Source organism: Ictalurus furcatus, chromosome 11 (genome assembly GCF_023375685.1).
Source record: "Ictalurus furcatus strain D&B chromosome 11, Billie_1.0, whole genome shotgun sequence".
Taxonomy (NCBI): Eukaryota; Metazoa; Chordata; class Actinopteri; order Siluriformes; family Ictaluridae; genus Ictalurus; species Ictalurus furcatus.
The window spans coordinates 17,214,675-17,286,763 of record NC_071265.1 but is presented as its reverse complement, the minus strand read 5'-3'; the positions used below and the strand labels follow the sequence as shown (position 1 = coordinate 17,286,763).

The following is a 72,089-nucleotide window of genomic DNA, read 5'->3' as shown; positions in this document are numbered from 1 at the left end:
TACACACACAACTGTAAAAAATAAAAACGTTGTAAATGTGCAACAATGAAATTCATCAATAACTTTGTTTAAGAAATAAAACCCTTTTCAATATTCAAAACGAGAGGCGAACTACAGATAATATTTCTCTCAAGTAAAACACGCGCATTAAGAATATCGTTTTGTTAAATTGAAGATCGATTAAAATCGGAGAATCGATATTTTTTACCAAGCCCTAATCACAGGTTTCCACTAGTTCCTCAAAAGACACGTTATTTTCTAGACCCACGGCCCCATGAGTAGATCACGATAACTACTTTTGTTGGACGACATTGTCCCAGAAATAATTACGATAAATAATATCATCATTTTATGCCACTGATATAATGATAATATAACTGCATAATAATGCAAGTACACCCTTTTAAAAGAGCAGTGAACTTCTCATTTTTAGGAATATTCGGACAGCCTTAATTATAAGGCCAAATTTATGGGTCAAGAGAGACGTGTCTCTAAAAATAAAAAAAATTATATAAAGGGAATGGCTCTTCTTCATCTAGCTTATGGACAGTCCAATCTGAGTCTAAAACAAGCATATGAGGATTCCATTCCAATTTAATCTTTGGTGCATCTGTACAATCCGACATGTATGTAGTCATAGTGCATGCCAATTTGAGTCTACCATTTGGATAACTTGGAAAAAATGTCTGTTGTAATTAGAGTAGAGAAATGTAAGTAGTAATGATAAATGTAATAATGTTGAGCACAACTGCACAAACAAACCTTGTACCAAATTTTTAATTCAGGGGGTTGTTATAAAAATTTATTCCAGCACTACTTCATGTCAGATGCATTTTTATAAAAAAAAATTTTGTTGGCTTTTCAGTGTCTAATTTCTTTCAGCATTTTGTTTGTGAAATAAGGTTTTCTTTATTTGCTAAGGATGGAAACTTTGCTTTTCGGTCACATAACTACCTGTAGGTCTGGTTGGAAAACAGCTTTATGACAGAATAGCACGTTTAACTGTCTTGGTTTGCAGCAGCTTTGGACAAAAGCATCTCGGTTTCTCTGAAATTTATTCCTGACTACTTTCCTCGTGCCTTCCTCAGACTTTGATAACTGGCTGAATGCTTTCTTTGTATTTCTTCACTATTGCTACATCTGCAGGTGCGTGATGCACATAAATAAGATGTATAACAAGGTAAACTGGGTGTCAAACACACGAAATGTAAATAAGAGACTAGTGGGTAGGAGTTTGCTTTCATGTGTTTAAAGCTCATTGCATTGTTTGCACTCAAATCACTGGCACTTTTGATGTCATTAAAAGTATTCAGCAATACTGCTGAGTAAATCCATATATGCATATAATTAGAACAAATAAGAGAGAAAGTACTATTAGAGAATAGTAGTGATATTAAAATGGCAATAAGACTACCATTATAACAGTAGTTGGTTTACTGTGAACCCTTAAAGTTGTATAGCAAGTAATAAATGCATAGTGTGACCCTGTTGTTGGATGGAACTTATATATTTACCCTGGGACTGTTGAAACAAATTTTAATATTAAACACGTGTCATAGGCAAAAATACACATTAGAATGTTTAATATCCCAAATTACATGTTTAGTTGCCTAATGTACATGTGTAGAAACCTTTTTGCCCAAATTACCCCTGGTGCTTGACATGAGAAAAGAAATCAGGCAGTAGAGTGCAGTAGATTGAGGATACACATGATAACGCTATCTTGTGCAACATTTTTTTCAAGTTCAAATGTAGGACACTTGGTAACGCTGGCTAGTGAATCAAAGTGACCCACTCCAAAGAACCTCACCTTCCTTCTTTCACTCATGATATGTTGACTAGTCTGTACCATGAGGAGCCTCAGTGATGGATTGTAAAACCAAAGAAAACACTGCTTACCTTCTTGCTCCTAAATATGCAGAACACAGCGTTCGTCTTCCAAGTTTATGCCAATGCAAACGTTTAGGTGCAGAACGACCTCTAAATAAGATTTGAATATATCTGAACGCTAAATCTTAAGTGACATTTCAGTGCAGTGTGATGCAGGAATTGACAGCCCTAATAAACATTTACACTAAAGTGTAGACTGGGCCTAATGTTGTGTTTTTTTGCATGAGAAAAGTATTTATCAACGTGTTAGTGTTCATCCACTGACATCGAGTGTTTGGATTATAGGTGGACCACCTAGGCCAGGCATGTTACCAGCTCCTCCAATGGGTGGCCCTCCAATGATGCCCATGATGGGTCCTCCTCCGCATGGCATGATGCCTGGTGGTCCAGGTAGGAAGACTTAATGTTAACAAGTATATACTGAGTTCCTTCACCCCAACCCTGTAAAAAAAAAAAATTCACTATATACACAGTGGTCTTATCATTATGATTTATAGATATATCTAATAAAAGAATCAGTTAATTAAGATATCTATGGTGTCCAGGTTTGCAACAATGTCCTTCTGCTTTCTGCAGGCCCAGGTATGCGGCCCCCTATGGGTGGACATATGCAAATGATGCCAGGCCCCCACATGATGCGACCTCCTGCTCGGCCAATGATGCTCCCTGTAAGACCTGGCCTGGCACGACCAGATCGATAGAAATGTGAATCATATGAATATGAAATATGAATCATTCCCCCCTGGGGAATGATTCATATTTGTTAATTAGGATACAGTACATGTGATCGTCCAAGCCAGATTGGTTTAAATTTTAGTGTTGGAACATTTTTTTAGGACTGTTTTCGCAATAAAATAAAAATACAAACTCAGATATGCCTCTGCTAATTCGAATTTAAAAGAAAAATATCCAGCATCAGTAACTAAAGTTGGGATTTACTTTTTTCTCCCCCAAGCATTAGAAGATTCCAGAATGAAGTATGGAAAACATAATTAATTTGCTTAATAGGTGACACAAAAGAAGTCATTAAATTTTATTAGGTCATTTATATTGATGTGACAACTAAATGAAAGAATTATGAACATTTTATATAACATTTTAGGTTAGTCCCCAAAATAGACATGGTTATTTAATTCAAGGATACAAATGCTACAGCATTTGGCAAGTTTCTATCTTGACATCATATCCAAATACTCAGTGTAAACAAAATAAAGTGCAAGCGACATATAGAAAATGTAAGTGATTTATGAAGAGAGGGACATGCTTTTTTTTCCCCTTCTTTTTTTTTGGTTTTGTTTTTAAGTTAAATGTCCCATCACATCAAGAATAATGAGTAACAACTTTAAGGTAAATGCTTATTTTCTGTCATTTCACAGTGTGATTAAAGTTGAGTACCTCCAGCTAAAGCCATTTTGTAGATGTTGCACAGTGTTCATTCAGAATTGAATGACAGGAATTATATTTGCCAGTCAGCTCTGATTCAGGTGTACATTTTCAGCTCTACTCTTAACATTTTCAATATTTTTGGCTCACATTACAAAAAATCCATCCAAGCAATTGTTAAAGCAAACATTAAGTAAACAAAATCCTCACACCTTTTATTGTAGAGTGAGTCTTGAGTATAAAGAAGATATTTTGCAGTTCTCAATCTTCATGTTGTGTCTGGAAGTTCCCTATATCTAAAAGCCCACGTTAAGGACTGTAACTTATAATTGATCACACAGAGCTTAATACTAAGATCCTATTCCAGTTTCTCCAAAATATCCTATTTGATTTCTTATTAAATAGTAAACAGTATGTTTATTCAAACAAATAAAAGACTAGCATGCTGTGGTTGTTGTACGCACAGACCCACCTCACAACCAAATGCACAAATCCTCATTGCGAATTTGTCTAAACTCATCAAAGGAGAAATCACACAGTACTGGATCAATCTCATGCTGCAATTCTGTGCCACTGAATGATTGACACATCTTGTTCTCTCATTCGCTCACGTTATGATTCACCTGATTTCCACTTCTATTCACACCTTGGTGTCCGGAAACTTGAAAGGTGGAGTCAGCTACACAGGAAGAAATATATTTGATTTCAGAAATATGAATTTATCCTTGGGTATCTAAATGAATTGTTTTTAAGTGTCTAGCATTATGGGCATGTATTTAACAGTACAATTCTGACACATTAAAAATATTATTCACATGAGCACAGTGATGAGACAGAATGCAATGCGATGGGCTGCACTGTCAATGAGAGGCATATTAGGTAATGAAAGCAACCCAACGGTGACAAACAAACGAGAGGCGGATGGAGGGTGAGTGGTGCCATGTAAATGTAATGATCATGGAGTTGAGGATATGTAACATGTTCATGAAGAAAATCTGTTTTAACAGTCTACCTCAGAGGCAAGCTTGAGCATGACTAACAGCCCAACACATACAGAACATTCACAACAGGAACATTCACAAACTGAATTATGAAGAGTAACTTGAAGTGTATTAAATGCTACTTGTAAAAAAAAAAAAAAAAGAGTTTTCAGTCTAATGAAACAACCCACTGGGATGTTTCTTTTCAAAAAGGCATACAAATATAAAGGTTTTCTGCCATCTGTATCAGTTGGAATTGCCTTGTAGGAATGAATCAAGGTGACGATTTGTATTATAACATTCACCAGGCCAAGGGACTTTCATTTTAAAGTTCTGACCTGATAAGGTTGCTGAAATCAGTCACAAAATGTGAAGATGATACAAGTTCACTTCCTTAGACTCATGACTATTAGAGACTGAAGAGGAAGGGGGGGGAAAGGCTTCCACATCTTGTGGACTTCTATTCCAGTCACACTGAAGCTAAAATTGTATGGAACATTATTCTCTTGGTCCGTTCCCTCCACTGCCCCAGTTCGCTCCAGTTCTTTATCTTCGTGTGGTAGATAATTGAATTCATTATTATCCTGAATTTACACCTAATATGAATTCTGAAATATTTGATCTGTTTCCACCATCTCTGATTGAGCTAAGCAGGTCATATTGACAAAACAAGCAACAATTTTAAGAAAAAGCATGAACACATATGCACAAATGCCGTATTTACTAAGTGATGTTACAATGTACGAATACAATACAAAACTGCTTCAAACCGTAAGTCATTCATATTCATGCTGCAATTTATCACACTTAGTCATAGCCCTGGAAGTGCCACATATATGCTAAAGTAAGGAGGAAGAACAATGATTATTAATGCAACCAACATCATCATCATGATTTATATATATATATATATATATATATATATATATATATATATATATATATATATATATATATTTATTTTTTTTAAAACAAAAAACAAGACCATAACTGGGGAATTGGGACCCATATTTGTGCTGTGCATTTGAACTTTATCAGGCCTCTGACCTGTTTCCATCTTTATTATTGCATTCCAAATCCCAAGCTATGTTTTATGCAAAACTGGAACTGAACAGGTGTGTTGACAGTTGTATGTTTTCCAGTAGGACAAAGGAAGGTAGGAGAGAGGAAGTACTGGGTGTGAATTGTGAACAGTGAACTGTGCACTGGTGTAGAAAAAAAAAGTGCTACAGAAATATGGGGCAAGCTAGAAATAATCAGCAGTGGAGGTGGAGACGGATATAGTGTTTGAGTGCAGAATGTGAGGAATTTGTTACACATTTGCATCTACAGTGGTGATGAACTGTATGTTTGAAATTATGTTTGACACTGGTACGGACAGTATTGCTGTTCCATACAAAAGTTTTGTTGCTAACGATGCCTAATTCGTGTCTGTCAGAAAGAAGAAATATCTAAATGGTACAACTGCATGATAAGACTGGATAAACAGCTACACTTCAGCTTGTGCTCATAGGCTTCACGGAGGCAAAATCCTTTGATATGAGAGGACTGCTAACATTCAGCATTGTGATACAAAAAAAGTGTCTGAAAAGTCAGGACTGCACAGACCATCAGATTGAGAATTTTCAAGGAGGGCAACTGGAGGGCAGTGTCCAGAAAGTCTAGACAGAAAGTCAAAATGGAGAAGATGGCAGAAGGCTCTCCAAGAAGACTACAAAGGTGAGTTAGAGAGAGAGAGAGAGAGAGAGAGTGAGTGAGAGAGCAGGGAGCAGAACTTGCCCTGAGGGAGGCTACAATTCACAGTGAGAAGGCACAGGGCACTACAGTTCTCTCAGGGGGCTTAACAGGGCAGCTGGTTAGGACAGTTGTCCCCGCTTCAGAATATGGTGGTCTCGTACTTGGCACTGCAGGCCGGCCTGGAGGGGTCACGTAGGTCAACGTGCCAGCTGCTGCCCAAGGACTGCACATCTGTCTCCTGCTCGATGGGCTCCATCTGCCAGGGAGGAGGGAGGGAGGGAGGGAGGGATGAGACTGCAAATGCTCACCCACCACATGTGCCATAGAATGGGCATGACGCAGGAGAAATCACAGTGAATATTTACAATTGCAAGCTGGATTTGGCACATTGTCAACTGAGATATTGTGTGACCATTCATTCTAATACTTTTGCTTACAGGCTTATTCGCACTGAGAAGGTTTCTGTACTGTAATTTCGCCTTTACAGACTTTAAATTTTCTGAAAGTATGTGCTTTTCTCATTTTCTCTGTTATGTTGATTTTAAAACTAAGATTTACAGTGGGGGAAATTCTTTTTTTTTTTTTTTTTTTTTTAACTTTTTTACACTTTTTTCCTGTGTCATTCCGCTTTATTATAATCAACTTTATTTATGGACTTTAATGTTGTGAATTCTTTATATTTCCAGATTTCTTGAGTTAATACTGATGTCTGGTGAAAATTTCATTTGAATAACCTCATTAGAAATATATTTACCGAAAACAACGTTGACACGTTAAATACTTATTTCCCCCACTGTATGTTGCAGAAATCATTTTGAGTTCTGAGTAAGATAATGAAATTAAAGATTTTTTAAAATAAGATAGAAAGATTCTTAGACCTTCTTCTGGTTTTTACAATTATCTTGTTATAAATGCAAAGACAAGGCCTTAATATATTCCTCAGTTAAAAGTGGAAGGAAGCCATCAAAAATGTACTCAAGTGAAAGTAAAAGGAAAAAGATTTTTAACTGATGAAATTAAGTATTGCAATAAAATATTTTTTTTTTTTTCGAAGTGTCACTGCATCTAAATTCATGCATCTGAATCTTGGACCAAAGGGTCTACTCTTTTCCTTTTTGCATACGTATACTGTAAAGTTTATAAACCTCATTCTGAAGAACAACAAAGTCCCTTACAATGACAACCAAAAACCGTAAGAAGAAAAATATCCAAAAGTTAAATAATGAAAAGTGAAAGAAAATTAGTTAGCTGAAAATGGTCAGAAGAGGGTATGGGAAGGTATGAGGCTAGGTCAGAGAGAGAGGGAAATGGAAAGAGAGAAAGAATAAAAGAGAGTAGAACCTGAACTCCAGGGCTAACAGAGGGCAGCGGGAGGTAGGAGGGGCGGTGGGTAGAACAGATGTGACAGTAGCAGCAGTGGCATTCAGACACAGGGGCAGCCTGTTTAGGAAGGGAAGTAAGATACAGAAACATACACGTTAAAGGCCTAATACAACAAGACAGGAGAAGACACAAGATAAATCACAGGTGCCAGTTAATTATGGTATAGTGTGCACTTACAACAAAAATTTAATCATGTACACAATTGAATTCTAAGACAGTGTCAGTGCATGTATTCTGGAAACTGCCTTCAGTAGTATATCAAAACAATGTAGAAACATCTTTTTTTCCAAATTGTATCTTGTATGCTTTGTAAAGAATACTCAAATGTATTTAGGTTGTAACGCATCTAAATAATCACATATGAACAAACAAATATGACAATGGGGAAATGCTTGACAATGGGGAAATGCATGAAAGAAATGCTTCCATGTGTGGTGAAAACTGTATTTACTTAAAGCAGAAGAAGGCTAAACATGCAAGGCAAGATACCTGAAACCTGTGTCAAACTCACCTGAAAGGCAACTGCTGATGATTCGAAAGTGACAAGCAATGAGATTGAATATTGTGTATATTTGTGTTCAAGAATTCATCTGCATTTTGAAATGTTTAAAGTGACAGACAGAAAAGCAACTGAAAGCTGATCTGTTCTATAAGCAGCACAACTTCCAAAACAACAAATCCCAGTGTCTTTATGGCTGTGTGTCAAAAAAGCAAACTTTTATTGAGATGTCTTGAAAGTTATGAGAGTAAGTGATGTAACCTTTCAAAGATAACTCAACGTTGTGTTAGCTTAACACTGTGGGAAGCGCCCTCGCGTGTGACCAGTATCTGAAGCTTGTGTAACATCATGCCTATTTATAGGCCTGCTGTGATCAGGTGACGTGGCAATTAAGCGCGTCGTGTGATATAAAAACAGCACCTGTAAACCGTGCCGTCAGCCTTATTATCTTCAGCTAGACTGCCTGTCGGTCATTTGTGTAACGCTCTCAAAAAGGCTCTTCATTTTCTCCCTATCTTTTCAAAAAAAAAAAAAAAAGAAATCTCTTTACTTTCCTGTCCCTTTAAAAAAGAGAGAGAGGAAAGCATGAGTGATAAAGAATTCAGGAAGTGTGCTACGCTTCGCTCCCGATTCATCGTGGAGGAGACGGACACACTTTCTGCGTGAAGTGTCTAGGGTTTGAGCATGCCAGGGCAGCCCTCAAGAGGTCTTTGTTAACACCTTAAAATTAGGCAGCTCCGCTCGAGACTTGCTCTCTTCTCGGCTGAGGGGAGTTGAGTTTCAGAGCCTTGAGGATCTGCTGAGGCAGCCAGCCGGTTCAAGTCCTGGTGATCTCATATGGATCTGGAAAAGGAGCCGGAGACGAGCGCTGCTCTATCTCTTGCTCTGTCTTCCGGGTCCGGCTCTCCACCGGATTCCTCCTTCCACTATGGAAATAAATAAATATGTATATATTTTTTTAATTCCTCTCTGACTCTGAGGAGTCAGAAGGGTGTGCTAAAATCTGAGACCGGCTCTCAAGCATATAAAGAGCTGCTTGAAGTGATTACTAAGGCTGTATGAGCTTTTTTTCTCCCCAGTGAAAATAAATCTCCCTCACACTGCAGAAAACTCCCCTTTTTTTCCAGAAGCGAATGACAAAATATCACGTTTCTGGGGAAAACCTTACATAAGCGGTATTTATAACACCGCAATGTCTGATTATTCGGCCACCATGGGGAATGAACAGCACAGCTATTTAACTATGCTGAAGGTTAGGCAGGCAATTTAGGGGGGTGGCTTTGCCATCCAAGCCATGTAAGGCCACCGCGGCGTTGGTGGGCAAGGCCTATGCGGTAGTGGGTCTTGCTTGTGGGTCACTGCATGCAATGGCAGTGTTGCAGGCCTACCAGACAGACCTGCTGAGTGAGCTCGACATACAGCGACATTCAGCCAGTTCCTTCCCTATTGTGTTGAGTTCACCAGCGCTACTGCGAGGGAGGCACAGAAGGCGAGTGTCATATCATAGCAAACCAGTGACTACATTTCCCATCCTGCACTGTGGCCTACAAACATGGCCACCATGGACTGCAATTCCCAGAACACTCTTATTCATTCTAATCATGCACAAGACCTGTCTTGGGAGGTCACCTCGTCAACCTTTAGCTGGAACTTGGCTTGAGAGGTCGTCTCTTTGACCTTGGACAGGAACTTGGCTTGGGAGGCCATCTCTTCGACCTCGGACAGGAACTTGGCTTGAGAGGTCGTCTCTTCGACCTCAGACAGGAACTTGGCTTGATAGGTTGTATCTTAGACCTCGGACAGGAACTTGGCTTGAGAGGTCGGCTCTTTGACCTTAGACAGGAACTTGGCTTGAGAGGTCGTCTCTTCGACCTCTAGTAGGAACTTGACTTGCTGGAGCTCTGGAAATGAGACCGCCACATGAGTCTCATGCTGGAGCTCTGGGGATGAGACTGCATCGTGGGTCTCATGCTGGAGCTCTGCAGATGAGGTTGCCACGTTGACCTCTGGCTGGAACTTTGCAGGTGAGACGACCTTGTGGGTCTCATTCTGGAGCTCTGGGGATGAGACCGCCTCATGGGTCTCATGCTGGAGCTCTGCAGGTGAGACTACCTCATGGGTCTCAAGTTGGAGCTCTGGAGACGAGGTTGCCACGTTGACCTCCGGCTGGAACTTTGCAGGTGAGACGACCTCGTGGGTCTCATTATGGAGCTCTGGGGATGAGACCGCCTCATGGGTCTCATGCTGGAACTCTGCAGGTGAGACGACCTCGTGGGTCTCATGTTTGAGTTCTGGGGAGGAGGTCGCCGTGTTGACCTCCGGTTGGAGATCGGCAGGTGAGACAACTTCTCGGGTCTCAGGCTGGAGCTTTGGGGAGAAGTAAGATCAATGGACATGAAACAAAACGAGGAACAGGGTACAAATGCTTGGTATGGTGATAACACTCAATACTTCGCAAAGTCATTGTGCTGTTGTCCTGCTCTGGATGGCAGCATATGTTCCTCCAAAATGTGTACGTATCTTTCTGCATTAATGGTGCCCTCACAGATGTGCAAGTTACCCATGCCACGTGCACTGACACACCCCCATACCATGACAGATGCTGGCTTTTGAGCATGAGGCTTGGATGGTCCATGGATGGTCTTGGATGGTCCTTTTCCTCTTTGGCCCAGAGAACACAACGGCTGTTTTGTTCAAAAAGTATTTGAAATATTGACTCGTTGGACAACAAAACACGATTCCACTGTAAGGAGGAGCCTTACTATTTCAGTACTACTGTCCATCTCAGATGAAACCGAGCACAGAGAAGTCGGCGATGCTTCTGGACAGTGTTGATGGATGGCTTCTGCTTTGCAAAGTAAAGCGTTAACTTGCATCTGTGGATGCAGCGGCAAGTGGTGTTGACTGACAAAGGTTTACCAAAGTATTCCCGATGTTAGGATATCCATTACAGACTCATGACGGTTTTTAAGACAGTGACATCTGAGGGATCAGAGATCACATGCATTCAGAAGTGATTTTTGGCCTTGCCCTTTACGCACCAAGATTTGACCAGATTCCTTGAATCTTTTAATTATATTGTGCACTGTAGAAGACCAAAATTGGTCTTTCGAGAATGTTGTTCTCAAAGTGTTGGATTATTCGCTGATGCATCTGTTGGCAGATTGGCAAGCCTCGACCCATCCTTGTTCTTAAAGGACTAGGCATTTTTTGGAGGCTCCTTATACTGTATACTATGATTAGACGATTGCCTCACCTGTTTCACATCACCTTCTTATTTCAACTTGTCACATCGCTATTAGTTCTAAATTGCCCCTGTCACAACTTTTTTGGAACGTGTTGCATACATCATTTTGAAATTAACATTTACCTTCAAAAAACTATGCAGTTGATTAGATAAAACATCAAATACCTTGTCTTTACTTGTCTTGTTTTTTGTTTAAATACAAGTCAAAGTACATTTACAAATCACTCCTCTTTGTTTTTATTAGCATTTTCCCTACTGCCCCAACTTTTTCAGAATTGGGGTTGCATTTGACGTTTTCTGATGTACAGGACCTGGAGCAGCCACAGAGGCCCAGTTTGTTTCTGACCAGTTTTTTATTGACAACTGCCAAAATGTGAGGAAAACTTCACCAAATATTTCAACAAGTTTTCTGGCTTAAAATTCACTGACTCCAAATGTAAATCTTTATTTTTCTCAAAACAGTGATGTTTGTTCTCTGAAAGCATAAAAACGAAAATACCTTTGAGCCCCTCATGTATCTTGATTATTGACGGTTAATATTGGCTTTTTTTCCCTATTACTTACCATTGAGCGGCGCATGCTGTTGCGAGATGAGACTGGCCTGCTGCTCTTGGTTTCAATGATCTCCAAGTTTGCCCCACTGTAGGAACTGTGACGTCGGGCTTTCTGTGCTTGAAGAGCCATCTGATAGGCCACTTCAAACGCCTGTCCCAGAGTCAAGATGATCTCATAGGTTTGTGTCTGCATTGGAAAACAACATTGGTGAGTAGAACTTATAGGGGAGATGCAAGTTTAGGTTCATGACAAAACTAACATGGGGAAAGTCTTGATGAAAATTATTTAAAAACAGTCTTTCAGGAGGAGCCTTACTATTTCAGTATTAATTAACAATGTTTAATCCTGGGAAATGATTGTACTTATTTGGAGACTGAAGTGTGGATCTCACCACTTCAACTGTAGTGAAAACATGGCAGAAGTGGTGCCCCGACTTCAGGTCTTTTGTAATGTATGCAAAAGTGCGAAGTTCATCAGGATCCTGAGCCGCACAGGAGATGTTCTGGATCTCATGCTCTGCCACGATAGCCTACAGAGGCCACAATATTCTAGCATGAGGGCATTTTTTCACAGACTAAACCATTTTCAGTTATTCCTTGTTTTTGCATAAATTTGGAATGAATAACTTCATCCTACCTTAGAGGCTGCGTCAATGAACTTGACTCCTTTATAGGTGATGGAGAGGATTATGACAGGGCCTTTCCGGTGGTCCTTTGATTTCTTACAAACGAGATGCAAAGAGGCAGGGTGGGTTTGTAAGTGTGGTGAGCTGATTAGACTGAGCTATTCATGCTGCTATTCTGTATTAGTTAAATGAGTATCTCTGTAAAACATTGATTGAAAATAGGCAGAAAATCAGAACAGTGGATGAGGGCTGTAAACAAAAAAGCATCCAGAACATAACATTTAAAACTAATAGTTTAGATTTACTATATTACATATACAGACCCTGCAGTAGGAACTCAATATAACAAAAGTCACTACACCTTTCATTACAGAAATTCAAATCTTTTATTTTTTCAATACTTTGTAGGTCCACCTTTATTTTTGATGACAGACTCAATCCTCCCCAGTATGAAGGATATCAGTGTTGCACAAATTTCTGTAGAGATGTTCTGCCATTCTTCAGAGGCAAGTTGTTTCAGCTGCTCTTTGCTGGAGAGGTTGGGTTTCTCTACCCTTTCTCTTTAAAATACCCTGAAGGTGTTCTATTGGATTCAAGTCAGGAGACATACTTGACCAAGTTTAATTTTTTTCTTCTTTAGAAATTCTTGCATGTTTTGGATCATTATCATGCTGTAATATTCCTCTTCTGCCAAGCTTTTGGAGACTGGGAGTAATCTTGGCAGACAGTATTTTGGTATATCCACAGGCATTAGTGGTGCCATCTATAAATGTCAACTCCCCAAAACCTTTTGCACTCATGCAGCCCCATATCATCACACTCCCACCTTCGTGCTTCACTCTCGGAACTATGCATTCACTGAGGTAGTTCTGGCCAGGTTCATGCCAAACATGCTGAACCCCATCTGAGCTGAACAAATTGATCTTGGTCTCATCTGACCAAAGAATGTGCTCCCAAAATTCATCAGGTCCCAATATTTCATGTTCTTTAGCAAAATCTTGCAGTTTTGTGCCGAAGAGCAAGCAAGGGCTTTTTTCTTGGATGCCATCCATAGAGGTTGATGCTATGCAGTGTCCTTCGCATTGTCTGAGCTGTCACAACTTCGATTTCCATTGATAACCCCTGTGACAAGTCGCACAAGTAGCAAACTGTCCATGGCTTCATTTTAGAAGGATGACCAATACGGCTCTGATTAGTGGCACTATGGCTTGCTCTACACCTCCTGATTACTGCTGCAACTGTGTTTCAATTTATTTTTAGTTGGTCACCAATCTTTCAATATCCTTTCCCATCTTTGTGAAGTCTCACAATCAGATTTTCCAATTCCTCTGCCAATTCTTTTCCATGTGGACCCATGATGCAGACATGCAGATAGACACAGCCCATATGTCCAAAACTGAGAAAGTTCTGGTGTTCACAGGTCATTTTATAACCATGTTCATGCAATTAGGATCATTGGAAATCACAGTTATAGGCAATTTTGTTTCAGTGATCACAGTTTTCCTAACTTGTGTGTCAGTGATCACAGCTGTATTCACTGTTGTTTCATTGAGTTTCTACTTTGAGGTCTGTATTTTCAATATAGTCTTTCTAAAGTATTTCTTTTTGATTGTTCATAAGAGGAAATACTCTACTTGTCTACTTAGAAATAATGCAATTAGTGAGAGGTGATACAATTTTGAATCATTTTACATTTAAGTGATATTGCACAGGAATATAATTGATTTTTAAAAATATGTATATAAAAAAGATTGTGTTTACCCTTATTCTTGCACAGGCTTCCTGTGTAGATTCAATACCTCGGAGATCTCTGATTATCACAGACCCAAGATACTATAAAGACAGAATCTGTGTTAAAGCTGATCAAACACATTAAAATTTTCAGTCATTTAAGAATAAATATTTTTTTGTACTGACTTTACCTGTCAGTACAATATATATAGCACAGACAGTACAGTATAGATAACTATGAAGCTTTGTGTGGACTTCAGTTAAACCATTGTATCTTGCAAAAGGTCTCGTTTTGCATATGCTTTGCATATGTTGATATGCATGTACTGTATGTGAAAATGTTTAAAGCTACAATAATGACTTACACTAGCTTCATAGCAACAAGCCTCTGTGATGAGCTTCTCAGGATGGTGGTGCCATGTGGAGACAGTGGTGTATGTAGCAGACTGGCTTGGGGTCCGCCGGGATTCCTTGTGTCGATCTGTATGCCGGTCCTTTATAAACATACCAGTGAATGGTGAAGACAAAGCAAAAGAAATAAAAGGATAAATAAGTAAAAAAAACAATAAATCAATTAGTCAAATAAAATAGTTTTAAAAAGCACTAACTTATGTAAATATCATTCACTTAGGTTTTATTTAGTTTTTTTCTTTACCTTTTTGTATTCTTCAGTTCTTTATTTGAATGACTGATTGATGTGTTTATTGATTTATTTTTGTATTTATATGTTTCTGATTATATTCCCACATGTATTAATTTTCAGTTTTTATTCAGTTATTTATCCTTTTCTGCATTTTCAATTTCTTCATTTTTTTATTTCTGTAATTGTTTATTTATGTATCTTCTGCTAAATCCATGGTAATGTAGGGGCACATTTCTGACATTAAAGCACAGCAATCAAGCCCAAAATGGATAGCAATAGAGTGTTTAGGTGCACAAGTGAAGATACTAAGCTTTGCTCATTTGTAAGCGAACTGTGAGTGTAGTGTCATAGGCTTGTATATAGGCTATTTCCACCTGTTGCAGTGCTCTAGCAGATGCATGCCCTCACATCAGTTACAATTCAAACTTTATGAACAAAACTGTCACTGAGCACAATCTCATAGGATTAATGAACTTCATTTGATCGTATAATCCAATAAAAGGTTCATGCTGCATCACTTTCACTGTCCCATTGCCCAGTAACAAACAGCCCATGGATTATGAATGTCTGGGCTTCAACCAGTTAATTTATTTTCCTTAAACTTCCTAGTGGGTGTCATGGTGACAAACAGAGTTGGGTGTAACTAATCTAATACATTTTTCTGATAACACAGTAATGTAACACATTACATCTTAAATTAATGTAATGTGTTTTAAATACATTTTAAAATATAATTTGATTACAGTTACTGATGTCAATAAAATTATGTTAGTTGTGTTACAAATTTATTTGTTAAGAAAACAATATTAACAACAATAAGTAAAATGCATTTTTAAAATAAATCATATTTTACCCCAAATAATTCTCTACTTGGAGAGGTTTGTCACTACATAACTGAACGTCAGTAAAAGAAGATGGCGGTGTTGTAATTTTATATCTTCAGTGAACGGAGGCGAGACCAATCAGACAGGGTTTACAGGAAATACGTGGAAATACTCGTATCTTATTGGCTGACAGCTCTCAAGCCAGCCAAACACTAGCGCTCACAGTCAGTGTGAGGATTTTTTTTTTTTTCAAACCAGTAAAGGGGTTGAAACTGAAAAAGTAACATTCTCTCATGCTCAGCAGGAAAACAAGGTGTGTAAATGTTTATATGATTCCCAGTTTACGTGAACATGATATGAGCAGATCATAAGGGAAGATAATGTACTTTGCAGGGCAGTGTAGCAGCTAAAGCGATACTGTCACGAAACTTACGTAATAGAGGTTAGGACGGATACAAATGCAGTAAAAGACGTTTAATAGAGAGAGACAGGCAGACAAATCCAAATCATGATACAAGAGCATGGTCAAAACAGGCAATGGGTCAAGCGATCTATAAACAGGCATAAACTGGGCAAGGTTAGAATCCAAAATGAGAAACCAAACAATAAACATGACTCAAACCCAGAAACGGAGAACAACCGCTTGGTAACGAGAATACACTCAATACTACATCATGGTGTTCAAAAAGTCTCTTTTATAACATAGATTGAGTGAGTGTGAGATTGGCAACAGGTGTGTGTGATTAGAATTCCGGAGAAGGTGAATGTGGGTGTGTGTGTGTGTGTGGGAAATGTAGTCCATGGCGGCCATGTTTGTAGGCTGCAGTGCAGGATGGGAAATGTAGTCACTGGTTTGCTGTGACATGACATTTGGCTCTTGGATATCGACACCAAACTAGCCTAGTTAGAAAAGTTTTATATTTTATCGGTCTGGTAGCCCTACAATACCCAAGGCAAGTGTTATGATAAAACATTTTCTACTACTATTACTACTTTAAAAATTGTAATCCAATTACATTACTGATTACTGCATGTAAACAGTAATCAGATTACTAATTACTTTACTTTCACATTACTTTCAAAACCTACCAAACCTACAAAAAAACTACACTACAAAGTGAAAATCATAGTTCTTTCAGTAATTTTAGCACACAATGTATGACAAGATCAGAAAAAGTTGTTTTACTTTGTAACACGTTACCCTCAACTCAGCTTATTAATGGTGGTAATACAATTAACTTAATTAAGTTGATTAAGTCAATTAAGTCAAAGTAATGAACTCTTGTGGAGCTAAGAATACAGGCTTATTCTCTATGCCTGTGCTTTCTCTGAGGCATTTCACTGCGCTTGAAGGCAGTATGTGATAAAAGGAGTGAATAAATAGGGGAGCTCAAGCACTTTTATTAATTGGCCAGGCTTGCAGGCTGATCAACCAATTTTGATTACCTTGAAATGCTTGATATCTGCCTAATTAATTGGCTGGGCTGATTCATCAGTAGACCACTACTCGTGAACGTATTCTTTTAGTCCCTACCCACATACTATGACCAAAAGTGATAGGAATGCACTGATGCATCTCTACTGGTCACTCTACATTCCTATCACTTGTGGTCATAGTATGTGGGTAGTAAAGATGATGTCTCTTGTGTGGAATGACGACAAAACAGCAGTTTGTAAGCTCTGTGAAGCGGCGTTGAGTAATAATTTTTTTTGCCGAGCTGCTTGTGCTGAATTAAAGTGCCAGTACACTGATGAAAGATCTTCACTGATGAAGATGAGTTGACAAAAAAGTATACATTGCACAGAAAAATATATTTGTAGAGTAGTGTATTTCATATCCAGTTAATCTTAATATATAAAAAAGTTGATATTATATATGACCAGTTTGATGTTCAATGATGGAGTAGAAATGATTTTGTTTGTGGTGAGTGAATGTGAGACTAACAGGAGGTTTTTTAGAATTCAGTCAATGTTAATATGAATTAATTACATTCAGTAAGTTAAGAAGTCTTACTTTAATCTTCAGAATTTAGTTCATGTGTTAATGTTAATGTGAGTAATGTGTTTTCTGTTTATAAGACCAGTTACTGTGATACAACTTGTAGAAATGGAGAAAATAAAGTTTTTATTTGCATTTCCTTCAGAATTGTGGAATTAATTATTATTAATTTAAAAGAAGGCATAAAAGGCAGAACTATTGGTACTGACCGATATCACTTTGAAAAATCAGTTATCAGTATCGGCTGAGAAATTTAGTATCGGTGCATCTCTAGTGACCAGTAAACAGTTTACAAATCTGAGCTTGTTCTTCTCCACCAAGAAACTAACACTGCTGTTGCTATGTTAAATTATCATTAACTTCCCAATCACACCCCTCAATCATTACCACCAGTAGCACTATGGAGTCTGTAGTAGAGGCCCTCTGAATCACCTGTTGTACTGCTATTTGATGCATACACACAACATTGAGAGTTGTCCTTCCTGAGATTTTACCTTTTGAAGAGGCAGCCCTCATGTCTGCAAGGAAAAACCATGAGGCCCTCAACATAGGAAAGGTGAGTATCCCCACACCTGCCTGAAGCTATTGTGGGAAATCTAAAGTAGGAGAAAGCCCACTGCTGATCAAGAAGTTTGGTAATGGATCCCTTTCTGTATTTGTATGTAAAGCTGATTATAGCTGGTCTATATCTCATACACCTACTCAGACCAGATTCCTTGCCCACCAGCAAAGTATCCATTGCCAGGGTTTAATCCAGCTAAGACTGACCATCACATACCTGTCCATTGAAGACATTCCATAACCTGTCCATGAAGGTAAGTCCATATAATGGTTGCATATCACCATTTTGAGTGGCCCACTCACTAGACACTTGTATGCAGCATCAAACCCCAGGCTGAGATATAGGGGTGGGTCCCAGTAACCCTGAACCAGGCATGGTACACTTATTCATTTTTGTATGTTTGTCATATTGTATGTCAGATCTGTTCATCAAGGGTGGCCCTACTGTGAGCATTAAATTCCTGGTGACATAGAACTGAGGTTCATCAAAGAACACAAGCCCTTTCACTGCAACATTATGGAGACCTCACACAAAATTGTAAAATGTCAATATTATATTTGAAATATGCTTTCAAATAAGTACTTCCTGTTAGAAAAACAAGTTATCATATAGCAGAAGATTCTGGTGATTGGCCACTTCCTCCACAGGGCTAACCACTAGAGGATCAACCACTGTATCAGAGCAGCAAACTGTGATTGTTGGCCAGAGCCTCCACATGAAAGAGCAAACAATTTGAACTAAAATTTAGCCAAGATAGTCAGCTGTCTCCCATTTCTGGCTGTCTGTTGTGCTGTGCAATCATTAGTGTACAACGTACTCAAAACATCCAGTGTTGGAGATATAGTCAATCTACGGAATCAGTTATTGATCTACAATTGGGAATAAGGAGATAGCATGATGTACTTGATTAATTAAGGTGAATTCAGGTATATTGGGACATCAGGTAAATTGGGACAGTTTACCTTAGCAGCATTTATTCTTTTTTTTTTCTTTTTCTTTTTTTTTTTTTACTGATAAATAAAAGTCAAATCTTAAGATAGTGCCTGATAGAAATAACATGACTTAATTCATGTATCACCTTATAAGGTGTGGTCAGCAGCAAACAGCAAAGATTTTCAGCACTTTATATTATAATAATGATCATTTAATCATTTTCACAACTGATACAAATGATCAAATATGGCTGGGTAATGTGGGACAGTCTTAAAATACAGTAAGTGGAAACAGGAAAAGAGAAGGCATATAATGGACATTTGAATGAATGATTAAATGATGAATGATTAAATTGATGGATTTTATATGCATTAAATTGTGTTTATATTAAGCATTTTAAGACTCATGGGAATAATGCTGGAAAAAAGGAACATTACTTAGGCCTACTACAGAGTATGCAGTGATTTGTACTTAGTGTACTGTGTACAGTTTTTGAAAATGTTTTAATCTTGTGTTATTCTGGCACAGCATGAAATTAATTATAAAATGTTACTTGTGATTTTTACTTTCATACTGAAATATGGAAAAGATTGGACATGAAAATACTGAAGATGTTTTTAACCCTGCTATTGTTGCTATTACTGTAAGAAAATATACAATCTTATTTAGGTCAAAATTTTAATATGTATTCAATTTTACTTTTTAGTCTACTGTCTTCACGCAATTTTGAATATGTTGATGATTTGGAGAATTTTTTTCAGATCCTCGGATTGAAATTTGGTGTATTGATGCCATGAAAAAGTATGCTGAAAAGTATGCAAATAAATAACATTTGTCAGCTGTAATTGAGGATAAAAGTTAAGGACTAAACCAATGATAATGTGTCCCAAATTATCAACCATGTCAACAAAAACTGGTTTTCAGTCAGTCCTGACAAAAAGGTAAACCATGCTTCTTTAGAATATGATTGAAATATAGTCAAAAGTTTGAGGATATAAGAAATGTATAATGTGTTGGTGGATTTGTCTTATTAATGCCAGAAAGTCTTAGAAAAATGGAAATTCAAAAAGGGCAGTGGTAGTGTAGTGGCTTCACATACTGTCTGGGATAGGTTCTGTATCCACTGTGATACTGACCAGGTTGAAGCTGTTACTGAAGATGAATGAATGAATGCAAAAATGTATATTCATTGAAAACACCATTAAATTAAATGTATTTAAGTGACATGTAAATGCAATAATAATAACAAAAAATGTAATTGAAGAAAATCATAAATAAATAAAACTAAAATAAAGAGTATATACATAATTATGCTGGCTTATTTTTATGCATCAATTTATTTGTTCCATCCATCCATCCATCTTCTATACCGCTTTATCCTTTTCAGGGTCACGGGGAACCTGGAGCTTATCCCAGGGAGCATCGGGCACAAGGCGGGTACACCCTGGACAGGGTGCCAATCCATCGCAGGCCACAATCACATACATACTCACGCACCCATTCATACACTATTGACACTTTGGACATGCCAATCAGCCTACCATGCATGTCTTTGGACTGGGGGAGGAAACCAGAGTACCCGGAGGAAACCCCCGCAGCACGGGGAGAACATGCAAACTCCGCACACACAGGGCCATGGTGGGAATCAAACCCCCAACCCTGGAGGTGTTCATTTAATTATTTTATTTCATTACTTAATTAAATAATATTTAGCTTTTTTGCATGCATATTTTACAATAAAACATTTTGCCAGATCTGGTCCCCCTATTCATCAAAACATCGTTTTGGTTTGAAGTTCACTGCCAGCTTATGTCTGCTCTTGGAAGAACAAGCAATCAGATGAACTTGACTACCCATGATCCTCAGTCAACCTTCATGTCAGCTGGCAATCAGTAATGAGACCCACAAATAACCTATCCTGTCTCACTTCTGATCATTCACACGTTTTCACATTTGTAATACATGCACCATTAAAAATCCCAGACTTTAAAACAGTCATTGTGAAGTACTGCCCCTGAAATGTTTAGTCTGCGACATTGCTGTGATGTTATATTTACCTGTTTTGGTTTGATTTTGCTTTGTCTAGTCTTTTACCCATTTATTTTTGCCCTGCATATGCCTGTTTGCTGATCGTGTGACCTATTGCTCGTTCATAGTTCCTTTTTGCCTAATCTTCCTGGTTTGTTTGCTATAATTTAAACCCAATCTTGCACTTGTATCTTCATGTATGTGGTTCAAGACAAAGGTAAAATTAAATGGAAAATAAAATTATAATTTAAGCTTTAAGCCAATTCTCTTCTGTTTTGCTATCTCTACTCAAAAAATTTTGACTTCCTGTCTGTGTGTTTTAGCCCTTTCTGGTATCTAAATTAGACCCAGTTATCATCACTAGTGATAAAAGACAGACATTTGAATTAAATTTAAAACCCTCGAGCCACACAAATTTGTGTGTGTCTAAACAGACAATGTTAATCTTTAAATGACTTATCATTAATTGACTTATCACCCCCCATCCAAATATTTTAAGCTATCCCTCAACCCATTTCTAATCTAATGGGTTTTGCAAAAAAAAAAGTTGAAGAGCATAAGAGACCTAGAGGGATCTTGGTTGATAGATGTGATAAGACTCACTAACCACTTTAACCTGGTCAGGGTCACTGTGGATCCAGAGCCTATCATGGGAACACTGGGCGTAAGGCAGGAATACACCCAGAATGGGACTCCCATCCATTACAGAGTACCATGCACACACACATTCATACACACTTATTGACCCCTAGGGGCAAAATAGAGTAGCCAATCGACCTACTGGCATGTTTTGGGGACATGGGAGGAAACCGGAGAACTCGGGGCAGCCCACGCAAAACATAACACTGGGGATGTAACCAAGTATGAATACATTAATGGGATTGAACAGATAATGCACCTGAAACAAATACAAATACGAATAGGACACAGACTATTTGTTTTATGTTTGTTTGTTTGTTTTTAACTTACCAAAAAGGGCATGTATTTGAGATTAGATACTGCAGGAAGCAACAAAAAGGTTGCACGAGTGGAGAGGGAGGTTTTTACATTTACATTTACATTTATTAATTTAGCAGACACTTTTCTCCAAGGCAACTTACAAATGAGGAAATACAAGCAAAAAACAATGCAAGAGCAAAGAGTTGTCTGGTGTTATGTTCCAAAGCAAAACCCATTTGCTCCCTAGCGTTAAACCATAAATTAGGCGACTAATTTATATTTATATTTATTAACATGTTTACATGTTTATAGTTTGGGAAATAAAATCAACTATGTTCCTTAAGATATATCACTGACAGGTACTAAAAAAAACAAAAAACATGCACATCTCTCTGAGATCTATTATGAAATGATGTAAAAATGAGGCAGAATTTACACACCATGCTGACAGTCCTGCCATCTCCTCCTCTTAGGGATGTAACCGAATATGACTATATATAGATTGAACTTATAATAATTCTAAACATATACAAATAGGCTTACTGGTGTTATTTTTAAGGTTTGCATGTGAGTGGGAGGTTTTTACTTTCATGTGATGCAAGCTTGAGCCAAATTCAAGAAAATAATCCTGGAAAATCGTACGGGCATTATAATGAAAACAACCCCATCTAGGCTATAAACAGCACTGTGTAGATCCAGATTTGTATAGATTATGATGATGTACAGTGAACCTGTCTGATCTTTCTGGAATGTAACAAACCCAAAAACTATACTTAATCTGATAAAATATTATTAGGTGGCTATTATTATAAGTTTTGTTTTACCGTTTAACTATTGTTGTAAATATAAACTGCAGTTCCCTGATTAGAGAAAGAACTCTTTGTTTTGAAAATCAGCTCGCTAGCTTGCTCAGTCACACTGAGACTTTTTGAGACCAATTATGTCCATGAGTGAAATAATTGAGGCTGAAGAACTGTACAAGGTAAGGTGTTAAATAAAGTTATGTTTTGCTAATTGTTATTTGTTGGTATTTTAAAAACTTCTAAAAAAAATGTCTGGTCTAGATCACGCACACTTCTGGTTAAAATCTGAAAACAGACAGCGATCCAAATATTTGGAGCACTAAACAGATGCAGATAATGATACAGATAATGGCATTGCGTTACACCCTTAGCCCCACAGGAAACTCAGGATTGAACAGGGGATCCTGGAGCTATGATGCAGCAGTGCTACCTGCTGCACCACCATGATGCCCAGAACAACAAATACTGTATTATTCTAAAAATACAGATTATACAGTAATCATAGACACTGTTGTCTACTTCAAGGATAATATAAGCAACCTTGTACCACTATTAAGAAGACTCACATGTGAGCGTGGTCTCTCACTGTAGGAACGAAGTGAGACACTGCACTCCTGATCCAGCCCTCTGCCTCTCCTTCCATAATCCCCCAGTGGCAGTAGCATGTCCATGGAGCGACTAGTATAAGGGTCCATATAACCAAGAGGTGCTGGATTCTGAGATAAGAGGTCTTGAATCTACACAGACACACACACACACACACATGCAATATTAGGTACACCAAACTTATTGGTGCAGTTTGTAGGTGTACATTTAGAGACTTCATCAGTATCGGTTCCTGACCACTACACAATACTGGCTAGACATTTTAGGTAAACAATTCTCAATTCAGCACTACCACTGATGAGTATAAAATCCCCTGCAATACTGTTCCACCTTCCGTGTTAGAGTTAATAATATCTGCTCAGTGGTGAGTCCACTCTTTCTGTTGATGAATGAATTAGAAGACGGCTGGAGAATTGTGTGTGTTCCATAATGCACCTTCAGTGGATATAAAAAGTCAGCACACCCCTGTTAAAATGTCAGGGTTTTGTGATATAAAAAAATGAAACCAAGCTATTTCATTTCAGATCTTTTTCACCTTTCATGTGGTAATTTGTTTTCATAAATAGAAAAAAAAATGGGGGGGGGGGGGTTGAAGAAATATATTGAGGAATTCATAAGTGTGCACACCCCTTAACTAATACTTTGTTAAGGCACCTTTTCCTTGTAATAAAGCACTCAGTCTTTTTGGGGAAGAGTCTACCAACTTAGCACATCTTGATTTGGCAATTTTATTCAATTCTTCCTTGCAAAAATGCTCCAGATCTATCAGCTTGCAAAGGGATCTCCTGTGCACAGCCCTCTTCATGTCATTCCACAGGTTTTTGATTTTGAGCTGGGCTCTGACTGGACCATTCCAAAACTATGATCTTCATCTTCTGAAGCCGTTCCTTTGTCAACTTGTATTTGTGCTTTGGATCATTATCGTGTTGGTTGCTATATCACATTAAAGGTTGGAAAAGATCTGACATGATTGATCTTGGTTTCATTTTTTTATATCACAAAAGCCTGCAATTTTAACAGGGATGTGTAGACTTTTAAATCCACTTTCTATAGCAACTATTCCTGATAAATTGGCCAATGTGTGCATTAATTGAGTTTATGTAGCAAAAACAGCATGGCAACAAATGCATTTCTAAGGACTTAATACTGAGAGTATTGTCACCAAGAGTCTCTGAGTTGAAAGGACCTTCCAGGTGTGGAATGCATTTTGCACTGTCCAAAATGTAAAGCACAACATAAAGCATGTCAGTCACCTTAAGCTGGGAGAAGGGAGTAGACTTCGAAGGTGCTTCCTCATAGGGCCGCTCTGAGATGGAAGCGATTATTCTCTTCCTGTGGCCAAGCAGGCCAATTTTTAACACCTACAAAAGATAGGACACACACTGCATCGGCCTGGTTGGACGGTATTACTCAGATGAATTCAAACAAATGCAAAAAATATCACATTAGCTCAAAAATCAAGTGCCTGTACTCATAAAACTAATACTAGACAGCCAAATAGCAAAGGAAAATGTATCAAACACATGACTTTATATATACTGTAGTAAAAAATAATGTGTAAGGTACAACTGAGTTAGAGCGAAATGTTACACTGTTACATTAACAATCTCCAGCTCCCACAGATTCTTCACACACTCAAGTGTGCGATAGCCACTGGATAGAAAGTTGTGGAGATACTCTCCAAGACCTAGATTGTCCAGCCATGAGGCCAGCGAAGTACTGCCGTCAGAACCCAGAGCTTTCACCTAGAGATACAAACACTTAAGATTAAGAATGACATGTTAAATATTTAGCAAACATTACAACATTACTTGAGGTAATATTATAAATGGTACCTTTGGTAGACTCTTTGCTGCATGAAGAATTTTCTTCCTGTGACCTGGGTCTGTGATGCCAATTTCTCTAAGGTCTTCATCTTCCATTACATTACTGCCCTGCATATTTTTATCAAAACCAATTTGTTAAGCTAAATTAACTTAATCAATATGTACACTGATGTGGCATCAAAGAGACACAAAAATATTTATGATTATTTTTTATTATTTTTGTATGTGTTCAAACTTGTGTAGACATTGAACTACTTGGGAATATATAAACTAGAATTCACTGAAGTGGAACTTTCATTTAAGTGCTTTCCAAAGAGATATGTATATATACACAACATGCAGACATTCACATAAATTATCCTATTATTTTCATAATAATTATTTGGTTTGTTCTATTAAAATATTTAATTATTCTTTTAGTCTAACTAAGAAGCCTTTATTTGTCACATATACATCACAGCACAGTGAAATTCTTTTTTTTTCACATATCCTAGCTTGTTAGGAAGCATGGGGTCAGAGCACAGGGTCAGCCATGTTACACTGCCCCTGGAGCCGATAGAGTTAAGGGCCTCGTTCAGGAACCCAACAGTGGCAGTTTGGCAGTGCTGGGTCTTGACCCCTCGACTTTCTGATCAGTAACTCAGAGCCTTAACCTTTGAGCCACAACTGCCCTCCTAGTTTAATTACCAGTCGATTGCATTCTTGCATTCAGTAGCGCAATGTATTACAGTCTGCCTAGAATTCACCAAGATTAACATCAATGATGTTTCAGTTCATTCACTGAACTGGTGGAATGGTTGTTGGGGACTCACCATGAAGTGCAGGTCATCAAATCCATTTAGTAGCAGCTTACTCTCATACTGAGGAAAGCCCACATGTTCCAGCCACTCCCCCACTGACTGCTCCAGCACCCGGCTTCCTGCAGCATCTGTCGAGAGAGGGTGGCGTTTGAGCAGTGAGAAGCCATTCAACCGGTAGCAGCGGCACTCAGAGGCCGAGACATGGCATTGCCACATCATCTTCGGCCAGCAGAGCCACGGACAACAGCAACAGCACGGCACGATCCAGGCTTGGTTGAGGGGCCACCAACAGCAGGGGCCCACAAAACACAGAGATGAAAAGGAGCCCTTGTTGTTAGACGGAGGGCAGAGGAGGTAGAGATCTGTAGGTAGTCCTTTTTGAAGAGTGGCTTCAAGGAAGCAAGTCCAGTTTGTTAAGATAATTTGGCATTGTCCTTCTAAAGTGAAGAAATATGGAGGGGCAATGCATACATAGTCCCTTTTATTTGATTCAAACTATTTGGCCTTAAAGGGGAGCGGGTTAGTGTTATGAATGGAAGATCAGAATGTGCTCAGGGAACCTTGCGCTGCAGCAAGATCATCACACCCACAGTGAGCTACAAAGAGGCAGCAAACTCCCTGATATGCATATGTTCTTTTCTTAGAAGCACACAACCCTTTAGATTGAAAGTCTCAACCAAACCTATTTGGTGGTCTGTAAAACAAATCTTTCTGTGACTGTGGCATTTTCAATATCCAAAAAAATTTTGTTATTTATGGTTAGTTTTTTGTTTTGTTTTGTTTTTTCACATACTATTAACCGTCTATTATATGCCTTTCACACTGAATGCTCTAAAAATCACTGGATAATGTTCTAATTGAACTAAAATGCGAAATGCCTAGAGACAGGATACTATTTGCATCATGTCTGCTCATCTTGAAGATGTTATCCATGTCACATTTCCCTTCGATTCAGAATTCCTCAATCAATTGGAAACCCTTCAGAGTTGCTTATACACGCACTGCCAAATTAGCCAGCTCCCGATGACGACTGCTTTCTCTTCACTGCAATCCAAATGCTACTGGTCCTTCTTGGCTTATATGCACTCCGGTGGTCTAGCATGCCAGAGCAGAGCACATCATCAAAGCAGACAGAGGCAAACCATGATCCAGCAGAATGCAGGTGAGCTTGAATGATAGACAGATAGCCCCATTAGAAAACCTTGCAGGTGGTTCCTTCTCTTCCCCGAAGCTCTGTCCTTGCCTGACGTTCCTAAAGGTGCTGCTCTTGAGACCAGGCTTTGCTGCATCCCCAATTCAGGTGGCGCACAGTCCCAATGGCAGCTGCAATCACCGTTCACAAAGCAAAACATCCAGATGATACACTCCTCCTCCCGAAACCCACCGGCAGCTCTGTCCTTTCTTGGCTGCAGTAAATAATCCCTTGCTGTGAAAGTGCCGTCATCCTAATCCCGTTCTTGCAATTGTGCTTCCCTTGTTCCTTCTCTTCCTTCTTTTGTGATCGTTCCCTCTCTTCGCTCTTCCTTGCTCTCTCTCATTGACACTGTCTTGTCTGCAAGCACTGCAGGGCTACCATATGCTGGCTGATGCTGTGTGCTGCTGCACAGCATATACACGTTCTGTCCCCCCTCCCTTTCCTTTACTGTCTCTCTGTTTCTCACACACTCACCCCTCTCTCACTCTTTCTCTCCCTTTTCCACAATCAATCCCCAACCCCGCTCTCTCTTTCTTTCTCAGTGCCCCCTCTCTCTCCTCCCCACTCACCATGCTGATTAAAATTGCGCACAGGCACTCTGATCTTGCTGGTGCAAAAAGGACATGATCAGAGGCAGGAGCAGGAGATAGACAAACCCAAATCACAAACCAGCATGCCAAGATCAGCTGGAGAACGACGGAAAAACAAGAAGAGTAATGCTGATCTTTTTTTCTGCCCCAATGCACACTTAAGTGCTTCCAGGGTTTGTGCACTGTCCCTATGAAAAATTAAATCACCACCAAGCCATACACCATGGTACATTACTAAGGGGAATTACATCTATGAACATTACACTGTACCTCTGAGTGCAGGGGCTGCATGCTAAATGTTAAGTCAGCAAAATGGGCCACGTCCAGATGACACACACACACATTTGTCTTACTATTCTTATGAAGACCATCCTTTGGCATAGCTATTAATGCAGCTAGTTAATGCTATACCTACACCTTTGCCCAGTCCTAACATTAACACCACACACACACACACACACACACACACACACACATTTTGAAAAGGATTCATGACATTTCCCCCGTCATACCAGCAGAGGTCAATTACATTTGCACTTATATTTACAGCAATTAGCAGATGCCCTTATCTAGAGTGACTTACAGAAGTGCTATGTAGTTTCTATCAAAAACATTCTCATGCTAGTTCACTAGGTCAGGGACTAAGAATACCAGTGTACTAAAGCTCTGTAGGGGAAACTCTCTAGTGTGACTGCTACTGATTACGCTCAATTCCAGACCACTTCCTTTTTTGTGTAAGCTCTGAACCTTTTACACAGTGTTGCCTGTATTACTGTATGTGTGACACTTGCTTGATCTTTCGACCTTGCATATTTGGATTTGCCTTTTGTCCTTGACTGCTATTATTATAGTTATTTGAACATTGCCTATTTCATCACATTGTTTATTGGATATATATTGAATATTAAAACTTCTGCACATGAATGCTCATACTTTGAATCTCCATTGTTACAGCAGGCTTTGCCTCTACCCATGGGTCCAATGGAGGTTAGGGAGCTGTGGACCACAATCGCTTCTAAGGGTCAGGTACTGGCAGCCCATGCCAAAGCCAAAGAAACAGATCCAACACATCTTGTCCACAATTAAGCAATTGATTTGAATTTACAGAGGCAATGTCACTTCCATCCTGGACGTCATAACCACTGAGCAAGAAGCTGAGCAAGAACCTGGAAGTGTGCTTATACAGACCTCCCATTGCAAGACCAGAAAAATACAATGATTCCCCAGGTAAATGCAAAATTTTTTTGATGTAATGTTTTCAGGTTCTCCCTTTCTTTATGCTAGAGATATTGATAATATCATGTTAACTATTTTTCTTCTCACTGGAAAGGCAAGGGATTGGGCCACATACCTGTAAAACATACAGTGTGAGCTCCAACTCTCATATCCCCAATTTGAGCCAATATTAAAAGTGGTGTTCGATCACCGAGTCTCTGGAAGGGACGCAGGAGAGCAATTCATCAGGCTTCAACAGGGAAGACAATCCACAGCAAAGTATTCATTGAACTTTAAACATTGAACTGTCTGCAAGAAGTGGATGTAATGAGACCACACTAAAAAACATGTTCTGGCATGGACTCATGGAAGTGCTACAGAGTGAAATACCATGTAGAGTTCATCAGCTCTTACTCAACCAATTTATTCAGCTAGCCATTTGTACAATCCCCACCCCACTGTCCCACTATTAAATGAGAAACATGAAGTGGAAAGCAAAGAAATTGGAACATACAAAGATATCAGAAGAGTAGAAATTGTGAAAGAGAAAGGAGGGCCATTGTTGTGGGTCTGGAACAGGTATGTAGTGCAAGCATATTCACTAAATTTGACATGGTGCTTATAACCACATCAGCATAAAGGAAAGAGATGAGTGAAAGACAACCTTTATTACTATCGCTGATAACTACCACTGAATATCTAGTAATGATGTATGGCCTAGCTAATGCACCGTCTGTCTTCCAGGCCTTTATAAATAAGGTACTTGAGAGAAATGTTGAACCAATTTGTAATTGGAGAAAAACCTGTATGTAAAACTTGATGTGAGTTTCATCAACCCTCAGTGTCATTACTGGGCTATATTCTAGATGCCCAGGTAGTCAAGATGGCCAAAAAGAAAGAGGAAGCAGTTTCTGTCTCGTCATAACCACAAACAATGAAGGAATTGCAGTGGTTCTTTGGATCTGACAGGCAACTCAATGCACAACAAGCCAGATGGTTCCTGTTCTTCAGATTCTGATTCATGCTCACTTACATGCCAGAGTCTAAAAACACCAAAGCTGATGCATTTTCCTGAACCTATGAGGGAAACAGGAGTCTCGGCCTATACAGACAATAATGCCTACAACCTGCATCATAGCACCCATCAGATGAGAGATCATGGACAACATCACACAACAAGAAGAACCCATACCCCCAGATTAGCCCTATAATAAAGTCTTTGTACCACAGTCAGAGAGCAACTAATTTGGTGGTTACACACTTCCATTAGTTATGGTCATCTTGAAATTAAGAGAAGGATTAACCCAGTCAAGATTCAATTCTGGTGGCCTTGAATAGTGAATAGTGACATAACCCTTTTTGTCCAAGCCTATCAAGCCTGTTCCCAATCTAGGACCCGTTTAAACCTACCTAGTGGAGTCCTGGAAATTCATCACAGATCTATCTGAATCACAAGGTTATAGTAATCATTGACAGAGTTCCTAAGGCCTGTTGGCTGGTACCAAACATCCCACTCCAATGGAGATTTCAGAGACCATATTAAGTAAGTGTTCAATTACTATAATATACCAGAGCATATTGTGTCTAACAGAGGGGTCCACTTCACTTCTCAGTTCTAAAGTTCATTAGCATCAGTCTTTCATAAGGTTACCATCCACAGTCTAATGACCAAGTGGAGAGACTTAACCAGGAGAGTGCTGGAGTCAGTACCTTCCATGGGCTGAGTATGCCCTGAATTCACTAACCCACTCTTCCACAGAACTTAGACCAATTGAGTGTGTTAGGGTATGAACCATCTCTCTTCCTGTGATCTGGCAAACCCTGAATAAGAAAACATGAACAGACCTGAGAGATGACTCTCCCTAAGGAACTATTCAATTCAATTCAATTCAATTTTATTTGTATAGCGCTTTTTACAATAGACATTGTCTCAAAGCAGCTTTACAGAAATATCAACATGGTATACAGATATTAAAGGTGCGAATTTATCCCAACTGAGCAAGCCACTGAGTGGCGACGGTGGCAAGGAAAAACTCCCTAAGATGTTTTAAGAGGAAGAAACCTTGAGAGGAACCCGACTCAGAAGGGAACCCATCCTCATCTGGGTAACAACAGATAGTGTGAAAAAGTTCATTATGGATTTATATGAAGTCTGTATGGCCTTAGGAGCAGCCGTAGTCCCAGCAGTCTGGAATTAGAGAAGATTTGAGCTCCATCCAGAGGCAGAAAGGATCTGGATCTCTAGTATCTCCATAAATTCATGTGGGGCTCGGCAAAAGGAGAGAGGGAGAAAAAAAGATAATTATGACTGCGAAGTAGTAGAACAGAATCTAGTCAGGGTAGGCTTGAGTAAACAAATACGTTTTAAGCCTAGACTTAAACACTGAGACTGTGTCTGAGTCCCGAACACTAATAGGAAGACTGTTCCATAACTGTGGGGCTCTATAAGAGAAAGCTCTTCCCCCTGCTGTAGCCTTCACTATTCGAGGTACCGTCAAATAGCCTGCATCTTTTGATCTAAGTAGGCGTGGCGGATTATATAAAACCAAAAGGTCGCTTAGATATTGTGGCGCGAGACCATTTAGTGCTTTATAGGTTAATAAAAGTATTTTATAGTTAATGCGAGATTTTACTGGGAGCCAATGCAGTATTGATAATATCGGTGTGATATGGTCGTACCTTCTAGTTCTAGTTAGGACTCTAGCAGCTGCATTCTGGACTAACTGGAGCTTATTTATATTCCTACTGGAACATCCAGACAGTAAGGCATTACAGTAATCTAATCTAGAGGTGACGAATGCATGAACTAGTATTTCCGCATCATGTAGTGACAATATGTTTCTTATTTTAGAAATATTTCTGAGATGAAAGAAGGCTATCCTAGTAATATTATCTACATGAGCATCAAATGATAGGCTGGAGTCAATAATCACTCCAAGGTCTTTAACTGCTGCACATGATGAAACAGAAAGACCATCCAGAGTAACCATGTGATCAGAAAGATTACTTCTAGCTACACGTCGGCCTAATAAAAGTATTTCTGTTTTATCAGAATTAAGTAGAAGGAAGTTAGTTAACATCCAATGTCTAATGTCCTTTACACAATCCTCAGCTTTACTAAGCTTCTGTCTGTCCTCTGGCTTCGCTGAAACATACAACTGTGTATCATCAGCATAACAGTGGAAGCTAATTCCATGTTTACGAATAATTTGACCTAGGGGTAGCACATATAAAGTAAAGAGCAGTGGGCCTAAAACAGAACCCTGTGGAACTCCAAAAGTAACTTCAGTACGCATGGAGAATTCACCATTTACATCTACGAACTGATAACGATCGGTCAGATAAGACCTGAGCCAGGAGAGGACTGTTCCCTTAATAACAACAACATTTTCTAATCTATCAAGGAGAATAGTGTGATCTATAGTATCAAAAGCTGCACTAAGGTCGAGTAACACAAGCAGAGAGACACAACCCTGATCGTAGGTCAGTAGAAGTTCATTTACTACTTTAACTAATGCTGTCTCTGTGCTATGATGAGGTCTAAACCCTGACTGATACATTTCATGAATGTTATTCCTATCTAAGTACGAGCATAACTGCTTTGCTACAACCTTTTCTAAAATCTTAGAGATGAAGGGGAGATTTGATATTGGTCTATAGCTGGACAATTGAGACGGGTCAAGATCAGATTTTTTAATCAAGGGTTTAATAACTGCTAATTTAAGTGATTTAGGTACATAGCCAGTGCTTAGGGAAGAATTGATTATATTTAGAAGTGGTTCAATTACTCCTGGACAAATCTGTTTAAACAAACATGTAGGTACGGGATCTAGTATGCAAGTTGATGAACTGGCTGAAGAGATTAATGTAGCTAGTTCGGTCTCTCTAAGCGAAGCAAAATACTCTAAACATTGATCTGATATTCCTACATTGTCATGTAATGGGTTTGTTACAGTACTGTCCGGTTTTAATTTAATGGCCTGTATTTCACGTCTAATATTTTCAACCTTATCGATGAAAAATTTCATGAAATCTTCACTGCTATGTAATGATTGAGTGTTTCTCTCTGTAGTGGTTTTATTCCTAGTTAATTTTGCTACTGTGTTGAAAAGGAATCTAGAATTGTTTTTGTTGTCTCCTATTAAGGTGGAGAAATAGATTTTTCTAGCATCGCCAAGAGATTTCCTATATTTCAGTAGGCTCTCCTTCCATGCTGTTTGAAATATCACCAGTTTGGTTTGACGCCATTTACGTTCTAATTGTCGAGTTGTCTGTTTTAAGGTTCGCGTTTGATCGTTATACCAGGGTATACTATTAAGAGTGCAAAGTTCTATGCTGATGAGTGACACAGACTGCACCCACAGCTTTGACCCGGGCTGTTGGTCTGGCTCCCAACCTGGTATCTCAAGTTGAGACTTCCATTGAAAAAGCTAGGTCCTACATTTCATATTTCCCTATTGAATCCTCTTATCACCTTAAAACAGAGGCATATACCTGTAGGGTAGACCAGCATATTTCATCTGGAGTCAATTCCAAACACCAGGGTAGATGTCTATGGTATGTCATGGACTGGAAAGGGTATGGTTCAGACAAATGGTCATGGGTATCAGTAGAGGACATTCTGGATTCCTCATTGATCAGAAACTTTCACAGTGAACATCCAGACTAGCCTGCTCCTATCTTGTGGCAGACTCTGGCAAAGGAATGTCTCAGCTTCAGGAGCAGCCTGTCAGGGAGGGGGCGTGGGCATTACACTGAGAATGACTCAGAACATTGCCTGTTTAACAACACTGTTTATTGGATTGTGAATATTTGCCTTGTTTATTTATGGATATTAAAACTGCACACGGTTCCTCATTCCTCATTCTTCATCTGAGTCTCCATCCTTACACACACATATATTCTTACACACACGACTGTGCTACCATAATGCCTCCCCCCAAAACATGCTAACATCAAAGTCTTAGCAGCCAAAGGAATATTATATATAACATATATTTCTTAAGCAGTTCTTATGTTTGCAGTATATGAAAGACATGGTGAAATATTCTAATCCCTGTATTACACACCAATATGCATGCACACAGGGCATTATGGAAACTGATCAGGCAGGAGGAGGGTAATGATGTGTACTTTCAGTCTGGCTGAACAGTGCTAAGCACGAATATCTCCCCAAAATGATATCAGAACAACGCACTTTTCATGAATACCAAAAATTAGTTCAGAATTCTAAGTGGTGCGCCATCTAATACAAGCACCTGTGCCACATGCTTATATACTATGTTTCCTATACAAATAAACAGTTATCAATACTATTTGTAATTAAATAATTGATTGCTTGATTGATTACTTACATACTTCATTTTTTACTTACTTTTTACTTACTCACTTTCTGTAAAATGAAAATGCTGTGACTTGAATGTAATGCAGATACACCGTTCTTAAAATGCAAAACAATTCTACTAACTGAAATAAATTGTAAGTAAACCAAGAAAAAAGCCTAAATTGAACCATAGCTGGGTAATTAAGGTTTTTGTGCACTGCATTTGAAAGAATTACCTTTCAACAATAAAAGCATAGAGCTTTTGATGTTGACTAAATGGCTTTATTGTATTATTTTCTTTGGTGCCTAAATTGCAAACTTCAGAGAAACAACAGTTATGCTGACACACTTACAGTGACAGACATGACAAGCCAATAATAATGGAGCATTAAGAATTCCTTTAATCTCACAAAAACATCTTATAAGGCCATAACATGACATACAATAAAAACCTACAAATAATAATAATTCTTATTTCATACTCCTACATTCTCCTGGCCATGACTGTACAACTGTAACAAATAAAAAATATACAGTTTTCCCCATTTATAAATATTGCTTTTTTGATGTAGGCAGAGTGAAGAGAAAGCTTAAGGCCTAATTACCAAGGGTCACAGGCATGATGAGTACTGTCGTGGAATTAGGCCACTCCATATTAAATCAGGCCGAAACATCCATTTTATATCACTGGGTGTCTATTAAAATATCAAGAATAAAATGGCTGGTCAAAGTGACACAAGATGAGTTGGACAGAATGGATATATGGCATCCATGAATAACATGTACAATTTCCACAGAAATGTGTTAATTAACTTGCAGTGTTTTACTATTTGAGTCTGTAAACAACTGAACAGCACCTATATAAAAATAACAATTGCAATTGTAAAGTTGTATTATTGTTTTAAATACATTGTTGTATTTTCTTATCATCTCAACAAATGCAATGACATGAAACAATTCAACTAATTCAGTGTATTTGCATTTTGTCTTGCTCTTAGATCTGTTAAGAGATCTGAGGAGGACACAGAGGCACTGTGATTGTCCCTCTGTGGTATAGCTTTACCTGCTGGTTGGTGCTCCTTGGAGAGTTCAATGCCACTGTCAATTAATGTCATGATCTTCTCAATCTGGTGGAGGATAATGACAGGGACATAGTCATTGATTTTTTTTTTTTTAGAACTGTATCTTTTCACAGATGGCAAAACATATCAACTTAATAGTAGTACAGCTTTTTCCCCCATTCAAGCTCATTACATCTGATGGATTGTAAAACTCTTTTACACCAACCACTAGAGGAAAATAAAATGTAAATAGCCTTATTTATGAACAGTAAACAACTTGTGAACAACCAAAAACATCATATCATCTGCATTCACAGAGAATCAAGACCAGTTAGCACATAATTTACAAAATGCAGGCTGGCACATGTACTACTTTTCAGTCAGTTTGCAGTATTGGCAGTATGGGTGTTAATGACTGTGTGAATGTGAATGTGTGCCTGCATGTGAGAGGCTCAAAATCCACCATGACTCTGACCAGGAAAATGTGGTTAATAAATGAATATATGAATGAATGAATGATTTATTGATTGATTGAATGAATGACCTAAAGATCAGATTAGAATACATTGGAAAATTTTCCCACAACAGGAGTCCTTAGTTGATGTTTTTTCTCATGTGGATTGAAGACCACTTGTTTTCATTGGGTAGACATTTAACTAAAGAAATAAATTCTATACATGTTTCAAAAGTAATATTATAAGTCCCAGAAACTCTGCTCTGTGCTAGTGGCATCAAAAAGGTCCTAGACTCATTTAGCATTCAGACACCAAGGCCAAAATGGAAGATACCCTGAAGCCATACAGCCCTTCACATTTTCCACTCAAAATTAACCTACTTGCATTTTATATTGGATCACTCAGCCCATGGACATCTATCCTCAAAGTTTCTATAGATATACAATTGCAATCAAAAGTATTCAACCCCCACTGCAAAAACTTTTAACTGTTTGCAATGAACAAATCAAACAAAAGCAATTGAAATAGTTCAACACAACGAATGCTTCAAGTGGTTTCCCCAAATTCAACTAAAAATGCAACTTATAATGACTTCTCCAGTCTCAAAAGTATTCAACACCTTCATGGCAAGCATCTTTAGTACTTAGTTGAGCATCCTTTTACTGTTATGACCTGCTGCAAATGAGATGCATAGCTTCTGGCAGTGTTCCTGAGGAATCTTAGCCCATTTATTCTTGGGTTTGCGTGCTGCACCTGCCTTTTTCAAATCCCACTAGAGATTTTCTATGGGGCTCAAGTCAGGTGACTGTGATGGCCCTGTATAATATCGATGAGATATTCATAGTCTTTGCAATTTTACATTGAGGAACATTATTCTGAAATCGTTCCACAAATTGTAGATGCAGTTTTTCACCTCGGCCCATCTTTACTTCTGAAAGACTCTGCCTCTCTAAGATACTCTTTTTATACCCAATCATGTTACTGACCTGTTTCCAATTAACATCCAGCTGTTTCTTTTTAGCAACACTTACTTTTCAAGCCTTTTGTTGCCCTCGTCCCAACAATGTGTTGCGACCATCAAATTCAAAATTACCTTGTTTTTTTTTTTTCTTAAAATGGTACATTTCCTCAGTTTAAACATCTGATATGTTTTCTATGTTCTATTGTGAATAACATATGGGTTTATGAGATTTACAAATCATTGAATTCTGTTTTTATTTACATTTTACACAGCTTCCCAACTTTTTTTGGAGCTGAGGTTGTACATTTTATATAAGATTAGTGTTTGTACCAAGACTAAATAAATGAACAGAAATTATTCAATTAAATGGTCACATGGCCTGAGACAGGACTTACAGAAGTTTGAATAGAATACGCTCATTAGGTAATTTACATATATCTGCTTCAAGGAAGGGATTAGGTGCATGTTCTCTTCCTAAAATTCTAGTGATAACGAGTGAAATTCTAAAGTAGATTCAAAATAAAGTAAATACAAAGCTGGAATTTCTGTTTAGTTCAGCACTTTCTATTTTTAAACACAAACGAAAGCTTGATAATCAGCTAATGCACTGTATAAGTTGTTGACCCCTGCTTTAAATTGCCTAGGTTTGTTTTCAACTATTTTATCAAGGTAGAACCTCCATTCTTGATTATCCATCCATCTTCTATACCGCTTATCCTTCCTTCAGGGTCCCGGGGAAACCTGGAGCCTATCCCAGGGAGCATCGGGCACAAGGCGGTGTACACCCTGGACAGGGTGCCAATCCATCACAGGGCACAATCACATACACATTCACACACCCATTCATACACTATGGACACTTTGGACATGCGAATCAGCCTACCGTGCATGTCTTCAGAAACCGGAGTCCTTCTTGGTTAATGGTTGCAAAAAATAATTTTAAACAATGAATATATTTTTTTTAAAGCTACACATATCAATTTAAATAATAGGTTGTTATCACATACAGTCCCCTTTGAAAGTATTGGAATGGCAAGACCAATTTTTTTGTTAAAAAATCATATGTGAGATGAGGTGGCAAGGGGTGTTTGCAATAAGATATTTTACTGCATGTTTGTGCAACCATCCGGTTTTGCAGCAACTGTTTAATGCAGTCATTTCCACATGGTGCAACATTTCTGCACAGTGGATGTAGCATCTTGTAGAATTCATGCGCTGGTGAATTTATGCTGTTCTGAAAGCCAAAGGAGGTGCAACACACTACTAGATACATGTATATGGGGTATAAGTATAATATTTTTTGAATTAAGAAATAATAATTATTTTTTAAATAGAAATATATGGATAACTATCATTTTAGTGTGTATTCTGTAAAAGGAGCAACTCATTTACCTTGCACTAAGTGGTTGACGGTAACAGGATTGATATTTCTGGCTTTTGTTCTCCTGTGATGAAGAACATGGGGGCATGTTGCATAGATGTGAAGCTTTACATGCATTTAAATAAATAACACTTTGAAATACTTTATAAAACTTTATGCATGCACAACATTTATTATGGACTACATGCATGTATAAACAATAATTCTCAAATAATAAAACTGTACTTTTATTAAATGAAATACTAGAAGATAATTCTTCTATTGTCTCCCTTATGGTTTACATAATCTACTATTTTCTTTACATTTAGTAATTTAGTAATATTATTACTAAGTTAATATTGAATATGAGAGATACGAAGGTAACAGGGTTGATGAAAATTGGTCCTTTTTTAAATCTTTTTTTCACTGTATAAAACATTATACATGTACAGACATTATGAAAACCTATACATAATTTACTGTATATGTATAAATAATTACTCTTAAATAGTACAATTATTAAGTAAAATATTGATTATTTACAGCACGCATTTTAAATTCAGATGGTTTATAAATATTTTTGGCATGATTATTGTTATGCTGAATCCACGAAGAGATAAAAGGATGGTGATAAAGAATGTGGATGAAGGATAGTCAGTAAAACATCAGTTACTGAAGTCATAGCCCTAAGCCTCAAAGTTCCAAGGCTTTTCGAAATAATTTCTGCAGAGCCAGCAATAAAGAGCATCACACAAGGTCCACGCTAACAAGTGAGGATGTGAGAGCCAGCAGTTTTAAGAAAATGTAAAGAGGAGGGGTAATAAAGATTTAATGTTGTGCTGGCCTATGTGCCAGAGAGGTAACAAGATTATGGGTTCTGAAGACTAACTGCAATCTCAAGTAATGGATTCATGGCATAGAATCTTATAATCATCTTACTGAAGCACTGTCAAAGCTGAATGCGTTTACAGTCCAACTGAACACTGTTGTATACTTTATGAAATAATAAAGAGACCCATGACAGTTTTTCTGTGTTTTACTTATTGCAACAATATACATACAGAAGAGATGAAGTTTCACACAACCTCTCATTTATATGACATTCAGTCAACATATGTAGAAAACCCTAATTATTTCTCATTCATTTTTTTCACTCTTTATTTTCCTTTTTGCATCCTTCTCTTGCTAACTAAAGATGCACTCCTCTGATCCATTTGATGCATAAATTAAAAATGCAGTCATATTGCCATATGTGCTAGGAATGTTAGACTGCTCACTCAAACAAGAAATACATTTTTTTTTAAATGGCTCTCCATTGAATATTCTCACATCACTTACTTGGTAGTACACACTCAAACTTGTACATGTATTGCAAACCATTTATTGTCTAGATGCAAACATGAAGCTAGAATTAGTGCTGGACTTGTGGGGATCCTAGCAGTCTGTAGCATCATAATATACAAACTCCAAATATTTTTTTTTCCATCTCCCTCCCAGGCACATATGTATTTAAACCTGCAGGGGAAACAGCACTAGAGGTTTAATGCAAAACAGGATGTCCTTGCGAACTGGACATTCCACCCCTGGCCAGCCGAACAAAACATTAAGCTTTCTCTGAGCACTGTTTTGTCACTCTGGTCGTACCTCAGTTTCAGTTGTTTGTTTAAGAGGTGAGTTCAGAACCCCTTTTGATATGCTGACTCTGAGCATCACCTGCACATGATACTCCTCTTATGTGTGCATAGAATTTGATTGGTATTAGTGCCTGAAGGCATGGCATTATAAATGTTTATATTAATTTACATAAATAATATTCTCATACATATTAATAAACAGTTCCACATTTCATTATCATTCACACTGATGGGAATTGCTGATAAAGCACACTGTAGCACTGGCTCTGTTCATGACTCATACCCATTAGGGAAGCAAGGAATGGAGAGGAGGGAAGGGAAAGAGAATGCACTGAGCGTGGGTTGACCCTTTGGAAGATGCCTGAGAAAATGTGGAATGACAGCTTAGACCCAATTAGCCTGGTGCACCATCGGCCTGTGTGGAGGATCATGAGGGAACAATGAACTCAGCCTGGCACTTGCACTGCTTTGCTTCCTCTAGACCTGCATTCTTCTTTATCAAGTTCTTTTCACACCTACTTCTCTCAATCTCTCATGTTAACCCTTTGTTTTATTACCACTTTACCCCAATGTGCTTACCTCTTCCCAATCGGCAGTGAGTGAGGACAGCCGATCCATTTGTGTCCTCTCCATCCTGCACTTGGCCAACGATTTGGTCCTTTCAACCAGAGCCACATCCTCTTCACAGGGAACCAGTAAGTCTGAGTCTGACTTGGAGAGGCTACGACAAAGCTTCTTTTGCTTACATGGCCGCCTCATGGCCTGCGTTGAAGACTCAGGTGAATGACTGTATTTCTCTTCAGCCTGGTCTAGAGAGGTGACTGTAACATAGTTGAAATCGGTGTCCAGAGGTAGAGTTGACATCCCTGGAAAGAGTTCTGGAATGGCTCTGGAACAGCAATACAGATGTTTACTCAGAGGCCCCTGCTTTGGGTATAACTTGAAAGATGGACCAGTATTATCTGACAAATCAGAGAGACCATTAAGCCTTGTTTCCCCGCTGCTGTATTCTTGCAAGTTGTCTTTGCACTGTTGCTATGAATGTTTTTGAAATGGGCTTGAAATGGGGAGCATGAGGTCGCCTTGTCTGCCTCTGCTCTCATGGTCCACCCACAGTTTCTGTGCTCTTGCCCTCCCCACGGTGAGAAGCTCCAAAAAGGTTTATAAACAGCCATTTCCTTCCTTTCTCTCTCTCGCTTGCCTTTTGCCAGTTTCTATGCCCACCTCCACTTTTGTTTTAACAAAAGAATATGGTCTCATAAACATCACAAAATCAAACATATATTTAACCATTCAACCAAAATATGCAGTTTGCATGTTACCTGTTAAATGACAAAGCAGTTAGTTAGTGGCATGTGTGCTCATATTATAGTTTAAAATTATAATACAATCTGTATGTGGGTAGATTGGCTCCTCAAAATAACATCCTCTAAGGCATCTTGGTTCTATCCTTGACTTGCCCCCACTGTTCCCAGATACACCAAAACCCTAACCAGTATAAAGAGGTTGTTAAACATGAATGAATGAATTAATATTTCCTATGAAAGAATTCAACAGGTTGGTGCTCAAAGAAACAAGCAACAGAAATAAACACAAAAATAAAATTTAGTTTGCTCTACCTTGGAATACACTTGTGGTGTTCCCTGTAGATGATGCTATGATGAGACTGCCTTGTCTCCTGTTACTGAGTAGACTCACAATGATTCTGGGGATCAAAAGGCCTGGTCTTATTCTTACTGGCAGGCTGGATAATCAGGTTATCGAGGCACTGTGAGCCTGGGCCCAGAGTGTGTAAGTGCATGAGATCTGCAACTTTCCTAAAGACCGGGTACATTCTAATAATATGGAGTGAATATGAATTCTGCACCAAATCTAATTGAGAATTACAAAATATGCAAGCTAAATATTAAGTTTCAAAATCTAAAAATAAATGTTCCAAAAAAATGCTTATTAAATCAAAGAACATTTTTTGCTTCTGAACAACAAAGTTGCAGAGGGAAACATGGAGTTTATGATTATTCAGGATCGTATTTTTATTATTACTGAGTTTGTTTAAAAACTTCCATGATTTTAATTTATTAGGAGTGCCTCAATAACCTGTTAAACAATGGTTTATGCGTTTGTAGAAGTCAGATGTAAACTGGGTTACAATGCAATAACCAACAGTGCTAAAGAAAGTCCTACCGAATTTCTGTTCTCCATTTCTGTGGTGTATTTCACTACACCTGTGAGATATCTCATACACATGAGGTACGGTGTTTTTTTTTTTAGATGAGAAGATGAGTGTTCAGTAGTTCAGTAAGTCAAAAGACAGCTTATTGGTTTTCACAGGGCAAGAAAGAAAGACTGAAGGTACACGGTTGTGGTGTGTTATTCCTGTCCAGTAGTTGCTAAGTAACTTAATAACTTTAATATTAAAAGTAACTTACATTAGCTAAAGATGCACAGTGTGGTACCTCTAATTATATTACATTTTTCCAGTGCCCACTGTGTACACAATGATGTAACAATTTACTCTTTATACACTTTAAACTTACACTAAACATCAAAATGTGTGAATTCCAAAATGACTAACATTAAAGAAAAAACTCCTCCTTATTAAATATTAATATCCTCCAACATTTTCCTCATACGAAATAAGCATACATTGCTGTACATTTGATTTTCTTCCTGTTGTTAATTAGGTTTTTTTTTTTTTCTTTTTACTTAATAATTTATTATAACGTCACAGTTTTTCTTGTAGCTGGCTGGTTTGGTTTCAATTTCTCACCCAAAACTATGTGAATGTTCTGAAATATTCATGAAGGTATGGCCATAGACTTAGAGCTGAAGCTCACCAACAGAGGGCAGACTATTGAATACACTTCTCAGATAAGCAAGTGTTCCTCCTATAGCTTTTAAAGCAATGAAATAAAACTTCTACATAGATACTCATACATCAAATGTCTTGCTGCAGCACTTAATTAGATTGCAGGATTTCAGCATGACATTTAAATTACTTACTTTAACAACCATTCATTTTACAGCACAGAGAGGAACTATTAATGATGAGAGCTTTAATAAGAGGCTCTTGATTTAATCAGGATGGCCCACATGGATAGCCTTTAGATTGCTGTGGATACTCCCAGTTTGATACACTAAAGATTGCACTTACCAAAAACAGTGGATAACATGGATACTGGCCATTTGAAGCAAAAAAAACCAACAACTTTTGTAATCATAAAATATCCAGTTGCTCATACTGAAGACCCTATCAAGATCCTATAAGTACTATTTGACTTTATAGTGTACAGCTGTGGAACAACAAGTGCTTACAATATGTATTCACACAAAACTCTAAAGGTTTCTTCCTCATGGACTCTCAGGGAGTTTTACCTCAATAAGGATCTATCTACATCCATATTTCTTTAAATCTGCTTTGTGTCTTTGACGCATCTGTCAAAGGGCTATATAAATGAAATTGAATTGAGCAGTAGAGCGAACAGTCTCCATATTAAAGTAGGCTATTCATCATAAAGTACTGCTTATATTACGCTTGACCTAAGCACTTAGTATTGGGTATTAACTCATGAAAACTGCAAAGGGTATGGTCAGCAGCAAGCAACAACTGGCAAATCCCCCCAAATCTTTAAGTTCTGGTGTATAGGAGCACTGTGGCTTCCTGGAATGTTCCGATGCCGATAGTCAGTGAGTGGTGGACCAAAACATTACAGTGTGCTAAATATGAGTACAGTACACCGACACTAACGCCACAAAACATGTCTGATAACCCTTCTGTGTTGGTCTCAAAAACTAGATGAAAATACAAAGCAACACACACACACACACACACACACACACACACACACACCTGCAGATATGAGACTGTACGCATTAGTGCATAATGTGGGATTCTAAAACACATCTACATCTATAGAAAGCTGCCTTACTAGCTAACAGCAGAATGCAAAGTAAAAAGCACAGTGTTTTTTGAACTGCGGTTCATGCAGGGCAGCGTAACACACTGAGAGGAAAGCATGCTATCTTCCACAGGCACGAGCTTACAGACACCCATGACTGGCTAATGTCACTGTGATTGACAGGGGAGAGAGAGTAATGCCATCCCTACCACCCAGAGAGCATGGATAATTTGGCTCCCTTGGCTTCTGACCATCTAAAGTTGAAAGATTTAATTAATTGAAAATGGAAACCTAAGACTCATATACAGTTAATAGTATTGAGAAGCCCGTATATAGTATTGAATTGACTTTGAATTTTTTATTACACCCCTATTGACTGGCCATATAAGTTTTGCTCATTGTCTATGGATTTGCAACACCTGAACAATTCATGTGCAATACCTTCACAATTCCTTCAGTGGTTCAAATTTCTGACACTTTTTATGGAAAAGGTTGCTGCTGCTGCTACAACACAAATATATGACATGGAATACAGAAAGAAGCAAGCATGTTTAAAGCACAACATTGGTTTGTAAGCGGCAGTGGGAAACAGAAGAAGTCCTACAGTGGAATGAGGCATAACAATGAGCTCATAATATATCATTGTGGTATATCAGGAAATATGCGGTGCCTGTGTTCTTGTAGGCTTGATGTCATAATTTGTTCAGAATAAGTTCACAATAATTAAACAGTGAGTCACTTGGTAATATCTGTGTAGTTTACTTGTACAACCACTGGCAAAGATTATGGAATCACCACATTTAAAGCATGTTCACCTGGATTTTTTACTTAATAGCTAATTTATTTAATAGCTGAACGTTCTGGCTTTGTGAAACATACCTCAAACAAATTAAGTGAAATTATTTTAATCAATGTCATATTTTTTTCCAGATCAAGTAAAGGAAATAAATTATCGAATCACTCAATATTAAGGAAACAATTAGGGAATCACCTTGTAATTTGCATTTTTAAAACAAATACCAGCACAAGTCTAAAAATGCAAATTAGTTTTCAGTCAAACGAGACTGCTTACAGACCTTAAAATAGTGCTTACAGACCTCAACCTTGGACTTTTTGAAAGGAAACATGGCCCCAACAAGAGAGTTGTCAACTGAAAATGTGGAAAGGATTAAAAACTCCTTCAAGAAGGAAATCTGACACGGAGTGTGGCAAAAGATGTTGGTTGTTCCCAGTCAGCTGTGTCTATAATTTGGTGCATGTATGAACAAATTGGTAAGGTTATAAAAATAAAACATATGGGTCGACCAAGGAAGACGTCAAAGCATCAGGATAGAAAACATTTTAGGCAATATGCCTTTAAAATAGAAAATGCACAACAAAGCAAATGAAAAAGAAATGAGCAGAAACAGGAGTCAATGTTTGTCACTGAACTGTAAGAAATCGGCTGAATGAAATTGGATTTACATACAGAAGAGCCAAACAAAAATCAGCACTAACACCTAAACAGAAGAAAACAAGGTTACAGTTTGCTAAAGAGCAGCAATCATGGAGTATGGATGATTGGATGAAAGTGATATTCAGTGATGAATCACAAATCTGCATTGGCCAAGCATATGACGCTGGAACTTTTATCTGCTGCCGTTCTAGTGAAACATATAAAGATGACTGCATGAAGAAAACAATCAAATTTCCCAACTCATCTATGATATTGGGTTGCATGTCAGGTCCAGGGGAGACCTCAACAAGTGAATACACACGTGTACACTGAAATTTTGGACACTTTTCTCATTCCATCAATGACTCAATGACATAAACAGTAAACTGTCCGGATCTGCTTGAAAATTTTTGGTGGAACTAAAATCGGTCCATGAAAAGGCTCCATCCTACAAAGCTGATCTATCAATAGCTATTCGAGAAAGTTGGAACCAGCTTGATGGAGAATATAGTTTTTCATGCATTAGTGAAGTCCACGCTACAAAGAATTCAGGCGGTCATAAAAACCTGAGAAGGAGCAACAAAGTACTAACTGTTATTTTGTTCAGCTGTTGCTGTTGATGATTCCACAATTTTCCTCAACACTGAGTGATTCCAACCCCCACCCGCCCCCCTCTACTTGATCTGAAAAAAATATGCCATTTATTTAAACAAAACAATTTCATTTCATTTGTTCGAGATATGTTTCACGAAGCCAGAATGTTCAGCTATTCAGCAAAAAATGTTTTATATCATATCTGTGATTTGTTTATTTGCTATGAAGTTTTAAAAAAAAATGGGTGAGCATCCTCTAAGTGTGGTGATCCCATCATTTTTGGCAGGGGTAGTAGTTCAGAGATGAAACATGAATTCATGTATGAAGCTATAGCACTGTTTATAGGTTACCATCATGGAGAGGAATGAGGATAGTGTGTGTGTGTACACACTCTCAGAAACAGAGCTAGGCACGCTAGCAGAAACATGAGCTCGAATAGCAACAGCTGACGTTGTGCGTTGTGACGTCACGCGTCCCCCTGAACCATGCGTACTGAGGGCTCGCCGTCGACTCTCGGTGATTGTTGTTATGAGTGAAGCAGGCCTCGGACTAAATTAAAAAGTTCTCCCGCCGCTGCCCCGGGAAACCTGCTCATGGAGGGCATGGACGTCGATCTGGACCAGGAGCTCATGCAAAAGTTTAGTTGCATGGGCACCACGGATAAAGATGTGCTAATCTCTGAGTTCCAGAGGCTGCTGGGCTTCCAGCTGAACCCGGCTGGCTGCGCTTTCTTTCTGGACATGACCAACTGGTGAGTCCGAGGAGGCGCAGAGGCCTAACTTACTCATGAGTGTTTCCACAGCACTGATTTGTCACAGTATTCGTTTTCAACCCGTAAGAAAATTTATTTATTTATTTATTTATTTGCATTGTTGCATATAAAACTACATGAAGTCGTGTGTCTAAACAGTAGAAGTAAAACGTGTTTCGGTTTTTGTGGCTAAGCTAACTTTACTTCAAAAGTACTACTAGACTAGCAAGTATCCGTGTAGCGAAGTTCTCTGAAAATGTAGAGGCCAAATGTGAACGCACGTGAAATGTCAAACGAAGGCAAAATGTAACCCAACTGGGCTTAAATTTGCGGCGACTGCGCTGGCACAGCGTTAAAGCCTCCTGTGTTGTTGTTCTCACTGTGCGAGCAAAACATTAGCCAGGTGCCTCATGTTTGCTAACTCGGCTAATATTAGCGTCCCTCTGCTTGTCAACAGAACTAGCTCGCATAGTCACGATTTAACAGTCAGTCAGTATTTTGCTGTCCGACGTGAACCAATAAATGAAGTATTACTGAAGTAAAACGCTCAGGGTTACATTTTTAAAAAATATATATATTGATATATTTCTGAGCGTGTACATATCTCTTACATCTTTTTAAGTCGCTGACTGATAACTAGCTTGCTAACTGTAGCTAAGTTTTGATAACTCCTGTGGTGGGTCAAAGCGTTTGCACCGAGTTACATAACGCACCGTGCTCTTACTCATAATATCCCAAATGACTTGACTTTATTTTCCAGTTTTACGATCATTTGCAGCTTATCTTCGGCTGTTCTGTGTACGTGCGTTTTATTATGTACACTGAGATAATAACATGTTATATTGTACAATCCCACATCGCTGTGAACGGCATGTAACCTGTGTTTCTGTGGAGAGATTTTGTAGACTAGATTATATGGCTTTTTTTTTATTTGATAGGTTTTAGGGATTAATTCACACCCTTAAAATCTGTATTCTGTGTTGATATGATTCTGTAAAGCTGCTTCGAGGCAATATCCATTGTAAAAATCGCTACACAAATTGAATTGAATTGAAATGGCGTGGATTTTGAATTCCGTCAACTCTTTTCTCTTTCTTAGGAGTGTATTCTCTCTTTCCTAACAGGAATCTTCAAGCAGCCATTGGAGCATATTATGACTTTGAGAGTCCAAACATCAACACGCCGTCAATGTCTTTTGTAGAAGATGTGACAATCGGCGAGGGCGAGTCTGTGCCCCCTGACACACAGTTCACAAAGACGTGGCGGATACAGAACACAGGTTGGTGCTGACTTTCGTTGTTAAGACTTCTGGAAAAGACAGGGTCACATGACTTGAGGTACCAGTACTGTAAGGGCCTTTTCACACCTATTAGTCCTTTCGCTGTGTCCGAATCAGAGGGAAATAATTAAACAAACCAAGCGGTCATCCTTGTAAAATTTTATTTTATTTATTAATTGCTCACAAATATGACCGTGAAGAAAAAAAAAAGTAAACCTTTACCATGTATATGAAGTGAAGAAATCGTAAAAAAGAAAATCACCCGAGCAAAGAGCCGTCGCTCCATAAATCGCTAGATAATTATATAAATAATGGCCGTATCTCAGTATGCGATCTTGCGTCCTTGTGTACTCGTTCCACGTCATCATACACCGCCGAATTCCAATGCTTAAGAACGAAAGTGCCCGGGACGCGTGAAATTACCTGGATGCATCTTTGATCTTGATATTGAGGATACGACCTGCGGGTGCAGACCTGAGCGCACCGAACCCGCTTGAAGTCCCAGAAGTCGTTGCGGCAAAATACTAGCGGGTGACGGAAGCCTGACCCGTGCGTGTAGTTTTAACGTATTTTTAAAGATGTCGATCTAAATTAATCATATTGTGCAGGTAAAAAGAGTGATTTTGATATATGATTTCGATCGAGATATGAGGTTGTCGAAAAGTCGAATTTATCCCTCCGAATTCCATCCATCTTCTATACCGCTTTATCCTTTTCAGGGTCACAGGGAAACCTGGTGCCTATCCCAGGGAGTATCGGGCACAAGGCAGGGTACACCTTGGACAGGGTGCCAGTCCCTCAGAAGTATTTTGATTAAATTATGCTAGCTTCCATCCTGAGGTAACGGTAAAGTCGTTAGCTTAGTCTTTAGTTAAGGCGAGGTCGCAAACAGAGCGGTTACTACATTAAAACACGTGTAATTAACTTTTGTTTAATCAGATAGTTAAGAGTAAATCTATTAACCACTGCTAGAAATGTGCAGGGTTGCATTGCACAACAGGAAGATTTGTTCTTTGTTCTATCAAGGTAGCCTGACAAGACCGGTCTTCACGAGAACGCAAGTCTGTTCTTTGCGTTCTTAGACTTGAGAAACAGCCAATTTGTTTTATACCATGGTCTGTCTGAAACCTCTGTTTTGATTGGCTGGAAGGTGTGCATTAATACCGTATCTACAACAGGTAGTTCCAGTTAGTTTAATCACCGTTCTAAATGAATGTGCTGCCTGTAAACTGTAATTATTCAATTACTGTAATTACATAAGTTCATTATTAGTAGAGATGCGTCACGGACGCAGGTAATTCTCACACGCACGCAATCACTCTGTCGCTCAGAACTATTTACTGTAATTCATTTAAGTAATGTCATCTTTTTGCACTACTTTGTCTGTGTATGATTTAGAGTGGGTGCTTTGTGTCGGGTGGTTCTTTGTCCCCACGTCCGTCGTGCGTTGAAATCGTGTATCACACACCTAACCGTGGATTATCCCTGACTAATAGATATTTTTGTTTTAGTCCAAACATTCAAAACACATTACATTTCCACAGCTCTGTGCTTTGCCCCAGTTTGCACCTTGTGGGTCCGTGAAACAGCTCACATTTACAGACAACTGCAGACAAACCAAAATACACTGCATGTACGGTTCACTTCCTGCAATTAGGTCCATTCAGAACCTTTAAAGTGCTTATCATATTCTGCTCATATTCCAGTCTCTTTAAAACATATTCAAAGTGATGTGTAATTTGAAAGTTACTTTTATGGATATATATAAAAATACATGATGAGACTATCCACTAGTCAGGATTAAAGGACCCATGCCATGTATCTTTATTTATGTTAGTGAATTCACACAAGTGCTGAAATACTGCTGCTACCCCTCAACTGAACGTGTATAGGCTAGCCTGCCGTGGATTAGGGAGAGTCTATTTTACACCAGAATGCTTTAAATGATTTGACCTTTACACCAGGTATAGTGTTTGGGAAGTGGAGCCCCCCCCCCTTTCATATCTATTTTTTTGGTGCCTGATGTCCACAGCATATTCTGTACTAGTGGTCTCTAACTGTAAAATAGCAAAGTATAATATCTATGCTGGGGGTTTTTTTTTTGTTGTTTTTTTTTTTGTTTTTTTACAATCTAGAGCCATAATGAAAACACAACATGGGCTATATTTAAGCTAGACTGTCATTTATAATTTGAAACTTTGTGAAAGTTTGACCTGCTACCTGGCAGAGCAGCGGCTAAAATTATGTTGTCTGACTGAGCTACAACAAATACTCAAAAATGAGTGATGAGTTAGTTTTAAAATGGTACATTTTAAATTATGTACACTTATTATTGACGGTTATTAAACCTATAATTTCCATAGAATAATAGACTACCTCATTGACAGACAGTGTGTTGTGACTTCTTAACACAGTGTGTTTTTTTTCAAGACACTCAAGTTTCTGCAATCCTCTATAGCTTGGTAGGCATATGCAAATGAAAACATGGAGCAAAATCCCAACTAATCCACATGAAAATATCTACATTTCGGCAAACAGTAAGGTCCAGTGTAGTCTATGCAAACATGTCTTGGTCTGTGGGAGCACTTGAAGAGTGAGCTGACCAGTGTTAACATCGCTAAAACAAAATGTAACCATATTATAGAATGCAAACCTCTGACATTTACAGCAGTCCCCATAGGGCTGGGTGATATTGCAAAAAAAAAAAAAAAAAGAATATGAATGATTCTTGATTATAATTTCATTTTTTTCTTCCAACATTTATTATTTATTACTGTGGACTTTGGAAGATGTAGATGTGCAAAGGCCGAAGGTGAAAATGATGTAATTCTGACCGGCGAGTTACCGCTTAGGCTGTAGTGCAGCATTCTGTTGTACATAAACTTGTTCATCAGACTTTTTAAACCTGTAACAATTCCATATTTCTGAAGTGATATTTGAACCTTGCTTCAAGCTCAGTCCTCGCCCAAGTGCTGCCTGATTATCTTGCCTTTTTTCTTTTAAAAAAATAAAATAAATCTAAGCACACTTCAATTCAATTTTATTTGTATATCGCTTTTTACAATAGACATTGTCTCAAAGCAGCTTTACAGAAATATCAACACCGTATGCAGATATTAAAGGTGCGAATTTATCCCAACTGAGCAAGCCACTGAGTGGCGACGGTGGCAAGGAAAAACTCCCTAAGATGTTAAGAGGAAGAAACCTTGAGAGGAACCAGACTCAGAAGGGAACCCATCCTCATCTGGGTAACAACAGATAGTGTGAAAAAGTTCATTATGGATTTATATGAAGTCTGTTTGGCCTTAGAAGCAGCTGTAGTCCCAGCAATCTGGAATTGGAGTAGATGAGAGCTCCATCCAGAGGTAGGACATCCGAAACGGATCAGGCAGGTCTGGAGAGCAGATAGGATCAGGATCTCTAGTATCTCCATAAAATCGTGTGTGGCTCGACAGAAGGAGAGAGGGAGAGAAAAGATTATTAGGACTGTGCTTAGCATAATAGAAAGTATAGTCAGGGTAGGCTTGAGTAAACAAATACGTTTTAAGCCTAGACTTAAACATCGAGACTGTGTCTAAGTCCCGAACACTAATTGGAAGGCTGTTCCATAACTGTGGGGCTCTATAAGAGAAAGCTCTTCCCCCTGCTGTACCCTTCGCTATTCGAGGTACCGTCAAATAGTCTGCATCTTTTGATCTAAGTAGGTGTGGCAGATCATAGAACACCAAAAGGTCGCTTAGATATTGTGGTGCGAGACCGTTTAATGCTTTATAAGTTAATAATAGTATTTTATAATCAATGGATTTCACTTGGAGCCAGTGCCGTGTTGATAAAATCGGGGTGATTTGGTCGTATCTTCTGGTTCTAGTTAGGACTCTAGCAGCTGCATTCTGGACTAACTGGAGTTTGTTTATGCTACTACTGGAACATCCAGACAGTAAGGCATTACAGTAATCTAGTCTAGAGGTGACGAAAGCATGAACTAATTTTTCTGCATCATGTAGTGACATTATATTTCTTATCTTAGAAATATTTCTGAGATGAAAGAAGGCTATCCTAGTAATATTATCTACATGAGCATCAAATGATAGGCTGGAGTCAATAATCACTGCAAGGTCTTTTACTGCTGCACTTGATGAAACAGATAGACCATCCAGAGTAACCATGTGATCAGAAAGCTTACTTCTAGCTACACGTGGTCGTAATAAAAGTGTTTCTGTCTTATCAGAATTAAGTAAAAGGAAGTTAGTTAGCATCCAACGTCTAATGTCCTTTACACAATCCTCAACTTTACTAAGCTGCTGTCTGTCCTCTGGCTTCGCTGAAACATACAACTGTGTATCATCAGCATAAGAGTGGAAGCTAATTCCATGTTTACGAATAACTTGACCTAGAGGGAGCATATATAAAGTAAAAAGCAGTGGGCATAAAACAGAACCTTGTGGAATACCAAATTTAACCTCATGCGTGGAGAAGTCTCCATTTACATCTACAAACTGATAACGATCGGTCAGATAAGACCTGAGCCAGGAGAGGACTCTTCCCTTAATGCCAACAACATTTTCTAATGTTTCACACAGTGTTTCTTTTGTATTGGTTTAAACGTTTAGATAGCATTTACGGATGCTTTTAAATAGTTAAATGTGCTTTTATATACATGTACAGTCTCGTTTAGAACATTTTGAAAATTGCATTAAAAAATATGATTTTTGGGTTGCGATTTTTAAGAAAAGAGAAAGTATGCGAGAAGAAAAGGCCCTCGCCCCGCTACAGAGCGCTTGGGAGAGCTGCCCAATGACACACAGGTGCACAAAATTCAAATGGGAAGAGCTCTCTTTATTCAAAGAAAAACAAAGTATGTATCGTGCTTGACACACAACAGAGACAATGAGTTAACTATTGATTGGCTAGGCTGAAGGGCATATTTGCATAAAACGGGAACCATATCGGTGTAAGAGAGGAACAACTCCATATACGGTTTCATTTTTTTCGTAATTTAATTCAAAAAGTGTTACTTTCATATATTCTAGATTCACGACACATAAAGAGAAATATTTCAAGTCTTTTTTGTTTTCATTTTGATTATGGCTTACAGCTCATGGAAATCAAAAATCCAGTATCTCAAAATATTAGAATAAAGAATTTATAATACAGAAATATCGACCTTCTGAAAAGTATATTAATTTATGCACTCAATATTTGGTCAGGGCTTTAATCTTTTTGCATGTATTACTGCATCAGTGCGGTGTGGCATGGGGGCAGTCAGCCTGTGGCACTGCTGAGGTGTTCTGGAAGCCCAGGTTGCTTTGATAGCGGCCTTCAGCTCGTCTGTATTGTTGGGTCTGGTGTCTCTCATAGATTCTCTATGGGGTTCGGGTCAGGCGAGTTGGCTGGTCAATCAAGCACAGTAACACCATAAGCCGTGTTTCCACTGTAGAAACTTTCCCCAGGATCTAGGGACTTTTGGAGGTACTCAATGTGTTTCCACCGCAGGGACCAGGGTCTAAATTAAGTTCCGGGTAAAATATTCCCCTTCAGAAAGTTCCTACATGGGAGGTGGTACTTTTTCAAAGTTAAGGAACTTTGTGGCGGGTGGGACATGCATGATGAGGGCACGCAGCATTTTTTTTTGAACCACCATTTTAAAAGTGTTGCGGTGCGAACTGTAACAGTTGTTTATTGCGATTCGAATCAACACAGTGGAGTTTCTTAAAAAAATTCGAACGATGGCCCAACGATGAGGTTCATGCCGAGGACGAAATACAACGGGAACTGGAAACGACGACCTGCAATGAAAAAGTATACCTAAATATCAAGTTGGTTATGCGAGCTGGGTGGTGTTCACACAGGAAAACAGTGCAGAGAGAAGCTTGTGCGGGCGCATGCGTTCGTCTCTGTCATCTCATGGTCAGTCTCCGCAATAGCTGATGAAATCTGTTTGCTTACTTTCTCAATGATCTCTCTAGCAAAGCAATACATCACAATCAACAGAAGCACAGCTTGAATCTCCTCCATGCTTGTTGTTGTTTCAGCGTCGTTATCAGTTTTCAGAAAATAGACTGTCCATTTTTTAAACACGAACCTTTATCCAAAGATTTAAAAAAAAACAAGCTTATCCCCTGCCCGGGAATCGAACCCAGGCCATGGCGGTGAGGGCGCTGAATCCGAATCACTAGACCGAGCAAACATTTTACATTATTCCATCATTAAAATCCACTTACTTTGTGCCAATAATCAGTTTGATTGTAGCATACTTCGAGGCTTCATGTCCTCGCTAAGGGCTTGTCACATGCAGTCATGCTGTACATCACCGGACTAATTTGCCTAATCTTCACTGTACTTTAGACCACGATGGAAATGCAGACAACAAAGGTCTGGAGGATCCAAATGGACCCTTGAAAAAAGTTCCTGCGACTTTTTGTTCTGGGTAATTTCCATTCAAACGCGGCTATAGTCAGCAAACCAGTTACTAGTATTTTTGGCACTGTGCTCACTGCTGGAAAGGAAATCAGCATCTCCATAAAGCTTGTCATCAGATGGAAGCATGTAGTTCTCTAAAATCTCCTGGTAGATGCTGCATTGATTCTCGACTTGAGAAAACACAGTGGACCAACACCAGCAGATGAAATGGCACCCCAAATCATCACTGACTGTGGAAAGTTCACTCTGGAATTCAAGCAACTCAGATTCTGTGTCTCTCAACTCTTCCCCCAGACTCTGGGACCTTGATTTCCAAATTAAATACAAAATTTACTTTCATCTTCCCCATGATTGTGGTTGTGTGTACTGAATCAGACTGAGATATTAAAGGCTCAGGACACCTTTGCAGGTGTTTTGAGTTAATTACCTGATTAGAGCGCTTCTCAGCTCGACATTTCTGTATTATAAATTCATTTGAATATTTTGAGATACTGGATTTTTGATTTCCGTGAGTTGTGAGCCGTAGTCATCAAGATTAAAACAAAAAAAGGCTTGAAATATTTCACTTCATGTAATGAATCTAAATTAAGTGAAAGTTCCACTTTTTGAATTAAATTACAGGTGGGAAAAAATGAACCTTTCCCTGATATTCTAATTTTTTGAGATGCACATGTGTGGTATTCACGAACTCATAGGAATGCGAACAAATGGTATTCGGGAAGAGATGTAAATGCGTTCAGATGGTGAGGGGCTTTATCTGTCTGTACCTGGTTGAAACTGGATTCGTGCAGTGGTGAAAGACGTAACAAAGGACCAAAAAAGAAAAATGTTAACAAGGGAACAGCGAGTGAAGTGTAACCTATAGTAAACGCATTAATTCGAATTAAATTGTGTGCTGCTATTTTAGCACTTCAATGATAATAAGGCTGCAATGAGTGGTGAACAAAATCAGTGTCACTTAGTTCAGAAAAAAATCATTGAAATGGATTTTTTCAGCAAGGCATTTCCTAAAAACACAAAACATAAATGTTATGCTGTAAAAACTACACAGGCCTCTTTTGCTGTAGAATGTAATACAGTACTGGTGCTGTTGGGGGCAATGACCGTGCTGCTGTTTCTAGTCAGAATAGTTGGTAAATGAAATATTGTCATTAATCTCCTATAACGTAATGTTTCATGGAAGAGGCTTGATATTTTATAATTGAACCGTCAAAGTAGTAAAATATGTGAAACACTAGTGTGAAAATTTTATAGTTCAATGAGATCAGTTTTAACTTTGGCTCATTCAGATCAAAGATACGAGAATGTTTCTGTGTAAACTACTGATTTAGTACAATCAAGAGAGAGAATTCATGTGTCATCATTTAAAGTTGTATAGTTATTAGAGCAGGGAATGATCATTCAATTAGCGGATTATTAAAGAAAAAGTCATGGCTTTGCAATAACTGCAAGTGCATGGAAAATGCGGCAGTACAAGGTCCTATGACAGACTGCAGTATGAATTTTACACAAGCTGACTACTAATGCAGCACTGTCTGTCCGCTTCTTTACAGCTGGAAGTTAGAAATCAATCTCGTATGCTAATTAACATTTAAACATTAATAGGAAAAGAGAATATTTTACCAGCTCTGTCTGGTACTTTTCTCTCTATTTTATGTTACTGCTGTTCCCACCTCGCTTTCTTTATTATCTCTCTCTTCCCCCTCCCCTGACCTATTCAAACTTAGAAAAACTTAGAAGCAAGGTGTGTTCTTAAAACGGATTAAAGAATAAAAGATGGTTTGTTTGTTTTTTAATGGGATGAAATCTATTTGGGGCACAGGTCAACATACCTGGGCTTAGTGCCAAGGTTTGGGTAGTTTTCAAAGACAAATAAGAGTAGAGACTCTTATTTCTTGTTAGATAATGTACAGTATGCTGTTAACAAGTTCACTGTTTGGGCAAGTTTATTAAGTATGTTTTTTACATTTTAAGGGGGTTCTTTGTATGTAATTAGGTGTGCGATTTCCTACAGAAGAGCCTTTCATATGATTTTTAAAAATTATTTATCCTAATGCTGGTTCTATTAAATCATTGGAATGAATTATGTTTTAAACTTTTCTTATTGTGTATATTAGAATTGGGTAATATTCATCAGAGTATGTGAATAACAAATTAATCAATAGCTACAGCCCATTTATCTGAAAAGATAAATGGAGAAACCAGTCAGTCATTTTTATTTTGCAGAAACCACTTTCTGCTCTGTTTTATACATGGCACCTCTCCGCCTGCTGTGATTGGTTAATTTTTAAAAGACTTTTAATTTATTTAATGAGATGTTTTATTAATTTATTTAATGCTGATTAGATCATTTTGTAGTAGGATGTCTATAGTTTGATATGGGTTACTAACATCCAACCTCAATCCCACCCCCAAAATAATATGGCAAGTATTCATAATCTTTAGCTATATATAACTTTTCATTTTGAGTTAAAAATCTCATAGTGCTTTGGGATGAGCTGCACTGCTTCAGATCAGCGAGATACCTCAGAGCTGAAGCATTCAAAGCCTTAAGCATCATAAGCAGGATTTGGTAGTCAATGTGGAACTTAATAGGCAGCCAGTGTACAATCAGGATCAGACTAGGGCAGTGTGCGCTGACTGTCTTTTCCTGGTAAGAATGTGTGCCGCTGCCTTCTGAACTAGCCGAGGCTTCCTTACGGAGTGATTACCTCCATGCTGTTTGGAATAGCGCCAACTTATTTAGCACCGCACCAAGCAGCACAACTTCTGACTATTCTGTTTCTCACGTGAGACGGTGCGTTTACCCCCTCCGTCATTCAGTTAACCTGGATTCAGTTACAGATCACTGCTATTCCATGAAAATAAAAATATTGCCACCATTCAGGTGTTATTTTCCCAGCATGCCAGCAGCCTGGTGTGATACCCACTACAGGTGCATTCAGCATTCTTTCCTTGTCCACTGAAGTGACACCTCATTTCTGTTTCGCTTTACTTATTGTGCATATTCTATTTGCATTGCAGCAGCCACGTTCTCTTCTAGCAAAACATTTATTAATACATTCAAGTCAAAATGTCAATTTGGTCACAGAGAAGAAAAGGATTCATACTAATCTTTGTATTCATATTAAAACATTACATGCTGTCTTATATTCTATAGGAACAGAGTCATGGCCCCCAGGCGTTTGCCTGAAGTACATTGGTGGAGACCAGTTCGGTCACGTGAATATGGTGATGGTGAGGTCTCTGGAGCCGCAGGAAATTTCAGATGTCAGTGTCCAGATGCACAGTCCGGCCAATCCAGGAATGTACCAGGGCCAGTGGAGAATGTGTACAGCCACTGGACTTTTCTATGGAGGTGAGGCACCATACAAAGAAGACGCACAATTAAGGCAGTTCTTATAGTTTATTTTACTTGCACACACGCAAAATAATGCAATTTTCCTCTGTTGTTGATGCCATTTGTAAAAGAAATAAGCATGAAATATACCATGGCTGTCAAACTTTGATTATATAACAAATACCCTTACACCCCGAGTGCATTTTTAAACAATTTCTGTCTGAATAACGTCCCCTAAACTAAACTCGCTAACCCCCCCATAATCCTTTTTTTAAATTTTAATATAAATAAATTTTGAACGAAGTATTCTCATCAGGTTGAAAAAATGTTAGGTTAAGAAACTGTTAATAAAAACTTTTTATTTTTTTAAAGTAGGCGTTCAAAGTAGAGATGCACCGATTATCGCCGTTAAAGGCAATCTTTCACACTATGGGCTATCGGCCAATAGTTTAAAACTGCAGTCTATACGCTCTGCGCTGCTAGAATTTTACACTGGAAGTGAGCAGCAGTGAAGCGGAAGTTTCGGCGTCGAGTCTAATTTTATTAATTTTTTTGCAGCGTTGAATTAAAGCGCCAGTACACCGTTGAACGATTTAAATGAAGATGAGTTGACAAAAAAGTATATATATATTGCACAGAAACATATATTTGTAGAGTAGTGTATTTCATATGCATTTAATGTTAATATATAAATATATTATATTATATATGACCAGTTTGATGTTCAGTGATGGAGTAGAAATGATTTTGTTTGTGGTGAGTGAATGTGAGACTAACAGGAGGTTTTTTAGAATTCAAAGTTAATATGAATTAATAATATTCAATAAGTTAAGAAATCTTTACTTCTTAACTTAATCTTCAGAATTTAGTTATAGTTAATTAGAGTAATGTGTTTTCTGTTGATGAGACCAGGTACTGTGAAACAACCTGCTGAAACGGAGAGAATAAGGTTTTTATTTGCATTTCTTTCAGAATTGTGGAATTATTAATTTAGAAGAAGGCATAAAAGGCAGAACTATCAGTATCAGCCGATATCACTCTGAATAATCTTTATCGTATCAGCTGAGAAATTTAGTATCGGTGCATCTCTAGTTCAAAGGAACAACATGTTTGTGTTGCCAGACATCCATTAATGAGCATGCGCATATATATATATATATATATATATATATATATATATATATATATATATATAATATAATATAATATAATATAATATACACACACACACACGAGACTCCACCCATTGACTTGTGTCCTCTGTAGTGGACTTTTTGCTTTCAGGCATGTCCTTTGACTTTTTTGAGCTACTCTAGCAATTCCTGCTGTACTATACAGATTACATCCTAGGATTTCTAGTGGTGTCATGTTATAGACTGGGATGCTAGGAACAACTTCTTACACTGCATCCAAATATATTTTGGGGACATACATTGCCCTCCACTAATTTTGGCACCCTTAGCAAATATGAACAAAGAAGGCTGTGAAAAATTGTCTTTATTGTTTAACCTTTTGATCTTTTGTTAAAATTCAGAAAATACTCTGCTCTAAATGCTATCAAACAATTGCAAACAAAACAGGTTTATCAAAAAAAATCTTTGTTAAATATAGGTGTGTGTGACAATTATTGGCACCTCTATGAATGAAAAAAATATATTTGAAGTATATTCCTATTGATAGTTTTCATTTTTTAAATACACCTGTGTGACTCAGAACAGAAAATTGTTCAACCATGATTTCTTGTTTCACAGGGGTATAAAAATGAGGTGTAACATAGGACAAATTCCCTTAGTCATTCATAAAAATGGGTAAGACCAAGGAAAAGGTTGTTGAGCTTCACAAAATGGGAAGTGGCTATAAGAAAATAGCACAAGCATTGAAAAGGTCCATTTACTCTATCAGGGCATTAATTAAGAAGTTCCAGTCAACTGGAAATGTTAGGAATCAACCTGGAATTGGACGTGTGTCTGTAAGCAAAATAGAGCTTTTTGGTAATAAACACCAGAGGTGGTTTTGGTGCACACAGAGAGGTAGCCATATGGAAATGTGCCATATGGAAAAGTACCTCATGCCCACGGTTACATATGGTGGTGGATCTTTAATGTTTTGGGGCTGTTTATCTGCCAGAGGACCTGGACATTTTGTTAAGATACATGTCATCATGGACTCTATCAAATATCAACAGATATTAAATGAAAACCTGACTGACTCTGCCGCAAAGATTAAAATGGGCCGTGCTTGGATCTTCCAGCAGGACAATGATCCGAAACATAAATCAAAATCAACACAGAAATGGTTTACTGACCACAAAATCAAGGTCCTGCCATGGCCATCCCAGTCCCCTGACTTGAAACCCATAGAAAACCTGTGGGGTGAACTGAAGAGGAGGATCCACCAGCTTGGACCTCGAAATTTGAAGGATCTGGAGAGAGTCTGTATGGAGGAATGGTCTCAGATCCCATGCCATGTATTCTCCAACCTCATCAGGCATTACAGGAGAAGTCTCAGAACAAAGGGAGGCAGCACAAAGTATTGACCAAAAGGGTGCCAATAATTGTTGCACACCTATATTTAACAAAGGTTTTGTTTTTGGATAAACCTGTGCTTTGTTTGCAAATTGTTTATCCATGAGAGCAGAGTATTTTTGTGAATCTTTTTAACAAAAGATCAAAAGGTTAAACAATAAAGACTTGGCTAACTTTTTCACAGCCTCCTTTGCTCATATTTACCAAGGGTGCCGATATTAGTGGAGGGCACTGTATAATGACTGTGTTCAATTTTAATAGAAAATATATTATCATCATAGCAATAACAAGCAAGAGAAACAATCCAGAATGATCATTTGTTTTTGTTTTGTTCAAGTTGAATTTATTCCTGGATTAATATCACTCTACTGCCATAATCTGCTCATTTTTTTTATTTTCTGAGTTTGGCTGTCTTTTCAAACTAAAATGGTCCTGTGGTAGAATGTTTTTTTTTAAACCCAAAACAGGTTGGAAATCAGGAGGGTCTCAGGAGGATATTACACATATGTGTGTGCGTATTAAACACAATCAAAGTTAAAGAATAAGAATAGGGAGAAAAAAATTAGAAAATGTATTCGGTGCATTGTTTGTTTTGTGCAGTTGTGACATTCTGGATGTAGTGCAGTATGTAAACAAAGCAGTTCTCAGCAGTTGGTTAAAGAGCAGAGTGCAATAGTTTCACGTAATCACACACCTGTTCTTCAGTGGTATGAGTGGTTATTAAGCAGCCGCACCACCTGTGGAATAAAACTGTCTGTCTGTGTTTGCTCTGCTGCTGGAGTACCGTCTACCTGAGGGTAGTAGTGAAAAGAGACTTTGGCTCAGGTGGCTGGGGTCTTTTTATGATTCTTGAAGCCCTCCTTATGCATCTCCTGGAAGCTCACCTCCAGTGATGCCCTGTGCCGCTCTGCACTCGAAAGCAGTGCATGGAATATTGTGCATAGACTTGATTTTGTTGCAAAAACTCCTGTAAATACTTGGATGCGGTTTTTGCAACACATTTATATCTTATGAAACTATTAAACCAAATGCAATGAAACATGGAGATGTTTGTGTGGCGCTTAAGTGCGAGGGCGAACATTTTAACCTACAGTACGTGATAAATGATCCACATGACACGGGTTACCGTTAACAGATGAATCTATATTTTAGAAGCACAAACAAATGGCAGAGGCTAACTTGCTTCACTCACAATTGCACCGAATGCAGGCCCTGGGAAAACCCCAAACATGGGTCTTAAAGCAACATACTCCCAGACCATTACAATGTTTTGGGCTTTAACTCGTGTGTGTGCAAGCAAGCTTGAGGAGCAGAAATGTTTAAAGAAACATAAACTACCATATTTATCAACGTTTTAATGCATTTTCTTTACAGGACACTTATCTTTTAGCTGTTTCATGTAGTGTAATATCAGGATATGTCACTTTGGAACAGAATATAATTTATGCTGATGCATTCAGGAGTTTTTGAAAGGGAAGTTAAACACCTTTCAGGGGTACATACACTGAGTTGCCAGTTTAATTTCATTTGCAAATATTTCACTCAGTTACATGTTGCATGGTTCGAGTATGTTGTAAAAAACCTGCAGGCTAGCATTTCTAGCATCAGTTCTTTTCAGTTGAGCCAGTGATTCACTGGACAAAAATAACTTGGATTGTTCTGAAATGTGCAAACAGATGGTGCACGACTATATAATTCAGTCCAAAATCCCACAGTTTTGTGTAGAATGTCAACGCAGAACAGCCCACTTTCGGTTGAATGGGCTATATTAGCAATCTTGAGTGCCTTCTACTTACAAAGAACAGGACCGCTGAGGAGTGGAAGCATTTGCCTGGTCAAGTGAACCCAGGTTTGTTTTTCATCGTGCTGATGGACAGATCAGAATTTCGCTCAAACAGCATGAGGTCTTGAGTGTTGTCCTGTCCAGTGTGAACAGTACAGGACAGTGGCCCATTGCAGAAACAGCAACATGTAATTTACCATTGTTGTTGGTATAGTCCCTTTATGGCTACAGTTAATTCACACTTGAATGGAAACGTCTAGCATGTTAATGTACCATATATCTACAGGAATGGCTGCACAAGCAAGTTTTCACTGCTTCACTGGTGTATGAACTTCTTAAATCTCAGACTGGGCAGCCATCCCGTTTGTGGAATCTGTCCAGTCGATTACAGCCAAACGAAGGAGGAGCAAAACACTTCTACATAGATGTTGCACTGAATAGTATTTCTGTCCACCATTAGAAATGATTTGTTTTGAATTGTTCTGTAGATGTGATCTGGGTGATCCTGAGCGTAGAGATTGGGGGTCTGCTTGGGGTCACACAACAGCTGTCCTCCTTCGAGACCGAGTTCAACACTCAGCCGCATCGCAACGTTGAGGGAGACTTCAACCCCTTCGCCTCACCGCAGAAGAACAAGCAGGACGCCAACGAAGATAACCTAAAAGACACCAGAGGCCCCTGGGTGGCACCTCTGGACTCCATACAGCAAGATCAAAATGGACTCTCTCACAACTCTGTAAATATTACGCCAAATGGTCTACAAAACAACCTATCAGTAGTGACTTACAGTCAGGTAAGTACATTGGAGGGGGGGTTCCTTCTTTCACACAAGCTCAAGCTCTATTTATCTTAATATGTTTCTCTGTTCATGTAAATAATTAAGGACAACTCTGTTTTTAACTTATCTTGATCAGGCCTGTCATAACCACAGATTTTTAACTGAAAGCTGGAATTTCAGATCTTTTAAATAATCTTATGTAAATCTTATACAGTACTGTGCAAAAGTTTTAGGCACCCTATTTTTTTTTTTTTTCTGGTGCAAACTTTGTTATACATTTTTATTTTATGAATTCTACATTATCGAGTCTGTACAAAAACATTTTAGATTTCCAAACATTAGTTTTCCAGCACAAAATTAAATGTTACAGAAAAATGTGTGTATGTCAGTAAAGAAAGCAGGATATGAATGGCAAGAGATACTTTTCAGACAAAAAAAAACATGATGGCTGCTGGATTTTGCTGCAAATGTGACAAAGTCTCCAGAAGAACTGTGGCTGGTTCTGCAAGATGCTCAATAAAACCTACAGCTAATTTCCTTATAAAACTACACTAAGTCTACCCGAGACGCTTTTTTTTTTCACACCAAATATTGCCTTTGTTTATTATTGTTTTCTGCTCTTTATAGTATTTTTTTTTTTAATGGAGAAGCATTTAACTTCATTATTCTTGAAGGCATCTTTGCTCAACAGCAGTGGTTCTCACCCAGGGCGGTGCGGAGAGATCGGAAGGGGGGCGCAAATTGTTTTCAAGAAAAAAACACAGACAGGGCATCGTTTTGGTACTAAGTGTATTTTATTGCTTTTCTAATAGGATGTGCATAAATGGAAAAACCCTGCGTTTTCTCTCCCTCAGTAGTTTCTTTTTGTTGTGGAGAGGCGGAGCTTAGCCTGACTTTTATCTAGCTCTCAGTGCAGACCAGTGTTACCAACTTAGCCACTTTTCAGACCCCTTTAGCGAGTTAAAAAAAACAAAACACCTAGCAACAAATTTAGCAACTTTTTGAACAAACCTTAGAAACTTTTCAAATGCCCCCAGTACTATCCTGCAAGCGTGAGGTCTTGCTTTCCTGCTGCGCACTCACCTCTCTCTGTGTGTGCTCTGTTCAGTGAGGGGCTGAGAGCCGGAGATTTAACAATGTCATGGATAACGAGACACGCCCTTCATCCCAATTCACATCATTCATATGAGAATGATTTTAAAATGCAAGATGAATGGAATGTAACACGTTTTACATGTAAAATAGTACACATTATTACAATCTAATTATCTTGTTCAAAGTAATTATAGTGTTCAGAAACATTTTTGATCATTCATGTTCCATACCTGTCCGTTATATAGTTTTATAAAAGTCATGTTATCTTTTAAAAATCATAAAAGTTATGAAAAGTAATTTAAAAAAGTACAAAAGCAAATAAAAATCTATCAAAAAAGATTATAGATTAGGTTATATGTAGATAGATTTTATATAGAATAGATAATCATTATACTTGGTCTCCTCCAATAATGGGGGGCGTGCCACATGATAGTGGAGGTGGGGGGGGGGGCCTTTAATTACAAAAAGTTGAGAACCTCTGCTCTACAGCATTTCTTTGAATGTGCCTAAGACTTTTTCGCAGTACTGTATGTGTATAAGCCTTATTGAACAGCCACACCAAACCAGAAAGCAATATTTCTTTTGCTGTCATATGCGTCACACTGTCTGTAACGATTGCCAACTGGTACAATCACACAGATTTTTACATACTTTCTTGAAAGTGGCACTAGCCCATTTGGCCAAGACATTTTGTTGCAAATCTAACAATCGCTCCATGTTATTGAGCTCCTTGAAAGCAAAATTTAACCATTACATTTATTTGCTTTTGCAGTGCCGGCCTAAATGTGTGCTATATATTTCAATGTCTGACTACTAAAATTAGCAAAGGTGTGTCTGATCAAATTGTTTAGGTTTTGCTGTGTTTGTGCCCTGGAGAACTGTCTCACATCAGTTTTATTTTGTTTTGATTTATTATTTTTACTTTTGCTATTTGTTCTGCTTGATGTAGTGTTTCCTAAATTAGTTTGCCTGTTAATGAGACCTTGTTCATTTTTGAATGTATGATTTGAATGTCACTCTGACAAATCAAAGACGAGGCCCCATTATATACACTGATCACTGATCCAACATTGAAACCTGCCTAATATTGTGAGACCAAAACAGATTTGACCTGTCGAGGCATGGACTCCACAAAACCTCTGAAGGTGTGCTGTGGTATCTGGCACCAAGACAGCAGATCCTTTAAGTCCTTTAAGTTGCGAGGTGGAGCCTCCATGGATTGGACTTGTTTGTCCAGCACATCCCACAGATCCTGGATCGGATTGAGATCTGGGGAATTTGGAGGCCAAGTCACCACCTTGACCTCTTTGTCATATTCCTCAAAGCATTCCTGAACAATTTTTGCAGTGTGGCACGGTGGATCATCCTTCTGAAATGGCCATCTACTGCCATTAGGGAATTCTGTCACCATGAAGGGGTGTATTTGGTCTGCAACAATGTTTAGGTAGGTGGTACATGTCGGAGTAGCATCCACATGAATGCCAGGACCCAAGGTTTTCCAGCAGAACATTGCCCAGAGCATTACACTACCTCCCCCGGCTTGCCTTCTTCCCATAGTGCATCCTGGTGCCATCTCTTCCCCAGGTAAGTGACGTACATGCACCCAGCTGTCCACATGATGTAAAAGAGCATGTGATTCATCAGACCAGGCCACTTTCTTCCATTGCTCCATGGTCCAGCCCCACAAGACCTGTCATATTGGAGATGCTCTGACCCAGTCTTCTAGCCATCACAATTTGGACCTTGTCGAAGATCCCCACATCCTTACACTTGCCCATTTTTCCTGCTTCCAACATATCAACTTTGAGAACTGACTGTTCACTTGCTGCCTAATATATCCCTTGACAGGAACCACTGTAATGAGATAATCGATGTTATTCACTTCACCGGTCAGTGGTTTTAATGGTTTGGCTGATTGTTTTGTGTGTGTGTACATAGGCTCTAAAATTAGAATAGGATGTTTGTATAGGAAAAGGAAGAGCCAACCGAAATTGTTCTAGTGTTTTTAGGAAATAACATTTATTATTCTGAAAAAGCTTTTTTCAATGCATTCCTTTGTCTGGTCACATTTTACTGGATACCAGCTGATTTGATGAAGCCATTTGATCGGCCAATCTAGATGATACATTTTTCCCTATTTTACTGGATTGAATTTCTGATTATGCCCCTGCTAGCACAACACATGAGATGCTTCTGAATAATTTTTAGAAGCGAGTGTGACTGACTCTGCTAGATAGAGTTCAAGCCAAGTCTCCAACTTAATCTAAATGACTCAACGATGGCTTTGCAGACCTAAATAATGCAGCTAAGAGAGAGAGAGAGAGTTCTTTAGAGAGAACTTATTTTGAGTAGTGTAGGATTCGCTCTGTTTGTTTCCCATTGCAGCTTGGCCATTTTTGGATATCTTATAGTGGAGGTTTCCAACCACAGCATCTCAGACTTACCAGTTCCAGTTACACCGGTTATACCAGTTACTGGCCCGAAGCAATTTTTTCCCTCTTGGCACTGAGTGCACTCAGCTTGCTTCTGGGGAAGGAAAAATACCATTTAACCATGAGGTAGTAAAGGTGTGTGAAGAAATTAGCTTTATGGACTCTCATACACACAGTAACGCCTTGATATTAGAGCTACAACAACTAATTGATGATAATCGATTATGAAAATCGTTGTCAAGGAATCTCATTATCGATTAGTTGGTCTGCGCACGGCACGGGGTGCGTTAACTCATTACCTTTCTTCTGTTCCGAAAACACGCATTGGAAAGTAAATACTAAAGTTGTGTCCCAAATGATGTAATCTGCACTGTGTACTCTACCGTCTAGTGTATGATGTTTAGAAAGGTAATTTCGTCTCAAATGGAACAGTAGTGGGGTTTCTTTTTTACTAACCAGAAGTATAAGCAGTTTCCTAGTCGGTGGCAAATGATGTCAAATGCACGTAATGTGACGCCGCTAGCTTTAGCAGATACCCAGAGTCACTGACAATAAATTTCTAGTTTACTGTATTTCAGCGTTACCTTTTATACCCAACATGACCTCGGTGACTATCAGACAAAGGCGCAAGGCAGGGAAGCATTTTATATTAAATGCCGCGGAGAAGACTGTAACCTGTAAACTTTACAACGTGTAGCGCGGAAGCATGAGCGTGATGCATGAGCACAAACATGTTTATATCCAAAATGCTCCACTGTTCAAGGGCTTGGGGAAACTGGTGCGAGTTGCTTAAAAGGTTTAGTTTAATTCCACTTTGTCATTATATGCTCTACTTGCACACTTGTAGTTTAAAAGCTGTCATTTATTATAACAGAAGTGATCTATTAGGAACGAGGCCGCGTTGCTCCTCAGTCACAGTGTAGATGTGCCGATAAACAGTGGGAGCGCGAGTAAGATTTGTAATATCTCATAAAAACGGTATGATCAAATTAAACACAAGTAAAATAATGTCTAAAGGCAGTGAGTAACCGAAACCACAATGTACAGTGAAAGTGAGATATAGTGTGTGTGTGTGTGTGTGTGTATGTGTGTGTGTATTTATATATATATATACACACACACACACACACACACACACACAAATAAATGAAAATTAAATTAAATAAACGAAAAAATGGTACCGAAAGTCCCCCCATCCGATTAATCGGGAAAAAATTATAATAATCGTCCGATTAATTGATCATGAAAATAGTCGTTAGCTGCAGCCCTACTCGATATCCTAAACACTTGGCTGCTCACCATTAGCAAAGACATACATTATATACAATTTTGATTCCGTGGGTACTTCTTTCCTCCAAAGTGCTAAATGATTTTAAATATAGAGAATAACCAACTCCACATAGACACACAGTGGTACAGCATGATTACAACCTGTGCAGGGTCGGATAAAGGTACTTTAGTGCAGTTAAATGGGATAGCTTAACAACATAGGCAGCATAAACTAACTGGTTTTACATTAACCATTTTTGTGATTCCACATGCATGGCATTTTAATTCCTCTTTCAGTGTAAGTGGCTTACATCAGAAACCATCAGAGACCTCATCATAGTCCATAGAAGAAACACCGTTCTAACTCTGCTAAACAGTCTCATCCACTGCCCAGTTTCAAACTTTTTCCACACTTGATCCAACTCTAAGGTCCTTGTAATGAGAAAATCAGTTCAATCAGGTGTCTGTGTTGAGAGTCGAAAAAAAAACCTAACAGGACCGTGCCTCCCCGTTGCTTTTATAGCAAGTACATAGTCTGTACTGGTTTAGCAGATATACTTTGGGCTTTATTGTACTATATGCCTCGGTACAGCTCAACTTCAGGAGAGGAGCACTAGCTCCAGTGGCTATGAAGCAATAGAACAAATAACATATCATATTCACAGAAATAAATCCTACAAACTTCTATTGAATAAAAAAGCAACTTTCATGTTTGTCAGGCTGTACTGGCACTTCCTTTTACTTTAGTCACCAGAGTTTGCAGCCCGTTAAGGTTAGGTTGTATCATTTAAATTATATGTTTGGAATGGAAATTATGACATGATGCAACAGATTTATTCCCTACTCACGCAGCACTGTCAGCATGACTATGCAGAAAATGTTTAATCTTGTGACCTACACTATGGAGTTGTCCTCCACAATATGAAATGTAAAACGTTGAAGCTTGTGATGGTTTGATTATTACCATTGTAATACTCTAGCACGGCTGTTGCATTAATTAGTTTGATAGAATGAGGGCAGCTGTACCCCAAAGTATACATTTTTGTATTTTTATGAAGTAAAAAAAAAACACCATAGATTTGTAAATAAATATATATTAGTGTATATATGCCTCATGCCTAATGGGCAGGGGTGGGTAATACATTTACTTCATTACATATGCTTGAGCAACTTTTTGAAAAAAATTTACTTTTAAGAGTAGCTTTAACTGGCCGTACTTACACTCTTACTCGAGTTCATCTTTAATCACAGAAATGTACTTTTACTTCATTACGTTCGGTGGTGGTCCTCCGTTACTGTTAATGAATAAATGTCGTTTTAATAATTTATATCAAGTATAATGAGGTGTGATATCACTGGGATCTGCTGCTTCATCTTGAACCCGGGTTATATAACATATAAACAGAGCAGACAGACTTTCAAGGAGAGGTGTGACTTACAGTTCTCCATGTAGTCTGAGATTCAGGATTTTTCCTTCATTTTAATCCGATCCGAAGTAACTTGCTACTTGAGTAGTCTTCTCATTGGATACTTTTATTACTCTTACTCAAGTCATTATTAATATTATTACCTTTAATGTTAATTGAGTAATTATTTTTTTATAAGTAGTTTTACTTTGAATGCCACAGTTATATTTTTCCATACTCATAACAGACTTGGTCCAACTGATAACTAATTATCAAACTCCCAGTATATTTTTACATACTTTGACCTACATATCTGTTGTTTTGTTTTTGCTTTTGTCTCCCTCTCCACAGGGCTGTCATGGGCCCTACCCTTTTGGACAGTCTTAAGAGAAAAGAATCATCATCACCACCAGGCAGCTCAGTGGAGCCGTCACTCTGGACTCCCCCTTTTCTGCTGGGTTACGCAGAGGAGCAACAGATTTCTTATAAAGACTTGACAACCCTACTCTCCCCTTGCGTTACAACACAACCTAAGATATGGACAAGGCTGTTTGGATCTAAATCATCATTCAGCCATCTTAAACACGCATGTGTGAATGCTAAATTAAGACGAGTGCTAGAAATCCTCAAAGTCAAATACACAGGTTTTTTTTTTTTATTGTTGCGTTGCTGCAATAGTCAGGTGAGCTGGTGTGTATGTGTGTGTGTGTGTGTGTGTGTGTGTGTGAAGGAGTGAGTGTAAGAGACAGGTCGTGTACGTGTGCTTGTAAGCTTGTGTGGACCATGCACAAAAGAGAGATGAAAAAAGCCATTGAAAAATAACTTTTGCTTGTCAAGAAACTTTTATAATTTTCATTGTGAACCATCTGATTTTACTGAGAAATCACTTCATTTTTTAAAGATATTGATTCGTTCTAAACAGAGTTATTATCGGAGATCTCAGCAGTACTTCTAGTCAAAAGTAGCTTTCAGGATCACTACACAAACTCAACAGTAGTGCTTGTTAAAGGCCAGAAGATGGAACTGTTGAACCGCTGAACATACAAACACACAGCTATGTAAAACTACAGCTTAATAGGGCACTCAATTTTTCTCAGCAAAGTTCACAACCAAGGAGTTCTACAGCTCCGAATTATACCGTTATTATATTGGTATGCCCTATGATATTGTCATTGTGGTCAGTCATGTGATATATTCATTTTCCTTCGATGGTCAAGAGCTTTTGAGCTTGTGTGGTGGTTTAAATCCTAGAAGCTCACGATTATGGCATAAATGTTTAGCTCAAGCATTAATTTCAGGAAAACTGTTTTTAATGCAAGAGACTTCAGAAGCACATTGTTATGGATTATTTGGTTGGGTCTTTTTTTCCCAGGTCCAGAAAGATTTTTACAAATTAAATTTATCAAACTCTCTTCACTCTTTTTTTTTTTTTTTCTTCTTCTTTCATAACTGACATTTCTTATTAAAGCCCATGTATAAAATGCAAACAAATTAATATTTACAGGGAAATAATGCTTAGCCTAAATCATGTTTACACATCAAGGTTATGAAAGGACATGATGAATTCAGTATGTCAGTGTATGTATTACACACTATTTATATAATTTAAAATGAAGTTTAAACTTTGTAAGAATGATTAACACTGAATATTTCAGATTAAGTTTTAATGTCATACAGTTATGAAATTGGCTGAAATAAGTGTGCAGCATCCCATTTTAAGTCACCATGTAAAACAAGCCATCAGAAAGCATATGCATTGCAGATGCTGCTTTGTGTCCACAGTCACTGTCACGTTAGGATAAATAGCTAATTAGAATTTCATTTATGATGATGAGCTACACTAAGAAACGTTTGGCAAAATGGCTCTCTCTGCTATGCATCTGGTGACTCATGAAGGGAATGTCATTGACACGTATGCTTTGTCTGTTTTCCATATTGTATATGTTTTAGTTCAAATCACTCATTATCTATGCAGTGTTTGAAGGGGATTATCTATGTTTTTGTTTCTCCAGGTGAACACAATATGTTGAAAATATGTCATCAATACCATAGAGCTAGCTGAGTCTTTGATTGCCAGAGAGGTTAGACAGGGAATATTCCTTCAGCTTTCCCACAGTTTTCCCACAGCTCAAGGACAGTGTCGTGGTCTCATGAGTCAAGTCTTCCTTGGAGTTGTATTGGTGAATGTCCTCATCCCAACTGCAGATATAATTATTTCTTTTACTGTTGCTGTCTGGCTTATGTGTGCGAGAGGCTGTATTTGAGTGATAAGTAGCTCTGTTGTGTTTTCTTTTTCAATTTCTTTTCGTTTGCTGTTGTTTTCCGCACGGTGGCATGGTGAATGGATGAGCAGAGTTGTTGGCATAGAGAGACCTATGGTAGCACATTTATCAACAAGAGAAAATACAGAAATGAAACCTTTTTTCCTGTATGTGTAAATGAACATTTCTATAATTAAATCAATACTTAAGAATTAACACTTTATTGCCAGCGTTTATTGCCAATCTAGTTTTTTTGTAAATCTTACTTTGACATCATCAAAATAATGTATTAAAAATACCTACCTTTATCTGTCGTATTGATCAGCGTTTTAACCAAAAATGGGACATTAAGCATATGGAGGAAATCAGAAATCAAAAATAGATTGATGGATAGATAAATGTAATAATAGGAAAATAAACAAAGGAATTAATGACTTGATAAAACAAATATAATTCATTTTTGAATTAAATTTAATCCTACATTTATTTTTGTATTACTTTTTCCTTCATTTATTGTTTTCTGTGTTAATTATTTTTTAATTGATTTATTATTTTTTACTTGTGTTTATTTTCCCCCATTTATTTTTATACTTATGCGTTCATTTATTTTTATATTTATTTATTCCTGCAAGTATTTATTTCCATATTTATTTATTCATTCATTCATTCATTCATTCATTTATACATTCTATTTCTTTTTTACTTTTCCGTGTGCAACATGCAAATGAGGAGGCGGTCCTTTTGCAGCTCTAGGGCATGATTGGTTGAGAGCTCACGGATAAGCGTCAGGTCTAACTAAGAGACACAGATCAGAGTTTTCAAAGTAAATGGCGGCAAGTAGCAATGCACTGTTCAGATTGCTACGGTATGCAGCAGATCAACTGGAGAGTTGTACGTTATTTTCACCGATTCGCATGAAGTCGAATTATTTTGTAACGACCATGATGTTCCAGTAATAGTGTACCGGAGAGTTCAGTGCTTGCTGACGCTTAATCTGAGCTCTCAACCAATGATGCACTGGAGCTGCGCAAGGAC

The 72,089-nt window shown here is 38.3% G+C and overlaps 4 protein-coding genes across 4 annotated transcripts in view; 2 read left to right on the top strand and 2 right to left on the bottom strand.

The window, feature by feature from the left end:
• snrpc (small nuclear ribonucleoprotein polypeptide C) overlaps positions 1-2,761 on the top strand; it is a 4,239-nt gene extending 1,478 nt beyond the window's left edge. The window contains exons 5-7 of the mRNA XM_053637033.1: positions 2,176-2,280; positions 2,467-2,606; positions 2,651-2,761. Coding sequence (XP_053493008.1) covers positions 2,176-2,280; positions 2,467-2,591 — 230 coding nt within the window. The 3' untranslated portion in view covers positions 2,592-2,606; positions 2,651-2,761. The remainder of the gene's footprint in view (positions 1-2,175; positions 2,281-2,466; positions 2,607-2,650) is intronic.
• Positions 2,762-11,790: 9,029 nt separating this feature from the next.
• Positions 11,791-14,536, bottom strand: LOC128614553 (ankyrin repeat and SAM domain-containing protein 1A-like). Its single transcript, XM_053635953.1, has 4 exons — positions 14,396-14,536; positions 14,061-14,132; positions 12,311-12,394; positions 11,791-12,203 (listed from the first exon to the last, which is right to left on the bottom strand). The coding sequence occupies exons 1-4, from the start codon at positions 14,534-14,536 to the stop codon at positions 12,000-12,002; spliced, it is 501 nt and encodes a 166-aa protein (XP_053491928.1). The 3' UTR covers positions 11,791-11,999.
• A 9,881-nt stretch (positions 14,537-24,417) lies between these two features.
• LOC128614926 (ankyrin repeat and SAM domain-containing protein 1A-like) lies at positions 24,418-40,972 on the bottom strand. The gene is made up of 5 exons (XM_053636642.1): positions 40,367-40,972; positions 35,380-35,443; positions 26,006-26,121; positions 25,203-25,301; positions 24,418-25,112 (listed from the first exon to the last, which is right to left on the bottom strand). Exons 1-5 carry the CDS (start codon positions 40,649-40,651, stop codon positions 24,954-24,956), a joined length of 723 nt encoding a protein of 240 aa, XP_053492617.1. The 5' UTR covers positions 40,652-40,972; the 3' UTR covers positions 24,418-24,953.
• A 5,210-nt stretch (positions 40,973-46,182) lies between these two features.
• ilrun (inflammation and lipid regulator with UBA-like and NBR1-like domains) lies at positions 46,183-70,209 on the top strand. Its single transcript, XM_053636640.1, has 5 exons — positions 46,183-46,466; positions 47,591-47,745; positions 57,326-57,523; positions 62,302-62,606; positions 69,145-70,209. The coding sequence occupies exons 1-5, from the start codon at positions 46,309-46,311 to the stop codon at positions 69,178-69,180; spliced, it is 852 nt and encodes a 283-aa protein (XP_053492615.1). The 5' UTR covers positions 46,183-46,308; the 3' UTR covers positions 69,181-70,209.
• The last annotated feature ends 1,880 nt before the right edge of the window (positions 70,210-72,089 follow it).

What these genes read in the sequence shown, in the direction of transcription:
- LOC128614553 (XM_053635953.1), bottom strand. Translation starts at nt 14,536, where the DNA reads ATGTTTATAAAGGACCGGCATACAGATCGACACAAGGAATCCCGGCGG. An exon ending in CTTGTTGCTATGAAGCTAGT is followed by an intron (nt 14,133 to 14,395) that starts GTAAGTCATTAT and finishes CTGTCTTTATAG; the next exon opens with TATCTTGGGTCTGTGATAAT. An exon ending in AAGCCTGTGCAAGAATAAGG is followed by an intron (nt 12,395 to 14,060) that starts GTAAACACAATC and finishes CTCGTTTGTAAG; the next exon opens with AAATCAAAGGACCACCGGAA.
- LOC128614926 (XM_053636642.1), bottom strand. Translation starts at nt 40,651, where the DNA reads ATGTCAACTCTACCTCTGGACACCGATTTCAACTATGTTACAGTCACC. An exon ending in TTGATGACCTGCACTTCATG is followed by an intron (nt 25,302 to 26,005) that starts GTGAGTCCCCAA and finishes AAAAATATGCAG; the next exon opens with GGCAGTAATGTAATGGAAGA. An exon ending in CAGCAAAGAGTCTACCAAAG is followed by an intron (nt 25,113 to 25,202) that starts GTACCATTTATA and finishes TTGTATCTCTAG; the next exon opens with GTGAAAGCTCTGGGTTCTGA.
- ilrun (XM_053636640.1), top strand. Translation starts at nt 46,309, where the DNA reads ATGGAGGGCATGGACGTCGATCTGGACCAGGAGCTCATGCAAAAGTTT. An exon ending in TTTCTGGACATGACCAACTG is followed by an intron (nt 46,467 to 47,590) that starts GTGAGTCCGAGG and finishes CTTTCCTAACAG; the next exon opens with GAATCTTCAAGCAGCCATTG. An exon ending in GTGGCGGATACAGAACACAG is followed by an intron (nt 47,746 to 57,325) that starts GTTGGTGCTGAC and finishes TATATTCTATAG; the next exon opens with GAACAGAGTCATGGCCCCCA.